This window comes from Suncus etruscus, chromosome 6 (genome assembly GCF_024139225.1).
Source record: "Suncus etruscus isolate mSunEtr1 chromosome 6, mSunEtr1.pri.cur, whole genome shotgun sequence".
Taxonomy (NCBI): domain Eukaryota; kingdom Metazoa; phylum Chordata; class Mammalia; order Eulipotyphla; family Soricidae; genus Suncus; species Suncus etruscus.
In genome coordinates, this window is record NC_064853.1 from 8,211,335 (window position 1) to 8,283,423 (window position 72,089).

Genomic DNA, 72,089 nt, shown 5'->3' on the forward strand with positions numbered 1-72,089 from the left:
AAATCTGATGAACCAATTTGGACAGGTCAGTGGCCCCTTAAAACTGATAAATTAAAGGTGCTGACAGAATTAGTGGAGGAACAGCTAAGTTTAGGACATATTGAACCATCTTTTTCTCAATGGAATTCACCTATATTCACTATAAAAAAGAAATCCGGTAAATGGAGACTTTTGATGGATCTTAGAGCTATAAATTTATCCATGATACCTATGGGCAAATTGCAGACTGGTTTACCATCACCTGTAGTTATTCCAAAGGAATGGCCACTAATTATAATTGATCTGAAAGACTGCTTCTACCATATTCCTATCCACCCAGATGATAAAAAACGTTTTGCATTCTCAGTTCCTTCTCTCAATAATACCCATCCCTGCAGACGTTTCCAATGGACTGTTCTCCCCCAAGGCATGCTGAATTCCCCAACCATGTGTCAGTTTTTTGTAGATAAGGTTTTGAGCCCTGCTCGTGAAAAATTTCCTCAAGCCATGATATTTCATTATACAGATGATATCTTGCTCACAATGAACAACGAAACAGATTTACAGGAATTATACTCTTATGTTACTGACTGTTTACAAACATCAGGACTGAAAATAGCTTTAGAAAAAATACAGATAATGCCACCGTATCAATATTTGGGTTTTATTTTGGACCGGACGTCTATACGTCCACAAAAATTTTCTATCAAAAAAGAAAACCTCAGAACGCTTAATGATTTTCAGAGACTTTTAGGTGACGTAAATTGGCTCCGCCCTGCACTAGGAATCCCAAATGCAGAGTTATCTAATCTGTTTAAAACGTTGGAGGGTGATCCTGCTTTAGATAGCCCGAGAAATTTAACAACAGCTGCAAAAAATGAATTGGACATCTTCTTGAGCAGATTACAAAAATCGTTTCTCTCAAGATTCATCCCAGGAGAAAAGGTATTACTGTTAATCTTCCCTACAATAGAAACCCCCACAGGGGCCTTGATGCAACAGTCAGGACCTTTGGAATGGGTGTATTTACATAACAAACAACCTCGCTCAGTTGTCCCCTACTTACAACTGATTTCAGAGATTATTATCAAGGCAAGACTCAGATCTATATCTTTACTAGGTTTTGATCCAGATATAATAGTTTTGCCAGTACCAAAAAAGGAAATTGAGTCAATATTGCCAATTAATGAATCTCTACAAAGGGCCCTCTCAGATTTCACAGGAGAAATATCCTCCCATTATCCAGCAGGAAAAATTTGGGACTTTTTAAAGAAAACTCAGTTTGTTATTTCTTCAATTGTTCGGGATTCCCCTATTCCCAATGCCAAGGTTTTTTACATTGATGGATCCCAAAATGGAAAAGGAGGAATAACTGGAGACAACATTAATATGACCATAGATACCAAATATAAATCTGCACAGAAAGTTGAATTAGCAACGTTAATTTACCTATTAGAAAATGTATCTGAAGCCATGAATATAGTTTCTGATTCTTTGTATGTGGTAAATTTATGTCATGTGATAGCCACTGCATCCCTTAATGCTAATAACCCGATCATACAGGACTTACTTAAACAATTACAGCAGCTTCTTCAAAAACGAACTGAGCCCATCTTCATCACACATATTAGAGCCCACTCAGGTCTTCCAGGACCTATGGCTCAAGGAAATAAAACTGCTGACTTGCTAGCAATGCCTATATTTAAATCACCTATAGAGGAACATTCAGCCCTACACACAAATGCTCGCCGTTTACATGTGAATTACCAAATTCCATGGAGGCAAGCTAGAGAAATTGTAGAAAACTGCAACGTATGTGCACCGTTAACAAAAAAGACTCACATAGCAGGAGCAAACCCAAGAGGCTTACAGTCTAACGAACTTTGGCAAATGGATATAACTCAAACAGATTTATTTCCAAGGAAACCTTATCTTCATGTTGTGGTGGACACTTATTCTCGGTTTATGTGGGCAATTCCCATGTCTTCTCAAAAATCTAAGGCTGCTTGTAGTTTTCTTTTACAATGTTTCTCTGTGATGGGTATTCCATATTCTATAAAAACTGATAATGGGCCAGCCTATGTTAGCAAAACTTTTGAATTTTTTTGTAAGGAATGGCAGATAAGACATCTCAGAGGAATTCCTTACAATTGTAGGGGACAGGCCATTGTAGAAAGGACTCACAGAACCTTAAAAACTCAATTGCAAAAAAATAGAAAAAGAGGTTTACCACCAACGGATTTGCTGTCTTTGACTCTTATCACACTAAATTACTTTAACTTACCCCAAGGGGAAAGCTACACTGCAGCAGAAAGACATTTTAAAGAAGATATTCAGAGACAAGAAACAACCCATAAACCTATTTGGATCAAGGAGGATGAAAAATGGATAGCTGGCTATCTTCTCCTAAGAGGAAGGGGTTATGCCTATGTTTCTATAAATGATGACCCTCCCAAAAAATTTTGGGTTCCATTACGTCTTGTTAGAAATCGGGCTAGCACAAATGATCAGGTTCAGACTACAAACTCCCCTTCAGAGAAAAAACAGAATACTTCAGACACTAACAGCAGTAATATTACTAAGGTCTCTGGGGCAGGGAACGATTTAGCTGTCACACACCATACAATGAGTGAGACTGATGGTAGTGATAAACCCTTACACTCCGAGATGCAAAAGGAAAGACAGGAACCTGTCTTAACTGGGCTCCAAAATATAGGAAACTCTTGCTACATGAACTCAATATTGCAATGCTTGTATAATATTTCAGACTTAACTCAGTATTTTTATAAAGATCATTATAAAAAGGATATTAACAAGAAAAATCCGATGGGGCATGAAGGTAAATTAGCCGAAGAATTTGGTCGGCTCATCAAAACCATGGGAAATGGATTTCATAGATATATTAACCCTGAAAGCTTCAAAGTAACAATTGGTTTACTTAATGACCAGTTTGCTGGACACAATCAACAGGATCCTCACGAACTACTGATGTTCCTAATAGAGGGATTACATCAGGACTTGCTTACTGTAAATCTAATGACAGACAAAACTACACATCTCATGGGAAATGAAAATTATGAACAATTTAGTCCAGAACACCAAAAGGCTCATAAATCTATTATTTATGATCTCTTTCAAGGACAATTCAAATCTATACTCCAGTGTCTCACTTGCCACCAAAAGTCTGAGGTTTATGAGACATTTGTTCATTTGTCTTTGGCTGTTACATCTACAGATAAATGTACATTACAGGAATGCCTCTCTGAATTTTTTAAAGAAGAAGAATTAAGAAATGACAACAAAGTTCTGTGCAACAGTTGCAAAAATAGAAGGGATTTTTCAAAGAAAACGTACTTATGGAAACTGCCACCAGTACTTATAATACACTTGAAACGTTTTGCTTTTGATGGCAAACAAATAAAAAAATTGCATACTTATGTAGATTTTCCTTTAGAAGACCTCAATTTAGAGGAATTCACTTCAGAGAATAAAAGCAAGATTAAGAAATACAACTTATCATCGGTGTCAAACCATTATGGTAAAGTTCACTATGGACACTGTACTTCATACTGTAAAATTGCTGCAAAACAACACTGGATCAATTTTGATGACAAGAAGATCAAAAAAGTCCCTAATACATTGGTGAAATCCACAGCAGCATACATCCTGTTTTATACTTCTTAGAGATCTACAATGAACACCAGATAATCATTTTACTTCCTTATCAGTTGCTATTAATGCTCTAGGATTCTTTCCACAGGCATGATCAATGAATATAGATTGAAAATCATGAATCCCCAATGTGTTTCCTTGTAGGATGGATTTATGTCTTAATTTCATTATTGCTCTAGGTCTCAGTTAATCATGAAATTTTACAAATTAATTTAGTCAAGGTTCACCTGAAAGAGAAATTTCTCATCATATTAATGTTGTTTTTCTTTCTAGGTATACTCATTTAACGACTTTCACTCTTTTTATTTTAACATCATTGCTTTATTTCCCTCAATTTAGGTTTTAAGACGCTTACATAATGATAATTTTAGGTGGACTTTCTTCACAGTGCTTCTTGCCTATGATTGATTATCATAAAGTTACTGTTATACAATAACTTTGTATATATACTGATATACACGTATAGTAGAGTTGTCCATGTTTGTATTATGCATGAAATTCTCTTTCAGATCTGCTAGGCAAAACCATAAAAAAAAAATTTTTTTTTGTGAATTTGAAATGATTTATCTAAACAATTGCCGGCTATTACATTTTAAGGAGCTTTTAATTGATTCAGCTGAATTCTCTTTTGCTCTATTTTGGATCCTTTCCAACAAATATTTTTTAGTATGAGTGAGTGTTATGGCCATATTTTTTGTGAAGTCTGTGTATGTATGTCTTGTTTAGTGTCTGTCTGTTCTGCATATTTTGTATATAGTTTCCTTTTTCCTAACTTTATCTTCCCCAAATTAGTCTTCCTTATCCTTCCTTCTCTCTTCCTAGTCCTTAACATTTTAATTTTCAGGATTTCACATGTGCAACCCATCTCCTTCACCCACAACTACAAGCTTCCTGATCTCGGCGGGAAGAAGAAATCCATGACTGTTGGAGTTTTACACCATATATGCTGCAAACTTGCTGGAAATGAAGCCACCTGGGATTTGTGTCACAATGTAACACCAGAGAAAAGATCCATGGACAAGACCCACAGTCTCTGGATCCCAGTTAAACTGTGCTATCTGAATTTCTGGTTTTCCATCCACATACAAAATGCTATTGTTGACCGTTTCTACAATGGCTACCCCAAGATTGCACCGATCCCAAAGGAAATACAGAAGCCCAACCAACTTATGATGTAATGATGTAATGCTTGGGGATGCCCCAACACATGGATGACTGTACTGGCCTTCCTTCTTCATTCAGCTTGATGTTATCTCCTGTACAAGGCTTCAACCGGCTTTTCCAGACCCATCAAGTGTCTTCTGCCGGTCTTTTTGGAGTTCCAGACCCCTCATATTTACACATTGGTATTGAACTCTGTAGAAATTACATCTGTTGTTTTTCCTATAACTGTAATCCTTTGAAGTTATGTTTGGTACTTCGCTTCTTTTGACTATCGTAATTAATGTTTTTTTATTTTAGTTTTTAATATTAGGAATCGATGTTGTATTACATTAAGGTTTTGCTTTCTTGACTTTAGGTTTGTGAGTTATATATTATTGTCTATAATTTCCCAAATGATATTTTTGTCTGTTCTCAGGGTTTTTTGCGTGGGCGCATCATAGGCAAAATACTAGGTTTATAGAAGGTTCCATCCATTTTGGATGGGCCCTCAAGTTGTTTATTTACACAGGGAGGGTCTCTGCCTTAAACATTTTGTTTTGGTTTGTGACTTAAGCTCCCATCTATAAATAGTCGACATCAATTTCAGACATCTTATGGACTTCAGACCGGATTAAGAACTTGGACTAAGTTCAGATACCTATTGATCATCATTGCAGTGGCTCCCCACTGTGCAGAGGGTGTATGTGCCACTTCTTCCGAAATAAAGGCCTAGTTCAATGCCCTCAAAGATGGGCTTTCTGGTCTACCTGAACTTGAATGAAAATGGAGCTGGAGAGATAGCATGGAGGCGAGGCGTTGGCCTTTCATGCAGAAGGTCATTGGTTCAAATGCCGGTATCTGCCAGGAGCAATTTCTGAACGTGGAGTCAGGAGTAACTCCTGAGCACTGCCAGGTGTGACCCAAAAACGACCACCACCACCTACAACAACAACAAATAAAGAAAAGGTGCTTCTTCTTGCCTGCTACACAACCTTTCTGGTGTCTCTTCGAAAGATCTATGTACGTTTTAGATTTATCTTCTCAGGAGCTTGTAGTTGATTCCTTGATACATGTTTCTGGTTTTAGACACCCTGTGCTTAGGTTAGAAGTTTTTCTTTACATTTTCCTGTGATGCGCTTATGCAAACAGCCGCTCTTTTATTATTGACTAATTTTTCTTTTAATAATTGTAGACAATAAGTTTAATTGTAAACAATTAAGTTTGTTTACTAAAAACAAAAGGGGGAATTGTTGTGTATGTAAATATTTTGGGGGATTACTATGTTGCTCACCCTAATCTGATTAGGTGATTGTGCCCTACCCTAGGGTGTGACCTGGCATTCTGCCCCCACCCTAGGGTAGGACCTGATTCTGCTTCCACCATTGGTTGGTATCTGATCCCACCATTGGGTGGGACCTGACTCTGGACTATAAGAGCAAGGGTCTGTGGAAGGCGAGAGGCTTTTGCTGGCTGGAACTGAATCGGAGTCTTTGGACTTCAGTTTTGTCCATCCGAATAAAGCAAATATTTCCACGAGCCTGATTGTCTGCGAGCTGTTTACCCGCCGTTTCACCTCAGAACCGTGGGCTAGACAGGGTGGCAGACACGTGCTACGAGCTGGAAGAAAAGGGCCTCATTCTCCATCCCTCCATCAGTCAACCTCTTCAGGGGCTGTCCTGCTACAATACATAATGCCCCTCCTGTAACAATATTTAAAAGGAGGGAGGGAGGGGGCCGGAGAGATAGCATGGAGGTAAGGCGTTTGCCTTTCATGCAGGAGGTCATCGGTTCGAATCCCGGCGCCCCATATGGTCCCCTGTGCCTGCCAGGAGCAATTTCTGAGCCTGGAGCCAGGAATAACCCCTGAGCACTGCCAGGTGTGACCCAAAAACCAAAAAAAAAAAAAAAAGGAGGGAGGGAGGGAGAGAGAGAGAGAGAGAGAGAGAGAGAGAGAGAGAGAGAGAGAGAGAGAGAGAGAGAGAGAGAGAATGAGAGAATGAGAAAATGTCTGCTATAGAGGGGAGCAGCTGGGGTGGGAGGGAAAGGGAAACTGGGGGCATTGGTGCACTGGTGGTGAAGGGTGTTGGACATTTTATGACTGAAACTCAATCATGAACAACTTTGTAAGGGTATCTTACAGTAGTTCAATTAAAACATTTATAATAAAACCAAAACAATGTCTTGAGGGAGAAAGACCAAATATTAGTTGTGTTTATACCTCCAGGTTCCAGATCTCTCTCCTGGAATGTTGATTACATAGTAGCCCAAGTAGTGGCAGATGTGACTGAGATAAAAGAACAGTGTTTGGGCCGGAGAGATAGCACAGCGGTAGGGCATTTGCCTTGCACGGAGCCGATCCAGGACAGAAAGTGGTTCAAATCCCGGTATCCCATATGGTCTCCCATGCCTGCCAGGAGCAATTTCTGTGCTCAGAGCCAGGAGGAGCCCCTGAGCACCACCAGGTGTGAGTCCAGAACAAAAACAAACAAACAAACAAACAAACAAGAACAGTGTTCAACCTCTCTGTGGGCCTATAGATAACTTTGGAACAAGTAAAGAATTAGATTTCAATTTCTCCAAGAGATTGCTTAATAGTTACCTAGAGGCCTACCTCCTAGAAGTACTTTCGGTTTTTAATAAAATATACATGAATGGACTTATTCTCACCAAAATCATCACGTTAATACTTCAAGTGAAAGCTAATTGTTTTATTCTATTAGTTTGTTTTTCATGATCTGTTTTTACTATTTCACTCATAGCAGAAGGAATAATGAACAACAGTCTTTCAGTCCCACAGTATGAAAGAAGGAAGAAAAGTAAGACAATTTTACCCATCAATTAGAATAGAGCTGGGCAGTTTCAATTCCCGGCATCCCATTAGGTCCCCTGAGCCAGGAGCGATTTCTGAGCACAGAGCCAGAGGTAACCCCTGACCGCCACTGGTTATGGCCCATAAAACAAAACAAAAGAACAGATCTGAAAAACAAAACAAAACAAAACAAAAAAACAAAAAACAAAAAAGGGGCGGGAGAGATAGCATGAAGGTAGGGCGTTTGTCTTTCATACAGAAGGACGATGGTTAAAATCCCAGCATCCCATATGGTCCCCCGAGCCTGCCAGGAGCGATTTCTAAGCGTGGAGCCAGGAATAACCCCTGAGCGCTGCTGGGTGTGATCCAAAAACAAACAAACAAAAAACAAACAAACAAACAACAGATCTGGAAGTAAAATAATAAACTAGTAAGATAGCATTTAAAATATTTAAAATACATGTAGAACAAAGAGAAATAGCAATGAAATCAGCATAGCTTCTTTTTTTTTTTTTTTTTTTTGGTTTTTGGGCCACACCCGTTTGACGCTCAGGGGTTACTCCTGGCTATGCGCTCAGAAATCACCCCTGGCTTGGGGGGACCATATGGGACGCCGGGGGATCGAACCGCGGTCCTTCCTTGGCTAGCGCTTGCAAGGCAGACACCTTACCTCCAGCGCCACCTACCTGGCCCCCAGCATAGCTTCTTTTTTTTTTTTTTGGTTTTTGGGCCACACCCTGTGACGCTCAGGGGTTACTCCTGGCTATGCGCTCAGAAGTTGCTCCTGGCTTCTTGGGGGACCATATGGGGTGCCGGGGGATCGAACCGCGGTCCGTCCTAGGCTAGCGCAGGCAAGGCAGGCACCTTACTTCCAGCGCCACCGCCCGGCCCCCCAGCATAGCTTCTTAACCTAGATTAGAAAGAGTCTAACCAAAATATAAATCAGCCATAGACTGAAATTCACTCTCTGGAACTTTCTTCTTCAATTAAAAAAAAAAATCACCTGACTCAGAGCTTGAAGAATGGTTTCAAGCACCTGCCTTGAAAGCTTGAAGCTGCAGGTTGGATTCCCAAGGGTACCCACATGCACCAGTGACTGCTGGCTGGGCTGGGAGGGGTGTGCACTCCCTGACAGACAGGTGTGTGCATACACCAGGACTAAACCTGGGTGAGCACCGCAGCCAGCAGTGTGACCCTGCAGAGTACTTCAACCAGCCCCCACAAGCACCACTAGTAAAGTGTGGGATCCACAAGCAAATGTGTGTGACTTCCATCACCACAACAAGCAACAACAAAGGGAATGGAGGAGGGGAAATACCTATCGTTTTTTGCTGCATTGGATCTGAATATTTGAATAGCAATAACACCTTTAGACAAAAAAATCTCTGCAGTTCCTTTTATCAGCCGAAAGGAAACTGTTAACAAGAGGAAAAGTTGGTTAAAAAAAAAAAAAAGCATGGGGCCGGGCGGTGGCGCAAGAGGTAAGGTGCCTGCCTTGCCTGCGCTAGCCTTGGACGGACCGCGGTTCGATCCCCCGGTGTCCCATATGGTCCCCCAAGCCAGGAGCAACTTCTGAGCGCATAGCCAGGAGTAACCCCTGAGCGTCAACAGGTGTGGCCCAAAAAACAAACAAACAAAAAAAAGCATTAAAAAAGGAGCTAGAGCGATAGATAGCACAGATGGCAGGATGTTCACCTTATACCTGGCCAACCTGGGTTTGTTCCCTAGCATCCCATATGGTCCTCTGAGCCTACCGGAAGTGATTTCTGAGTGCAGAATCAGGAGTAAAGCCTGAGCACCACTGGGTATGCCTCCCCATCTAAAAGAAAATAAAGGCATAAAAATGTTCACCATATAATAATGAAAATTCTAGGGAAATATCAGGGGGTTGTCCCCTCCATTAAATTGACATAAATAAAACAATTGGAGATATACTAGATTAATAGTGTAGCAGGTAGGCGTTTGCCTTGCACGTGGCTGACTCGGGTTCAATCCCTGACACCTCATGTGGTCTCCTGAGCCTTCCAGGAGTGATCCCTGAGCACAGAGCCAGGAGTAAATCTGGTCACTGCTAAGTGAGCCCTCCCCCCCTCTTTCTTTTGTAACTCCCTCTGTGCAGGGGAGAGTTAGGGAAAGGGACATTTTGATTCTTTATAGGTAGGAATGAATATTGACCCCTGACATTCAGACCAGACAATTGGGTGATTATCTCTCAATACCATTAGCACAGAGCTGGGCCTGTGTTCATCGAGCCTGTTCAGTACAGCGTGTCTATCTAAGGTTCTTGGGAATAAATGCCAAGAATACAAATGTCCTTACTTAACTATTTTCTATGAATGTAATTGTGTTAATATCAGAGCACACACCTCATATAAAATTTAAACCATATTCTATCAAAGATGGAGGTAAAATTTTCTCTCACTTGACCTGTAGATTGTCACCAAATGTACTGATTTTTTTTATAAACTCTGGTAGGGACCACACATATCTACTCACCACACATACACTCACTTGTATTGATCTTGATTTCATCTGCACCTAGAGCACAACTACATTTACATTTTCATTAGTTTACTGAATTTCATAAATTCAGTATGAAATTGAATTATAAAATTAATGAGTTTCATAAATTTATTACATTAATTTAATTGTACTAAATTAAAGCAGAGACAGCAGGGATTCAGGAAGCCCATTGAGCCCTCTCTCAGCCCTACAGAAAATTGTAGAGAAAAATAAAGGAAGTATAGCTATGAATTAGAAAAAAGAGAATAAATTTGTGAGAAGTTGGTCCTGTTATCACAAAGGGGCATAATCTCATTATAGAGGCAAGAACATGTCTTTGGGGAGGAGACCCACTGGTGCTCAGGATTTGCTCCTGGTTCTGCATTCAGGATCATTTTTGGCAGGCTCTGGGATCATATGTGGTGCTAGGGATCAAATCCTGATTGGCTAACATGCAAGACAAGTGCCTCACAAAAACTTGTCTTTTTATTTGTTTGTTTGTTTGTTTGTTTGTTTTGGGGTCACACCCGGCAGCACTCAGGGGTTACTCCTGGCTCTATCCTCAGAAATTGCTCTTTGCAGGCTCAGGAGACCGTATGGGATGCCGGGATTCAAACCACCGTCCTTCTGTAGGCAAGGCAAATGCCCTACCTCCATGCTATCTCTCTGGCCCCAACTGTAACACTTGATAGTTTCCAGAACCTTCTTCCCTGTGTCTCTGGAAACTTCTGGTTCTTTATTTTTGGTATTTTTGTTTTATTTTGTTTTGGGGACACACCCAGTGATGCTCAGGAGTTACTATTCCTGGCTATGTGCTCAGTAATTGCTCCTGGCTTGGAGGACCATTTGGGATGCTGGGGATCAAACCAAGGTCTGTCCTGGATCAGCTGTGTGCAAGGCAAATGCCCTACTGCTGCACTATCACTCCGGCCTGACTTCTGGTTCTTGCTCTCAGCATCCTATGTGGGCATTTTAGCAGCCACTTCATGAGCTCTCTGCTCTGCTTTGGCCCAGTATTCCCAACTTGCTTCAGTGCTCAAGGGAAAAACTGTTAGATTTCTCAAAAGCAATGAACTTGAACCTTTTCTTTTGAGGGGGACCTGCAGAAGAACAATTAGGTCCTCCTCACAATTGCCTTGATTTAACAGCCTGTGAAATGTGGTGGCCCAGGAAGATGTCGCCTTCTGAATGCAACAGGGAACCTTATGATGTGTCTTCATAGGGAAGATGTCCCCTCTGCAGGCAGCAGAAACAATGAAGGCAAGACCCTTTCATGCAAGTGGGTGGTTTGATGTTTTAACTACTGCACACAGAACTCCAGAACCTTCTCTGGTGAGAGCAACTCTCTCCAATTGGTAGAATAGCTCACACTCTCTTTTCCCCCAGATCGAAATTCCCCTGGAGAGGACTGGAGCAATAGCACAGCAGGAAGAGTATTTGCTTTGCATATGGTCAACCTGTATTGGATCCCAGCATCCCATGTGGCCCTCCAAGACCACCAGGAGTGATTACTGTGTGCAGAGCTGGGAATAACCCCTAAATATCTCTGGGTGCAGCCTCAGTACTGAAAACAAACAGACAAACACACAAAAAAAGAAATTCCCTTGGAGCCGTCCAGGGATCTGCTTGTAGACATTGGGTACAAACTTAACTTGACTTCTAGAACCAGTAGCAGCTTCTTTATGCCTAGGAGGAAGGAAAGAGTCTATTTTCCTTTTTCTTTTTCTTTTTTTTTTTGAAGGGGTCACACTCGGTGGCACTCAGGGGTTACTCCTGGCTCTGCACTCAGAAATCACTCCTGGCTCCAAGGACCATATAGGATGCTGGGGATCGAACCCGTATCCATCCTGGGTCAGTGCTTGTGCTTCTATTCCAGCCCGGTCTATTTTTCAACTAGAGGCTTCACAAAGTAGTATTAGCAGGATATTCCAGTAATCTAAGTATGCTCAATTTGAAACTGAAAGATTTCCTTAAGGGTTAGAGAGATAGGACAGCAGGGAGGTCACTTGCCTTATATTCAGTGGCCCTGAATTTGGTCCCCAGCACTCAATACAATTCCCCAGTTCCTGCCAGAGTGGTCCCTGAGTGCAGAGCTAGGAGTAAGAAAAGGAAGGAAGGAAGGAAGGAAGGAAGGAAGGAAGGAAGGAAGGAAGGAAGGAAGGAAGGAAGGAAGGAAGGAAGGAAGGAAGGAAGGAAGGAAGGAAGGAAGGAAGGAAGGAAGGAAGAAGGAAGGAAGGAAGGAAGGAAGGAAGGAAGGAAGGAAGGAAGGAAGGAAGGAAGGAAGGAAGGAAGGAAGGAAGGAAGCCAGAGTGATAACACAGTAATAGGGCATTTGCCTTGCATGTGGTGGACCGGATTGGATCCCCAGATCCCATATGATCCCCTGAGTCTGCCAGGAGCAATTTCTGAGCGCAGAGTCTGGAGTAATCCCTGAGAACCAGCAGGTGTGGCCCAAAAACATATCTAATGGAATTATTCACTCTGGGCCTACCAAGACTAAATCCCCAGCAAAGTTTCTGTTTTTGCCCATGCTCAGGGCCAATGCAGTGCAGGGGATTAAAATCTGGAGCTTCCACATTAAACTCTTCATTAATTGCAGTTTGGACCCCTAAGAATTCCCTTGCCCGAGTGGTTTTCCCAGTGTCCAAACTCCCCTCCTTGGCCTTCAGAAGGACTGAGGCAAGGTCACCTGTACAGTCAAGAGTCAACCAGTTCTAACTTGAGAAATCCAAATGGGATCCATTCTTCCTGGTGTTAAGGGGGGGTCCATGAAAGCCCACTGCTTCAAATAAAGACCATAAATCTTCAGAAAATGCAAACAGCAAACAGATTTATTGATTCTAGCTAGCTGGGGCACCAGGAACAGCCATGCAGACAGACTGAAATCAGAAGCCCTGGGCAATCTAAGGGGGTGTCTTTTATAGGTTTAAGGAACCTTAGGAAGAGGGTCAATATAGAAAGTAGGGCTTGTAGAATGCACCAATCCCTAGTCTAGTTTCAAACACAATGTCCAATCAGATGGTGTGCTTGTCCTTTTTCAAATAGGGTGAAAACCTTAGATGGGGCAAGCAGAAGTCCATTCTTTTGCCCAAATATGCAAATATGACAAGCTTATCTTAGAAGGGGTGTTGGCTAATGGTTATCAGGACTGCAGGCCTTTGATATCTCAAGGTAAATTCTGGAGAAAGGCTTAACAGGTATCTATATCTGATCACCTATTTGAGTTATTATAATAATCTAATATCTATTTTCATATATTTTCCCTTAAGATTGAGGAGAAGATTTCCTAAAGGTGTCATCACTAATAGTGTTCTGCATCCAAGACCCCACAGGAGGAGTAAAGTTTGCTAAAAAAGAAAATAAGAGAAGAAAGAAGAAGAAAATACAGTCCGGGTGATGGAGTCTTATATAGCTAATTTTATATCTAACCCGAGGGCCAGCCAGACTCAAGGTCAGTCAGCCAGACTTAAGGTCAGTCAAGGGCATAACCTGGATTCAATCCATCTGGAGAACCTGTAGCAACATTGAGAATGTCCATGTTATGCAATGCCCTGGGGCCTGGGAGATGCTGAGTGCTGGAGCCCCAGGCTACATTACTACCCCTCCTCCAGTCAGTTGTTGCATGGAGCAACACTACAGGGGAGCTAGTCTTAGCAACAAGTTGAAGAAGAAGAAGGAGGAGGAGGAGGAGGAGGAGGAGGAGGAGGAGGAGGAGGAGGAGGAGGAGGAGAAGAAGAAGAAGAACAACAACAACAACAACAACGAAAAAAAGGATAGGAAAAAGAAGAGGAGGAAGAAGTAGAGAAGAAAAAAGGAGAAAGAGGAAGAAGAGAAGAGGAAGAGGAGAAGAGAAGAGAAGGAGAAAGATAAGGAGGAAGAGGAAGAAGAGAAGAGGAAGAGGAAGAAGAGGAGAAGAAAGAGGAGAAGGAGGAAGAAGAAAAGAGGAAAATAAAAAGAGAAGAGGGGGGCCCGGAGAGATAGCACAGTGGCGTTTGCCTTGCAAGCAGCCGATCCAGGACCAAAGGTGGTTGGTTAAAATCCCGGTGTCCCATAGGGTCCCCCGTGCCTGCCAGGAGCTATTTTTGAGCAGACAGCCAGCAGTAACCCCTGAGCACTGCCGGATGTGGCCCAAAAACAGAGAGAGAGAGAGAGAGAGAGAGAGAGAGAGAGAGAGAGAGAGAGAGAGAGAGAGAGAGAGAGAGAGAGAGAGAGAGAGAGAGAGAGAGAGAGAGAGAGAGAGAGAGAGAGAGAGGAGAGAGAGAGAGAGAGAGAGAGAGAGAGAGAGAGAGAGATGGAGAAGAAAGAGGAGAAAAATAAGGAGGAAGAAGAGAAGAGGAAGAGGAAAAGAAGATAGAGGAGGAGAGGGAAAAGGAAGAAGAGAGGAGGAAGAGAAGGAGAAAGATGGTAAGAAGAGGAGGAAGAGAAGAAGAAAGAGGAGGAAGATAAGAAGGAAAAGATAAGGAGGAGGAAGAAGAGGAAGAGGAGGAGGAGGAAGAGAAAGAGGGAAAAGAGAAGAAAAAGAAGAGCAGCAATAGCAGCCTGATTTTAGGGAGAGATGGTTTTGCCAGAAATAATCTCCTTTGTTAACCACTTTTGCTGTGTTCACCCTTTGCAGTACCTATGTATTGCTCAGAGTGGAGCTGCCTGATCCCTGAATCATTTTGTGAAGTCAATTAGGTCTCAACATTTGTGAATTTTGTTTTTTAGCAAGAGAAAACAACAAAACTGGAAAGACAACCAGAAAGAACCATCTGGGCTTGATGCTGCCAATAGAATCTGGGGTATAATTGGACATGTGCTTAACGACCTACAAGAGCTCTAGGGAGTGTTTGTTGTTGTTTTTTTTTTCTGCCTCTAAAGCAGGGTGTCACAAAGAACATGACAAACAGCTCAGCATGTGCCCAGAAGAAGGATATTTCCTTTGAGCGGACTTCTTGAGCCTTTGCATGAAATTAGGCAGATCTAAAGAGGTGATGGTTATGGAAATTTTCAAACCTCAGTGGAACACCTAATCTAACTCTGCAAAGATGGATTTAAACCTGACAAATTTCCTGTTCTGCCCTGAAAGATATTCTGAGATTAGAAATGTTGGCGTCACAGCATGAAAAGTATTTTGTGCTTATTTTAGTTCCAGGTAACCAAGAGACAGGAGGGAAAGTAGAAAAGGGGCGGGGGAAGGCATGAAGTAGAGGCAGAAGAATAAAATTGAATCAAAGTGGCCTCTGATGAAATAGAGCAATTAGAGGTATCACTCAGACTATGTAGTTTTTGTTTTTGTTTTTGTTTTTGGGCCACACCCAGCGATGCTCAGGGGTTACTCCTGGCTGTCTGCTCAGAAATAGCTCCTGGCAGGCACGGGGGACCGTATGGGACACCGGGATTCGAACCAACCACCTTTGGTCCTGGATTGGCTGCTTGCAAGGCAAACACCGCTGTGCTATCTCTCCGGGCCCAACTATGTAGTTTTTGAATTTCTTTTCTTTTTCTTTTTTTTTGTTTGTTTGTTTGTTTGTTTTGTTTTTGGGCCACACCCGTTTGACGCTCAGGGGTTACTCCTGGCTATGTGCTCAGAAATCGCCCCTGGCTTGGGGGTACCATATGGGACGCTGGGGGATCGAACCACGGTCCGTTCCTTGGCTAGCACTTGCAAGGCAGACACCTTATCTCTAGCGCCACCTTCCCAGCCCCAGTTTTTGAATTTCTAAGTAAAGAAGAAAATATTAGGTTGCATTGAAAGCCTTCTGCTGTGCATAGAGCCAGGTGTGGTAAGCTAGCAACCCATCTGGGTGTGTCCTAAAACCAAAAATAAAAATAAATAAAACTTTAAGCCTAGTATAAAGTCATAAGAAAATATGTATCAAAAATAAAGGATCCCAAAGAAGAGAAATTATTTATAGTTTATAAAAAAAAAAAAAAGAAGTAAGAGATTAAAACAGTGGGGAGGCCTTTGCTTTGTCCGTGGTCAACCCAGGTTCGATTCTGGGCATCTCATATGGTCTCCTGAGTGCAAGGCCTGAAGTTATCCCTGAGCAATGCTGAGTGTGGCTCCTAAACAAACAAAGAGAAAAACTGTTATGAACCAACCCCACTCCCCACCACAGATTAATCCGAGGATTAAGAAAACAAGGCAGGACCAGAGCCATAGTATAGCAAGGAGGCATTTGCCTTACACATGTGGCCAGTTTGTATTCAATCCCAGGCTTAGGTTCCCTGAGCCTGCCAGAGTAATTTCAGAGCACGGAGTCAGGAGTAACCTCTGAGTGCCCCTGGGTATGGCCCAAAGACCAAAATTAAAAGGAAAGAAATAAGAAATAGCACAGAGGTAGGGGCGTTTGCCTTGCACAAAGCCAATACAGGATGGACCTGAGTTCGATTCCTGGCATCCCTTCTAGACCCAAGAGCCTGTCAGGAGTGACTTCTGAGAGCAGAGCCAGGAGTAACCCCTGAGCATTGCCGGGTGTGGCCCAAAAAGAAAAATGAAAGAAAGACAGACATAATAGAAAAAAGCATGGGGTCAGGGGGCTCACAGCCTCATGGACTGAAACCCATGACTGTTTTCCGTGTAGAGTGTTTATTGTTTAGTACCAGTAAAGGCAGGAAGAAGAGCAAACACAGTTGCCTATCTCTGCTAATCAAATATGGGTAGACCTGTAAATATCAATGGGGTCTTCAGTAGCTAATGCAAAAGTCTGGATTGTCTTCTTTGTCGAGGGGGTAGACAAAAGATTGAATACAGGAGCTCTTACCAAGAGGGCATTCCTCACGGGTACCAGTATTCTGATAATTAGTAATTAAAGGACCCTAAGTCACTTTTTCAGACCCTGTCTTCAGACTTTCATCTTTCTTTTTTTCTTTTCTTGTAGACTATCATCTTTCTAGCTAAGTGTATTTATTTCCTGGAGGCCTGTATATCCAATAATAATAACAACAGAAAAAAAAGCAATAAGAGATGACTTTCTGAGAGATGTATTGAACTGGCTTGTGAAGGATGGATACAATTTGTACAGACAGTGATAAAAACAAGGAATGAAGATTTTTCATTCAAAGAAAGTGTTTCAGGGTTAAATTATGAGAAATTTCAAATATAAGATTTTCAATGTAGAAAAAAATAAAGACAAAAATTAATGTTTACCAAAAATGTGGTGCATTCTAAATATTCAGTTTTCTATGTGTCTCTAAATCACCTTAAGAAAGTATTTAGGGGGGCCGGGCGGTGGCGCTAAAAGGTAAGGTGCCTGCCTTGCCTGCGCTAGCCTTGGACGGACCACGGTTCGATCCCCCGGTGTCCCATATGGTCCCCCAAGCCAGGAGCAACTTCTGAGCGCATAGCCAGGAGTAACCCCTGAGCGTCACCGGGTGTGGCCCAAAAACCAAAAAAAAAAAAAAAAAAAAAAAAGAAAGTATTTAGGTGGGGACTGAAGAGATAGCACAGCATTTGGGCATTTGCCTTGCATGTAGCTGACCCAGAACGGACCTGGGTTCAATTCTTGGCATCCCATATGGTCCCCCAAGCCTGCCAAGAGAGATTTCTGAGTACAAAGCCAGGAGTAACCCTTGAGTGCCGCCATGTGTGGCCCCAAAACAAACACACCAACAAACAAATGAAAGTATTTAGAAGTCTAAATATAAGCCCTTTTTTAACCAATCCCTTCCTCCTGGAAAAATGTCTTACAGCTCTTCACCATAATCACCCCAAAAGATTCTGGAATATAGAAGCAGATGAAGACAAAGTTAAGAGTCTGTGCAGAGGGAATTAATATGATCTTGATTTCAGAAACATAAAAGACATTTTAGGTGAAATTCCCTTCTTTTTATTTGTGGAGATCAGAATAGTTTGGGCCACACCCAAGCTCAAGACTTTTATCTGGTTCTGTGCTTAGGTATCATTCCTGGTAGTGCTTGGGTGACTATACGTGATGTCAGGGACCCAAGTAGGGTAGGCCACATACATGTAAGGCAAGTATCTTAACTCCTTAATGCTCCTTCTATAGCTTTAAGAATTATTCCGGGGAAGCCATGCAGCATAAACATAATTTATGTTTTTAATGACTTACAGGGAATTTTTCTATTTCCTTCACTTGTTCTTTTTTTGTTTGTTTGTTTTTGTTTTGTTTTTGAGTCACACCCGGCGGTGCTCAGGGGTTACTCCTGGCTGTCTGCTCAGAAATAGCTCCTGGCAGGCACGGGGGACCATATGGAACACCGGGATTCGGACCAACCCCCTTAGGTTCTGGATCGGCTGCTTGCAAGGCAAACACCGCTGTGCTATCTCTCTGGGCCCCCTTCACTTGTTCTTTAGCAGCAGCTGCAATTATTTGCCTTCTCAGTGTCTCACACATTTTTTCCTCCACATCCACTTTAATTCTCTGGCAGAAGTGTGTATTAGTGAAGCCCAATGTACCTCTTCTTGAGTGGCGAAGACATTGGTGCCATAAATATCAGATAATCTCTTTGCCAAGAAGTAGTTTAATGAGAGAAGTAGTACTCTGTTATATGGTTTCTCAACAACAGAAACATTCCATCAAAATTAGTGTTCACTTCTCAGATCTGATTTTATGCTTTAGAAACCCCTTGTTTTTACTTGTGTTCCATACAAAATTTATCACCTCTCTCCCTTAATCAGAACATTTTCAGTGAAGTTAATCAACAAATGGGAGTTCATCAGGCGGAGATGTGAGCAAATCTGTCTATTTTTCTAGACTTCAGAAGATAGTGGGTTAAAAAAAAAAACAGGAGGGAGGGAAAAGAAAGGAAAATAAAAAGTGACCGAGTGGAATTAGAAAAGCTACAGTAGGGGCCGGAGAGATAGCATGGAGGTAAGGCGTTTGCCTTTCATGCAGAAGGTCCGTGGTTCAAATCCCGGTGTCCCATATGGTCCCCCGTGCCTGCCAGGAGCGATTTCTGAGCATAAAGCCAGGAGTAACCCCTGAGCGCTGCCGGGTGTGACCCAAAAACCAAAAACCAAAAAAAAAAAAAAAAAAAAAAAGCTACAGTAGATATCTATTGGACAGAGATTTCCTGGCTAAAACCAAATAAAATCTGATAGCCTAAAGCAATTTGAGCATCCTTTCAAAGTCAAAGTGATGGAGGCCTGAGTGATAGCACAGCAATAGGATGGATGCTTGCATACAGCGGACCCTGGTTTGATTCCTGGCATCCCATATGGTTCCCTCAACCTGCCAGGAGCAATGTTTGAGCACAGAGCCAGGAGTAACCCCTGAGCACAGCTGGGTGTGACCCAAAACCAAACAAACAAACAGGGCTGGAGAGATAGCATTGAGGTAAGGCATTTGCCTTGCATGCAGAAGGATGGTGGTTCGAATCCCAGCATCCCATATGATCCCCTGAGCCTGCCAGGAGCAATTTCTGAGCATAGAGCCAGGAGGAACCCTTGAGCGATGTTGGGTGTGACCCAAAAACCATTAAAAAAAAAAAAAGACTTACAATCAGAACCTTCAATGAGAACATCTAAAAGATCAAAATACACCAATCAAGTTACAGTCAACCAGAATCTCCAGTCAGAACTCAGCCATTCAGGACTTCCAATTAGGACATATCCAATCAGAACCTCTAATCAGGGCAATGGTCTTCACCTTTCGATACTAAAGCTATTTTTTTTTGACCTGTAGGTTTTTTGTTTGTTTGTTTGTTTTTTGAGTCACACCTGGCAGTGCTCAGGGGTTCCTCCTGGTTCTTTTTTTTTTTTTTTTTTTTGGTTTTTGGGCCACACCCGGTGACGCTCAGGGGTTACTCCTGGCTATGCGCTCAGAAGTCGCTCCTGGCTTGGGGGACCATATGGGACGCCGGGGGATCGAACCGCGGTCCGTCTCCTAGGCTAGCGCAGGTAAGGCTTACCTTACCTCCAGCGCCACCGCCCGGCCCCTCCTCCTGGTTCTATGCTCAGAAATCGCCCCTGGGAGGCTTGAGGGACCATATGACACGCTGGGATTCAAACCACCGTCCTTCTGTATGCAAGGCAAATGCACTACCTCCATGCCATCTCTCCAGCTCCTGACCTGTAGTTTTTTTATTATTTGGTGGGGGCCACACCCGGCGTTGCTCAGGGTTCACTCCCGAGTCTGAGCTCAGGAATCACTCCTGGTGGGCTTGGGGACAGTCAGAACCTCTCCTTCGCTCCTGGCAGTCTTAGGGGACCATATGAGATGCCAGGAATTGAACCCAGGTCTATCCTGGGTCAGCAGCATGCAAGGCAAACGCTTCACTGCTATGCTATCCCTCCGGCCCCTATTTGTTCTTTTGAGCCCACACCCCTGGGGCTCATGGTTCATCCCTGGCTCTGTGCTCAGGGTCATTCTTGGTGGGGCTCAGGGATTGAACCGGGTTAGGCTGCATGCAAGGCCAAGTTGAACTATCTATTGAACTAACTAAACTATTTTTCCAATTCTATAAAAGTGACTTAAAATCTGCCATGCAGAGAATTTATAACGAATCTTCATTTGGGCATGAGAGTTACGTAATTTAATTTAGGAAAGTGAATTTCTATAAGTGGCTTAGATCTGAGTAGATCTGAGTGAAGGGAATTCAAAGGGCCCAGAAAAACACGTCAATGTCACATCATGCAGGACTATCACCAGGGGATGTGTGAAAATTACATTTATTTTTCTTTTAAATTTAAATCAGTACAAATTCACAGTATCTAATTTTTTCAAGTCTTTGATTTTTGGTTTGTAAGTGTAAACCATTGTTTTAAGAACTGTTTTAAAAAAAACTTTAAAACAGTCCTGATTTCAAAACAGTCATTGCAGGAATTACATTTTTTAAAATGAATTGTCATTACATTAGCCACAACTCATTACAAATCTTTAGCAATGAAAAATAAAAAAGCTCTCCCACTCAGAGCAGTGCAAATCTCACTTCTTGAGAACGAAACAGACTGCAAGAATATTGAAAAAATAGGACTAAAATTGACCTATCAATCACAATCAAGGGACAGAAAAAAAATTGTTTTAAACAAGAAATGATCTCTAGAAGATGACAGTTGTGAAAGGTAATGTGGTGCCTTAAAATTTTCTCTTGAAAATTCTTCAAGGGCTCATTTATGGCTCAGTTATCCAGAAGATGCGACCATTTCAGGAATCAGCTTCTAATCCAGTTCTGGAATCTAGTTCCGAATCAAATTTGAAGAGTGCTGGAATGAATGGGGCATAGGGAGCAGGTCAAGATGTCACCAAAGACCAGATGTCACCTCCTCTCGGCACTTTTATCCCAAGATTATATCCCTGTAACCTGGACTCGTTGTTTCCCCACTTCTATACCCTACACAGAAGAAAACCCCTTCAGCAGTGAGCATTCACAGTGAGGTCTCTTCAACAGTTCCCACCACTCACCCCCAAGATGGAGCATCTCCACACCTAAGAAAACTCACTGTTTGGACCAGGGAGTTAACTCAGGTGTCTGGGTCATAGGCTTTGCTTGCTCAAAAACCTGAGTTCGATGCCCAGATCTGTCTCCCACTACCTGAAGCAAAGCAAGCTATGACCCTGGTGGTCCCAGCACCGCTGAGCCCAAGTATTGAACCTAGGTGGCCAAGTATCACCAGGAGTGACCCCTGATTTTCCTGAACACTGCTTGGGGCTGTGCCTTTCACCTCAAAAAATTCAACTTACTGCTTTCTTCAAAGCTTGATCTAGATCTTCCAATAGGTCGACTTGATCCTCTAAGCCCACGGAGAGTCGAATCAGCGTGTCACTAATGCCCAGAACATCTCTGTCACTCTTAGGGACTGAGGCGTGGGTCATGATGGCACTGAAAGGAAAGGTGGAGGCATTTCTGAGACACTGGATCCAGGGACACAGATTCTATCTCACAAACAGCAATTATCTTCAAGTCTTTTCTTTTGCTTTATATATGTATATATATATATATATATATATATAATTTTCGTTTGGGAGCCCCACCTGGATGCGCTCGGAGGGTACACCTGGCTCTGTGCTCAGAAATTACTCCTAGCAGGCTCAGGGGACCATAAGGGATGCCGGGATTCGAGTCACAGTCAGTTCTAAGTTGTCTACACGCAAGGCAAATACCCTACCAGCTGTGCCTCTTATAAGCGCATCAGGGTCTTCTGAATCTCTGGTTGGAAAAACCAGTGGCAGGACTGCCTGCTTGGAGGCTGCATCTGGTTCTAATCTGGGGAGGTGATCCAAGGCGAAGATCCAATGAATTGGGAAAGAGGTAGCGAAGGCCTCTGGACTGCTGTCAGAGCCCACATAGAATCACTGGCCCAACAGGAAACAAATTTGGGGAAGTCCCCACCCATTGTTCCCTAATCAGATGGGTATTGGGCCCACTACTCCCTAGTTAGGTGACATTCTCCATTCTATGAATCCATTGTTAGGACAGTCCCAGGACATTCTCAGGGTGGAAAATCTTGACCCATCCCCAATTTGATTTCATTTATTTATTTTCAATTTTGGAGCTGCACCCAGTGGTGCTCAGGGGACCCCATGGGATGCCAGGGATCCAATCTGTGTTGGCTGCATGCAAGACAAACTTCCTAATTATTTATTGTACTATAACTCCAATCCCCCAGCCCTGATTTTATCAGATTCGTTTCACCAAACAATCAGTACAGCTGAACCCCCAATCCAAATAAAATAGGCGAAAACAGAAAGAAACTACTTACGGAAGCTCAGCAAGACTTTCGTATCCTCCCAAGCTCTCAGCCAGTGTAAACAACTGTGACAAAGCAAACATGCATTTAACTCTTCCACTAAAGCCAAAATAGTATAATTGAAAAATAAATATTTGGGGCCGGCGAGGTGGCGCTAGAGGTAAGGTATCTGCCTTGCAAGCGCTAGCCAAGGATCAGGACCGCGGTTCGATCCCCCGGCGTCCCATATGGTCCCCCCAAGCCAGGGGCAATTTCTGAGCGCGTAGCCAGGAGTAACCCCTGAGCATCAAATGGGTGTGGCCCGAAAAAAAAAAAAAAAAAAAAAAAAAAAAAAAAAAAAAAAAAAAAAGAAAAATAAATATTTTATTTTTTTTTCAATTTATTGGGCTACACCCAGTGGTGCTCAGGGTTTACTCCTGGCTCTGCACTCAGAAATCACCCCTGGCAGGCTCAGGGGACCATATGGGACGCTGAGGATTATACCCAGGTCTGTCCCAGATTGGCAGTGTGCCCCAAAACCATTAAAAAAAATGTGTTGATCAAAGCCCATCTCTTCTGATCCCCAAATTTGACTTTATACATAAATACTGAGCATGAGAACTAATACCTCAGAATCAAGAGTTTTGAATATTTAGCTTTGTGATTACCCCTTCAACATAAAGCTCTAAATATCTATCAAGTTATCTACATTAAGATGCATCCTTTATTAAATTAATTCATCCTTATCCCACAGGAAAAGGAATACATTTCAGTTTAGGATTTAGTGTTTTGGTGTCACAGATTTTCTTTTAATAAAAGTTCTAGAAATCACTTGAACAATGGTATAAAAACACCCACAACTATTTGATTTTAGTTGTTTTTTCATTGTTTTTGATTTTAGGACACACCTGTCTATACTCAGGCCTTACGCCTGGCTCTGAATCAGGGGTAACTCCTGGAGATGCTCAGAGGACCAGAGATAGTCCTGTGGGATGTTGGAGATCAAACTCAAGCCAGGCATTTCAAGTCAAGGACTCTACCTGCTGTCTTGTCTCTCTAAGTCATATGACCTGACTTTAAAAATGGACAGATTTGAAACACTATAAAGGCTGGGCCAAAATTAGCTGTGCATTCATGAGTTCTCATGGTGATGAAAGACAGAGAAAGGCTGTCTAAAAGGCCTTTCTCCCAGTGCCTAGAAAAGCTGCTTCAATTGTGGAATCCAGACAGGACAGCCTCAAAACTTCTGCGCTTGCACGAACCCCAGACTAAACTTCAGGACGGCTTTTGAGTACCATGTGTGTTTTTACTGGTGGGTGTGGTGAGCCCTGGGGCAGAGGTGCAAACTGTAATTTTGTACTCTTACAAAATTGGGAGTCAGTAAGATTTGTATATATACATAGAAAGTGAATAAACAATAAAGAAAAGAGAAAAGAAATGGGGGTTCAGGGAGAAGGTTAACAGGACTGGAGCACATGCTTGGCATGCAACAGCCTGGGTTGAATCGACAGCATTGCCTGGTCCCCTAAGCCTACGTTAAAGTAGCCCCCAAATCCAAAATGAACTAATTCAACTATTTGTGCAAACAAAAGAATAGTGGCCAGAGAGATAGTCCTGTGGGTAGGGAGCTTGCCTTGCAAGCAGCAGACCTGGGTTTGATCCCTGGCATCCTATGTGGTCCCTAAAGCACTGCCAGGGGTGTTTCTGAGGATAGAGCCAGGAGTAAGCCCTGAACACTAGGAGGTGTGGCCCCCAAACCAAAACCAAAGAATTGATCAAGATTGCCTGGTTGGGGGCCCGGAGAGATAGCACAGCAGTGTTTGCCTTGCAAGCAGCCGATCCAGGACCTAAGGTGGTTGGTTCAAATCCCGGTGTCCCATATGGTCCCTCGTGCCTGCCAGGAGCTATTTCTGAGCAGACAGCCAGGAGTAAGCCCTGAGCACCGTAGGGTGTGGCCCAAAAACCAAAAAAAAAAAAAGATTGCCTGGTTGGATTGGAGGACAGACACACTGCTCTTTACCAGAAATCAATACACATAAAAGGGGCTTTATTTTTATTTTGGGGGGCAAGTTTTGGGTCACACCAGGTAGCGCTCAGGGGTTACTTCTGGCTCTCAGAGAACCATAGGGGATGCCAGGAATCGAACTGGGGTCCGTCTTGGGTTGGCCATGTGCAAGGCAAACACCCTGTCACTGTGTTATTGCTCCGGCCCCCAAAAGGGGCCATTTTAAAACTACTCTCAAGGCCAAATGCCCTGGAAGACGCCATCTTTGTCATCTGGATTGAGGACACAGTCCGGATGTGGCATGAATGAGCGTGTTCAAGCAGAGACCTGCACATGTCTGATGCATTTCACAACAACAGGCTCATGGACATGACCCTTGGACATTATCTGAGCAGGATTATGGGGGACGGGAGCTGCTGCTGGGAAGAGGCCTGGCCTGTGCAAGGGGAACCCCCATTCAAGTGATTACCTTTAGGTTCTTGAGGAACGCCTCGGCGTGTTGCAGGTTCCCCTTAATGTAGAAGGTGATCATTCCTGGGCACCCCGTGCACTGGCGCCTGGCCAGTTCATGCTGTGGATGAGAGGGCAGCCCTGTGGGCACAAAGCATGACAGGCAGGTCTTACTTCAGAGCTAAACTAAACATGCCACCACAGCACAAAGACAGCTTTCACTGTTCACTGAAGGCAAATAAAAATGCAAATAAAAAGCTTTGGGCTATTCTCATAGTTAACTCCTAATCTGGCCTCTGCCAACCTCAAATCCTTTCTGGCCTCTTTGCTACCATCTCCATGCATTTCTTTCGGTGGGGGAGGTTCACTCCCAGAATTAAGGCTGACTCCTGGCTCTGTGCTCAGAGATCACTTTTAGTGGGTTTGTTGGGACCACACCACATGGGGTGCCAGGGATCAAACTTGGGTTGATTGTGTGCAAGACAAGTGCCTAACCAGCTGTACTATCTCTCTGGCTCATCCATGTATTTTTTTTTTTGTTGTTTCTGTTTTGGGGTCACATCTAGCAGTGATCAGGTGTGCTCCTGGCTTTGTGTGTGGATGCTGGGATCAAATCCAGGTTGGCCACATGCAAGGCAAGTGCCTTACCTACTATGTTATCACTCCAGCCCTTCATGCATTTCTTGACTCAGGAGCTGCCATACTTTTCTTGGTCTCAGGATCTTTACACATGCTGTTTATTTGACCAGAGCCATTCTCCCTACTGATTGCTCCCTGCCCCATTCTTCTGCCAACATTTTTTTTTTTTTTTTTGGTTTTTCAAGCCACACTCGTTTGATGCTCAGGGGTTACTCCTGGCTAAGCGCTCAGAAATTGCCCCTGGCTTGGGGGGACCATATGGGACGCCTGGGATTGAACCGTGGTCCTTCCTTGGCTAGCGCTTGCAAGGCAGATACCTTATCTCTAGCACCACCTCGCCAGCCCCTGCCCACATTTTTTGTTTAAGATTTGTCTTCTCTGGGATCAGAGAGATAGCATGGAGATAGGGCATTTGCCTTGCATGCAAAGGGATGGTGGTTTGAATTCCGGCATCCCATATGGTCCCCAGAGCCTGCCAGGAGTGATTTCTGAGCATAGAGCCAGGAGTAGCCCCTGAGCACTGCCAGGTGTGAACAAAAACAAAAAAGATTTGTCTTTTCTATCCCCTTGAGGAGATACCTAATTCTTTTGTTACTAACTGGGTCTCAGGGTCAAGGAGAATTCAAAAGGTTGACTCTAGGCTTTGCAGGCAGAACTCTGGTAAGGGTTCAATCCCTCAGCACCTCTAAAAGGGAATCTAGCACCCAGAACCCCAAGCCAGCTCTAGCCCTTGAGCACTGTGGATGTCGTTCAAAAACAAACGAACACATTTGGTTCCTTATACCAAGTGTGGATGGCAATTATATAGATTCGTCTAATCAATCTGAAATCTCTTGTCCTTGTAAACGCTGCTATGACTTAAGGTTCAGCTCAAAACCCTCTTTTACTGCATTCAAAATATCCACCAAGGCATCTTTACCCTGGGTACATATATCAGACACTTTTTATTTTTGTTAGGGGGTCATACCCAGTTGTGTTCAGAGTTTACTCCTGACTATGCTATGAGGGGTCCCTCCTGGCAGGGCTCAGGGAACCATATGGGGTACTGAGGTTTCAACCCAGGTTGGCAGCATGCAAGGCAAATGCCTTACCCACTAAGTTAGCTCTATGTCTCTTTTAACAGCCATTTTCCCTTGCATGTCTTTCTGCTTTGTTTGATCTAAATTTCTGGAGGACAGAAACCAAATCTAAGTCCTTTGCCTACTCTAGACCACATGGCTAGATACATGGAAAGGACTTAAGATAAACTATTAAAACAGTTAAGTGACAGGTCAGTGTCACTAAGGTCAGAAGAAAATTTCTGGAAGCTGTGCAGGCTGAAGGAACTCAAGGGAAGAAAGCCTGAAAAAGGAACAGAGCTCCTGGGGAATGTGGGGGCCTATGACCATCTCAAGTCTTCACATCCATCAGCTAACAGAGCTAGTGCAGTAGAGCAGGCTGAGGGGATCAGAAGCCAATGAACCAGCTCTTGGGTGAGGCAAATACTAGCTCAGGAGAGAGAAGGACATCAAATGCATCAGTGATTTCCATTGGCAACACAGAGCCGGAAGTCACCTCCTTCTTCTTCACCACCAGCTCCAGCACTGAGCTGACCTCTCCCTGCATGCTAGAAACTGGACAAGAGAAATATATTTGAAAGTACCTAACTTATAACAGATGCTCTAGAGCAGGGGTGGCGAACACGCAGCTCCTGGCCAAAATGATGCGGCTCTTTGCCTCTTATCATGATTTTGTATACTGTGGCTCTTTGCCAAGTTTGGATTTTGTTCTGCTGCTTCTGAGGAGGGACATCTGAGGAGAGATCTCCAAGCGCGTAGTCCCGTCTCCCATCCCTCGGAAACAACTGCATGGGCCAGCGAGCGGGGGGACCCGTGTGGCACATGTTGGGTCACATCTGGCTGTTAGTTCTCAGTGTGGAGGACGCAGCACACCCTCACCATCACTGCAGGATTTTGACCTTCACTCAAAATGGCAAAATGCAATACGTGTTTAATAGATTATTGTTAAAATTAGATGCTTTTGTGTGAATGTCTGTTTTGGCAGGTCACTGCGTGGTGTGGCTCTCTGACTCTCACGGTTTAAAATTTTGGCTCTTTGTGTCGAACTTGTTTGCCACCCCTGCTCTAGAGAACCCTAAAAGTCATAGTGTCAGGACAAACATGCAAATGAACTTACCAGGATAAATGACCTTCTCTACCAGAGGATGTGACTCCAGAAACTGGGCCACAGCCATTCCGTTTTCAAAATGCTTCTCCATGCGAATCTGGAGGGTCTTCAGCCCCCTATTGCATAAGTAACAGTCCATGGGAGATGGGACGGCCCCGATGGCTGCCAAGTAAGAAGACACGGGTTAGTAGGAAGAGGAGACAAGATCCATAAGTCTCTGATCTAAGTTCATGGAGGACAGATCTATGACCCCCTGCCTACTCCAGACCACATGGCTAGACACATGGAAGGCTTTTTTTTTTTTTTTTTTTTTTGGTTTTTAGTTTTTGGGTCACACTCGGCGGCGCTCAGGGGTTACTCCTTGTTCTCCACTCAGAAATCGCTCCTGGCAGGCATGGGGGACTATATGGTATGCAGGATTCAAACCACCGTCCTTTTTTTTTTTTTTTTTTTTTGGTTTTTGGGCCACACCCGGCATTGTTCAGGGGTTACTCCTGGCTATCTGCTCAGAAATAGCTCCTGGCACGCACGGGAGGACCATATGGGACACCGGGATTCGAACCAACCACCTTTGGTCCTGGATCGGCTGCTTGCAAGGCAAACACCGCTGTGCTATCTCTCCGGGCCCAAACCACCGTCCTTTTGCAAAGCAAAATGCCTTACCCACATGGAAGGATTTAAGATAAAATTATTAAAACAGTTAAGTGACAAAAAAAAAACAACAGTTAAGTGACAAGTCAGTATGCTAAAGGCATAAAGACAGTTCTCTTTTACATGAATGACCCTGAGAAGTTTGACTTAATGTGAAAACCAGAGCGGTGCCATGACACAGTTCAAGCCTGAATCTAGGAAAACAAAACAAAGACCCAGTGCCTGGAATGAGATTTGGAAAATTTCTCCCCTCTGGGTCTCTGGAAGGGCAGGGAGCAGACAACTACAAGTAAACAGAGCTCATACACAAGATGCATGGCTTAATCTAACATCTGCTTTCTTAGATAAGGTTTAGAAATGCAAATACATGCCTTGGGCTAAAATTGCATAAATTTTGTAAATTGTATGCCTACCCCATGCTCAGGGCTGTAAGTCTGACTTTCGACCCCGCTACCTAACATTAACTTTCTTTGTTTGGGGAAGAAAGTTGGGTGGTGGTGGAATGAATAAACCAAATCTAAAGCATCAGAATGCAGCCTAAACAAGATTAGAGACAGAAATTTATTTTTTTGGTTTGTTTTGCTTTTGAGTCACACCTGGTGATGATCAGAAGGCCATACAGGATGTTGGGGATCAAACCCAGGTCAGCCACACTCTTAGACTAGCAGCATCATACATAATGCTGGGTTGTCTCTGGTGGCTGGTAGCTCTCAGCACTATACAGTTGGGCCCACGAGGGCCAGAAATGGTCACTGAGTGCCTGAACATTGCTGGGGTGATGACCCCCATTTCGCAAAAAAAAAATGAGGGGTGTGTGTGGGCAACATAAGTAAAAAAGTGAGCGGCAAGAGCTTCTTTAAACTGAGCACAAAGATTTCAAACGGACGACAAATAGTTCTTTCTACATTGTCACGAACTGGCCTTCTGCACGTAGTTGAACCCTGTGTTACTGGAAAAATCTTATGACACACAGAGAAAGAGTCGTTTGGACCCTAATGTTACGGAATGTTCTAGAAACATACTCTTTAGCTTTTGGCAGAAACAGTCTCTGGTTTGACATGAACTCCCAGACACTGCCCTACTCTTACTGGTGGTGAATGGAAAGAATTTAACTAGCCGTAAATTCTGTTCTCTCCCTCCTCTGAGCCTGTCTTGTTTCCCAGAAGGGCTCCTTTATTCCTCATTATTTTTGTCTCTCTCTCTCTCTCTTTTTCTTTTTTGTCTAATCATGATGGCTAAGCCAAATAAATCCTCCATCACTGAGATAAACTCAGCAATCTAAACAGGAAGTGAGTGGCTTTGAACAACAGTTGAAAAAAAAATAGTTATCTCTTTCAGTGCTTTATTAACTTAATCTCCCTTCCAGAGTTAAAAGGGTAAAATTTGAGAAAGCCATTGCTTGCTCCTAATCTTGTTTATTTTTGCTTTCAAAGGAAAACATAATCATTAAGTACAAAAATTGAGGACAAAAAACTTCCTCTCTGGGGTCTCACAGAAGCATAAACAAAGTTAAGTCCCTCAGAGTTGGCAGAGGCTGGGCATGATTTGAGAGAAAGACCTGTAAAATAGTCCATCAGATGGGGCAGGAGCGATAGTGCTGTGGTAGGGTGTTTGCCTTGCACACAGCTCACCCAGGATGGACCTCGGTTCGATCCCCAGCATCCCATATGGTCCCCCAAGCCAGAAGCGATTTCTGAGTGCATAGCCAGGAAGGAGTAACCCATGAGTGTCACCAGAAATGGTCCAAAAACAAAAATTAAAAAAAAAAATAGTCCACCAACCCTGGCAGAAAGCAGTCACCAGGCTGACAAACAATACATGTTTGTTCCACACTTTATAATTTTTCAAACTTGGAAAAAGTGGGAGAAACTCCATTAAAAAAAAAGTCTGGGGCCGGGGAGATAGCATGGAGGTAAGGCATTTGCCTTTCATGCAAAAGGTCATTGGTTCGAATCCCAGCGTCCCATATGGTCCCCTGAGCCTGCCAGGAGTGATTTCTGAGTGTGGAGCCAGGAGTAGCCCCTGAGTGCTGCCGAGTGTGACCCAAAAACAAAAAAATCAAAGGCTATTCAGACTTTGCAACCTGAAGGTCTAGGTTCAATCCCCAGTACTGCGTGAACTCAGACTGTTGAGAAGGATTAATCTCGAACATTACTAGGTTTGGGTCCCAAACCAAACGAAAAAACTCAGCAACCTGGGAGAGTATAATCTGTAATTCCCCAGACTGTACAAGAGCCTGACAGGACACAGTGACAGGAACATCAGTAAAAGAGCCCCACATGGCCCCACCAAGAATCTACCCAAAAACAAAACAAACAAAACAGAATCCCATCTCTTATATTGGGCCTCTCGTGATGAACCTGCACTCTTAGCCAGAATAAGTGGGAATGGGGCTTTAGTGATAGTAGAGTGAGGAGGGCTGCTGACCTAGGTTCGATCCCCAGCATGCCATATGGCCCCTTGAACTCCACTAGGAGTGAGTCCTGAGTGCAAAACCAGGAGTAACCCTGAGCACTACCTTTGAGAGTGACCCAAAAACAAACAAATTGAATGTATGGGAAAGATCAACACTTAGAATCCAATGGACAAGGCAGCAGTGGTGTCTATCAATCAGCACTGTGCAGACCTTGTCAACACAGTCCTGTCCGCCTAGGCAGGACAAAGGAGAGACTCGTTTCCCCTGAGGCCTATCACCATTCCCTGGCCTAGACCTAGTCAGCTGCTCACAGGAAAAATTGTCAGGCTGTTTGTTCCTGGGTTCAAATCCTTGTTTGGATGCTTTGATAAACTCTGTCTCATTTTCATGACCACTCTTGACCTCAGGTCAAATAATTGGCTTCATTAATTTATGACAAAGTTGAAATAAATCACAAAACTTTCTATTCTAAGATCTACTGAGCTCTTACTTGGCTTTTATAATCCAATTTATTTTTCATTTTCTTCACACACACACACACACACACACACACAATAAAACCAGAATTTTCCCCCACTTCTGCTTCTCATTTCTTTTCTTTTTTTTTTTTTCTTTCTTTTTTTTTTTTTAATAAAGTAGCACCAAGGTTGGGACCAGAGAAACAGCACAGTGGGGAGGCATCGATCTGGGTTTGATTCCCTGCATCTCATATGGTCCCCTGGGCCTGCTAAGAGTGATTTTTGAGTATAGAGCCAGGAGCAACTCCTGAACACCACCCATGTGGGACCAAAAACAAACAAAAATACAAAAGTAAAACCAGGTCCTTACTTAACAAACTAGCATAAATACACATATCAAACATAGGCATTCTTCTATAACAAGGGCATACAAGGAAACCCAGATTTTTAAATACTTACAATTTTGCAGAAAACGAAGCTTTTCATGCAGGGTATCAGAATTAAGAGACACTAAGCCCATTACAACATCACTGTGGCCTTAAAAAACAAAAACAAAAACAAAAAAACTTTAAGTTAAAAAACAACAAAAGTTTGTTCTACATTTTATAATTTTTCAAATGTGATCATAACTTGGAAAATCTGGGGGAATCTCTATTAAAAAGTCACTATTAGTATTCTATTGAATTTGACAACAGCAAAAGCACTCCCGCAAACAATAAAAAGAAAATCATAGAATGATTATTTTGGGGCCAGATAGCACAGGGATTAATGCATCTCCCTTTTACACAGCCAACCCTAGTTCAATCCCTAACACCACACAGAGTCACCAGATCCCCACCAGGAGTGGCCCTAATACCTAAAATGTCACAACCAATACATAAAAATTAAATGTCTCTGGGCCAGAGAAGTGGTTCAATGGTAGCAGACTTGAGACCCCAAATTAAATCCCTGATATTTAATGCAACCCCTTCCAATTCCACTACTTAATATCACTAAGTGTGGCCCTTATTTTTACAATGTCTCTCTGTAAATTGTCAACAGGTCAATTTGTGCTTATAACCAATAAGCATAGATTTGCCTGATATAAGTAAAATTCTCTATTTACTCAAAGCACAAATTCCCCCCTTTCCTCCATGAGTCACAGAGAAACCTGAACAATAATTAAAAACAAAAATAAGTTCAAACTCTCAAGTCCTATGCTACTTTCATTCATCCATGGAAATAACACTCAACATGTAGACACAATAAGCCTTACCATTCATATATTTTGTTGCCGAATACATACAAATATCAGCTCCCAGAGCCAAAGGTCGCTGAAAAGAGAACAAAAGGATTATATTTTAAGAGACAATCCTTTGAAAATATGCTTTATTACATCCCTGTTAGCTGGTGTAAATTCTATTCCCAGTCCAATAGTTTTTTTGTGTGTTTTATTTTGTTGTTGTTGTTTTTTGGGTCAGACCTGGTAACACTCAGGACTTACTCCTGGCTCTATGCTCAGAAATCGCTCCTGCCAGGCTCAGGGGACTGTATGGGATGCCAGGATTTGAACCACCGACCTTCTGCATGCAAGGCAAATGCCTTACCTCCATGCTATCTCTCTGGCCCCTGTGTTTTCTTTTTGGTTTGTTTTAGGGAAAGGTGGAGTTTGGGCCACACCTAACAGTGCTCAAGATTTACTCCTGGCTCTGTGCTCAGAAATTAATCCTGGCAAATTTAGGGGACCATGTATGATGCTGGGGATTGAACCTGGATCGGCCATATGTAAGCAGCAGAGTGCCTACCAGCTGTGCTATTGCTCCAGCCCCAACCTCCAGTCTAACTGTTCAAAATTACATCCATTTAAAAATCCTCCATGACCCGGAGAGATAGCACAGCGGTGTTTGCCTTGCAAGCAGCCGATCCAGGACCAAAGGTGGTTGGTTCGAATCCCGGTGTCCCATATGGTCCCCCGAGCCTGCCAGGAGCTATTTCTGAGCAGACAGCCAGGAGTAACCCCTGAGCAACGCTTGGTGTGGCCCAAAAACCAAAAAATAAATAAATAAAATAAAGTAAAATAAAATCCTCCATGGGGGATCAGAGAAATAGTACAGTGGTAGGTCATTTGTCTTGCATGCAGCGGTCCAGGATCGATGATGGTTCAAATCCCAGGATCCCATATGGTTCCCCAAGCTTGCCAGGAGCGATTTCTGAAAGCAGAGCCAGGAGTAAACGCTGAGCACTGCTGGGTGTGACCCAAAATCTGCCTCCCCCCAAAAAAATCTCCATAGCCTCTGATATTATCTTTCCATCTTTGCTCTGTTACCAGGTAAAAATAGAGTTTTGGTTCCAGTATTCAATCCAGAGACAGAAACTTTGTAGACATAGCAGATAAAGCCAGAACATAGGTCACTCAGAGAGCAGCTCTTACTTGATCCCTAATTTTCTCATCGAAGAAGAGAGATTGGCATACTATGTCTCAGCATATATATAAAAATAGTTGATATTTACCCTAAAAAATACTATGTCAAATAAGACCAATTTTTTTTTTTTGACTTTTTAATGGTTAATATCTTGGTCTGCCTGGTCTTGGACCTTTTTTTTTTTTTTTTTTTTTTTTTTTTTTTGGTTTTTGGACCACATCCAGCAGCACTCAAGAGTTACTCCTGGCTCTGCACTCAGAAATTGCTCCTGGCAGGTTTGGGGAGCAATATGGGATGCTGGGGAATGAACCTGGGTTGGCCATGTGCAAGGCCAACACCCTAACTGCTGTGCTATTGTTCCGCCCCTGGTCTCAAATCATAAGCTTTGCCAAGTAGAAATTTAGCCTCTCTTCTCTCACCTAATTTTCCTGAAAATTAATCCTTTGATCTTACATTTTCTCATTTACATTCTCTTGAAAATCTGTGTGTGTGTGTGTGTGTGTGTGTATGAATTAATTGTTGAGTGTGTTTGGAAGGTATTCATGTAAAGAATGATATGATTTAATAATTTAGGGTGCTTCGAAAATCAGATATACTACTTGAAACAATCTCTATAGAATATTAGTATACTTCTAAACTGACAGAATCAGAGTAAAAGATGTCAAAATTACCTTTTATTTATTTATTTATTTTTGCTTTGGGGGTCACATTTGGCAGTGCTCAGGAGTAACTCCCAAAGTTGCTTGGGGAACCATATGGGATACCAGAGATTGAACCCGAATTGGCCACATGCAAGGCAAGTACCCTCCCTGCTGTACATAGCTCAGGGAAGGGAATTTTAATGCTAACATTCTATAAAATAGTCAATAGTTGGAGCAAGAGTACAGCAGGAAGGGCGATTGCTTTGAACATGGCCAACCTGAGTTTGATCTCCACCACCAAATATGGTCTTTCCCAGACCTGCCAGGAGTGATTCCTGAGTACAAAGACAGGTGTAAGCCCTAAACACTGAAATATGTGTCCCCCAGAGACCCTCCACAAAAACAATTATATATATATAGTTAAAAGAAAGAAAAGCAAAAATTAGGAGCTGGGAAGATAGCATATCTTTGCCTTGCACATGGCTGACCTAGATCCAATCTCCAGCATTCCATGTGGGTCTCAAAGCACTGTCAGTGTTGTGATTCCTGAGTACAGTCAAGATTAACCCCTGAGTCCTGTCAAGTGTGAGCAACCCCAAGAAATAAAGCAAAAATGAAAAGTTAGCATTCATTGATCTACTATGTGCCAAGAATTGTATTTACAAAACCTAGAGAATGAAACGGTATGCAAAATATCTTATGCAAAATACCTATCTTAATAAAAATCAGTGACTTAAAGATTGCATTAAACATGGAAGAAAAGAGACAAAAAAAGTTGAAAGCATTCACGCAGACTAAGATAATGGCCAAGAAGCTGGGATGTAGTTCTGGGTAGAGCATATACCTTGTGGACACAAGGCTAGAGTTCAAATAGTGGCACTGGAATAAATAAACAAAACCAAAATCAGGGGCCGGAATGATAACACAGTGGTACGGTGTTTGCCTTGCATATTGCCGACCTGGGTCCGACCCAGGTTCGATCCCTAGCATCCAATATGTTCCCCCGAGCCTGCAAGAAGTGACTTCTGAGCACAGAGCCAGGAATAACCCCTGAGTGCCACTGGGTGAGGCCCCCCTAAAAAACAGAAAAACAAACAAAAATAAAAAGCCACCAGTAGCTGGTGGAGCCAGACTGACACCTACATGACCTGTAACCAGACTCTGAAATTTTTAAGTTAGTTGGTCTCATTTAGGAGGTTCCCAGAAGATAAAAGCAGGAAAAAAGGCAAAGAAACAGAGCTCATTTTCATGAGGGCCAAACAATGAGGAGATCTTAGTCAAGATTTGCTCTTGGAACGCTCTCTCGGCTGCCTCAGGGCAATGTGGTTCTGATTAACACACTGGAATGAAGACTGATGGACGGGAATCAAACAGAAGTCCCTGGCTTGAAAACTGCAACGTGGACTTCAGACAGGTAGAAAAACTCAAGCTATGTTAGTGATGGCAACAAAGGTGATGAGTAACCAGGCAGGCCCAGACCTAAACAATGCCTGCAATCCCGTAAACAAGCAGGACTCACACTGACTCAGCTAGAACAGCTCTGGGTTGTGCTAAGGAGGCTGTGGTCCTGGCCAACAGTCTAAGAAAGTTTAAAGAAAGGCTCAAAGAGTGGAAATCAACTGGGACCAAGAGCTGATGCCCCATTTTCACTTGGAAACCAGTTTTCTTTGATGCAAACAGCAACCAAAGGCTCCATGTGAGAGATAGCACAGAAGTAGGGTATTTGCCTTGCATGCAGCCGGCCGGGAGGGACCCAGTTTGATTCCCCACATCCCATACCCCAGCCTGCCAGGGGCGATTTCTGAGTGCAGAGCCAGGAGTGAAGCCTGAGCACCACTGGGTGTGGCCCCAAAACCAATCAATTAATCAATCAATAAATGAAGTGTAAAAAAAGAAAGACCCAATGTGAGCCAGAGGGAGGCAGGCCAGACCCGCCAAGTTATCTGAATTCAACATAGCTGGGAAGCGTGCTCAGGAAAGGAAAAGGCATGGAAGAAGATGCCAAGGACCCTGGGAGTCAGCCAGTCACATGGAAGCAGCGGCCTGGGCCAGTCTGAGGGATCCAAAACAGAAGCAGGGAAATGCAGACAAGTGAGCTTTGCAAACATCTGACTCATTCATTAAAGAGCAGGTGGGGAATAAGCCAGAGCTTTAGGAACTCTGCAGAATGAAGGGGGTTACAGGAAGTGTGAGGGGGATCACCCCATGTGTAGGGAAAGAAAGAGGAAGGAGGAGAGGGAGGTGAGAACCTTATGCAAGGAAAGAAAACCAAGTGGGTGGCCCACGGGTAAAGAAGGAGGCCAGGAGAGAAGCAATTCATGAGGGATCACTACCAAGATACTCTGGTGAAAGAAGTAAAGCAGAAAAGAATAATCTGAAAATAAAAGGTAGGAGGACAAAGGAAATGAAGGAGGGCAGAGGGCAGGGCTGTAGGGAGAAGGGAATCCTGGAGAGCAGAAGGAGGGAAAAAGATGAAGAGAGGGTTTCCCAGGAAAACTCTAGAAGTTTGCAGTTTTGAAATTTGTAGTAAACTGTGAAGCAGAAATTCCTTTTTGTGTGTGTGTGTGTGTGTGTGTGTTTTTTTTTTTTTTGGGTCACACCCGGCAGTGCTCAGGGGTTACTCCTGGCTCCATGCTCAGAAATTGCTCCTGGCAGGCACGGGGGACCATATGGGACGCTGGGATTCGAACCGATGACCTCTTGCATGAAAGGCAAACGCCTTACCTCCATGCTATCTCTCCAGCCCCGAAGCAAAAATTCCTAACAAAACAAGTTACTAAGAGAGAGTGGGAGCCAGAGAGATAGCAGGTAGGGCATTTGACTTGCATGCAGAAGGATGGTGGATCGAATTCCAGCATCCCATATGGTCCCCAAAGCCTGCCAGGAGCAATATCTGAATATAGAGCCAGGAGTAATCCCTAAGCCCTGCTGGGTGTGACCCAAAAACCAAAAAAAGAAAAAAGAGAGAGTGAGGAGAGAGAAGGTATAATGCCAAGTTTGGGGGCAGGGAGAATTGAGAGAAGAGAAACAGAAAAACAATTAAGGGCCAAAATGATTACATAGGAGGTAGGACATTTGACTTGCACACAGCTAACCAAGGTTCAATTCCTGGCATCCTCAATGGTCTCCCGAGCCAGAAGTGATTTCGGAGCACAGAGCCAGGAGTAACCCCTGAGCACTGCTGGGTGTGGCCCAGCAGTTAAAAATTAATTAAAGGGGCCGGAGAGATAGCATGGAGGTAAGGCGTTTGCCTCTCATGCAGGAGGTCATCGGTTCGAATCCCGGCGTCCCATATATGGTCCTCCCGTGCCTGCCAGGAGCAATTTCTGAGCCTGGAGCCAGGAATAACCCCTGAGCACTGCCGGGTGTGACCCAAAAACCACAAAAAAAAAAAAAAAAAAAATTAATTAAAAATAATCACTTAATTACTTACTTAATTACAATTAAAAACTTTTTTTTTTTTTGGTTTTGGGGTCACACCCGGCAACGCTCAGGGGTTACTCCTGGCTCTACGCTCAGAAATTGCCCCTGGCAGGCACGGGGGACCATATGGGATGCTGGGATTTGAACCACTGCCCTTCTGCATGGAAGGCAAACGCCTTACCTCCATGCTATCTCACCGGTCCCACAATTAAAAACTTTAATTTAAGAAATGGACAAGGCTGGTTCATTCCCGGGTTTCGGCACCAAAAACAAACAAACAAACAAAAACAAAAACAAAACAAACAAACAAAAAAGAAATGGACAAGGAGCTGGAGAGATGGTATAAAAAATAGGGCATTAGCTTTGCATGTAGTTAACTGGGGTTTGACACCCCTTAATTCCTAATTTGATCCCCTGAGTCCCATCAAGAGTGATCTCAGAGCACAGAAACAGGAGTAAGACAGCACCACTAGGCGTGACCCACAAACAAACAACAAAAAAAATAAGAGGGGTGGGGAGAGAATTTAATAAGCAGAGAGGACTGGGTTTGCACAGGGGCCTGGGTTTAATCCCAAATTTAGCAAGGTTCCTAAGTATTGAGCCACAAGTTACCCCTAAACTACTTCAGGAGTGACCCCCAAATCCAAACAAAAACACAAAATAAAATAAAAAGAGGAGAAATGAAGAAGGTATGCAATATGCAATACCACTTTTCCCCCTTTTATTTGAAATATATAGATTTATTTGTTTTGGAGATGTATTCTTATGTTTGTATATAGTGTTAAATACATATGTTCTATATAGATATAAGCACTATAACGAATACATGTCAATATAAAAATTCAAGTGAATGGGGCGTGACCAAACAGCAATGCAAGTAACCAACACACAAACATTCCAGATCCTGCTACATGAATACACAGTTGACCCATCACAGAGTGAGGCCGGATCTGCTCAGGGTTTACTTTAGCCTCCCCCACAAAAACCCAGAGGCTCTAATAAAATCCACTTATTTTGGGGGGGATCACATCCTGCGGTGCTCAGGGATTACTCGTGGCAGGCTTGGGGGACCATATGGGATACCGGGCATCAAACTTGGGTCAACTATATGCAAGACAAACGCCCTATCTACTGTGCATCACTCTGGTCCCTGAAATCTGCATTTAAAGCACATCAATTGGGGCTGGAGAGATAGCATGAAGGTAAGGTGTTTGCCTTGCATGCAAAAGGGTGGTGGTTTGAATCCCGGCATCCCATAGGGTCCCCCAAGCCTACCAGGAGAGATTTCTGAGCGTAGAGCCAGGAGTAACCCCTGAGCGCTGCCGGGTGTGACCAAAATAAATAAATAAATAAATAAATAAATAAATAAATAAATAAATAAATAAAGCACATCAATTTTCATACAAGATATTACAACCAGGGGCGAAAAGAGAGTGACTGATGGTGAGAAAGGACAATTTCCCTTCTCTTTCTAACTGCAATCATGATTGATTGTCAAGAATTTGATGATGGCTTTAAGATAAACAAGTGTTCTCATTTTTAGTTATAGGTGTTTGGGTCCAAAACAATGATTTTCATTTACCTGAAAATAGGCCGACATGAAAGTATTATCCACGACCATGATAATGTCTCCATGTTTGTGGATGGTCTGTGCGCAGGCTTCAATGTCGATTATCTTCAAGCTGGGGTTGGTGGGGGTTTCAATCCAGACAAGCTAAAGCAGTTCAGTAAAGGACACGAGTTTACAATTTGCTCTGCAGAAACCAGACAACCCAGGCATGGTCACCATGGGAGAGGTGACAAAGGGGATAGAGTGGAGGGATTGTTCAAATCTGAGCCCTCACCCCCACCCATATACCTCAGATCCCAACCAAGTAACTTGTCTTTCCATTCCTCAAAATTGCTGTCTGTTTCACGCAGTGAGTGATATTTAACTTTTAGGGTTCTTATAAGGCTCAGTTAGGGTAAGAATGCACACAGTTTATTATTAGAATTATTTTCCACTAAAAAAAAAAAAGGTGATGGGGTCAAATGATAGCAGAGCAGTAGGGCATTTGCCTTGCATGCAGCTGACCCAGGTTCAATCCCCAACATCCCATATGGTCCTTCGAACCTGCCAGGAGTAATTATAAGCACCGAGCCAGGAGTAACCCCTGAGCGCTGCAGGGTATGGCTCAAAAAAAGAAAATATTGGTGAGGCTAAAGCCTAGGATTTTTTTTTGGAGTGGGGGAGACTGAACCTGGTGATACTCAGGTGTTACTCCAAACTCTGCACTCAGGAATTACTTCAAGCAGTGCTCAGGGGACCATATGGGATGCCAAGATCAAATCCAGGTCGACTACATGCAAGGCAAAGACTCTACCTATTGTACTAATGCTCTAGCCCTTCCCTACGATTTTGTTAATAGAAACCATCCTTATAAGACTAACATTAATCCTGAATAATACTATTTCAAATTACTTCAGACAGGACTTGGGGAACATATGGGATGCCAGGGATAGACTCTAGGTCTGCTTTGTGTAAGGCAAGTTGTACTAACTCTTATTTTTTATATATATTATATATATTTCTTATAACTCTTATTCCTAACTCTTATTTTTTTTAATACTAACTCTCTTTTTTTTTTTTCTTTTTTTTTTCTTTTTTTTTTTTTTGATTTTTGGGCCACACCCGGTAATGCTCAGGGGTTACTCCTGGCTATGTGCTCAGAAGTTGCTCCTGGCTTGGGGGACCATATGGGACACCGGGGGATCGAACCGCGGTCCGTCCAAGGCTAGCGCAGGCAAGGCAGGCACCTTACCTTTAGCGCCACCGCCCGGCCCCCAATACTAACTCTCTAACCCCAATACTGAATATCAATTTAAACAAGGCCAGGTGCACTTTTGTTTGGGGTCACACTTGGTGATATTCAGCAGCTAACCCTGACTCTGCACTCCAGAATTACTCCTGGTGGTATCTAGGGGATCATAAGGGACACTGAGGATTGAACCCACTTTGTCCACTTTGTGCAAGGCAGGGGACCTACCCGCTGTACTACTGCTCTGGTCCCAGGTGCACTTATTTTATAGTACTTGTAAGATAAGTACCTGGACTTTAAGATGCCCCAGAGATAATGAGAGAAATAAAGAAAAGACTGTTAGGTTTATAAGGTGCCAGTGTATCAAAGAGCATTATCTAGAACTTTCTTTTCAGAAAGATTAATGATGAGGCTGGAGAGATAGTGTAGATGTTAATGTCCTTTCCTTACTTCCTGTCTACCCAGATTAGATACTAGGCTGAGAGAGTCAGGAATAGTCAGTCCCTGAGCACAGTTATGGCACCAACACCTCTTCCAACTCCTTCCCCACACATAAATACCTAGCAATAACCTAACTTTTTTTTTTCACTATCTATGTAAGTCATCCAAAGATCTGGTTGAATACTCTTCCTACTCAAGAATTTAATTTTATTTGGGGGGAGAGAGGCAGGTGGTAGATGGGTATAAAAGGCAATGGTTTTAGGGCTTACTCCTGGCTCTGTCCTCAGGGATCACTCCTGCCAGGATTTGGAGAACATATGGGATGCCAGAGATCAAACCCAGGTTGTGCAACGCAAAACCTTACCCACTGAACTATATCTCCAGGCCCTAAATCCAACATTTTAAGAATCTATGCAAGGGCCAAAGTGGTGGCACAAGCAGTAGGGCATTTGCCTTGCCCATGCAAACCTAGGACGAACTGTGGTTTGATCCCCCAGCATCCCATATGGTCCCCCAAGCCAGGAGCGATTTTTGAGCGCATACAGGAGTAACCCTTTGTGTCACCAGGCATGGCCCAAAAACCAAAAACAAAGAAAAGAAAAGAAAAGAAAATGGGGAGGACAATGGTGGTGGGAAAGTTGCACTGGTGAAAGGGGGGTGTGCATTTTATGGCTTAAACCCAATTATGAGCATGTTTGTAATCATTGTGCTTAAATTAAAGAAAAAAAATTTTTAAAGGGTCCTGGATATTTTCACATGCCTTGAGTTCTATTCCTAGAAATTCAAATAATAGGGGTGTAAATAAATACAATGTTGAGGGACTGGGGAAATAGTAAAGAGGTTCAGGCACATGCCTCACACAGAGCTGACCCCGGCTCAATTCCCAGCACCACAAATACCTAAAGCACCACCAGGATGACCCCTGAGCACTGCCGGGTTTAGTACTCCCCCTGAAAATTGTATTTTACATGGACTTAAAATATTCTTTAAAGGTTGGCGTACACTTGCCTTGAAGAGCCAACTCAAGTTTGTTCCCTGGGACCCCTTATGGTTCCCTGAGTCTGCCAGGTATAAGGGCAGAGCCAGGTAAAAGTCTGAGCACCTCTAGGATGTCACACATACACACACATACACATTAAAACAAATCTACTTGAGGGATGAGGGAGAGGGCTCAAAGGGCTGAAGCCTTTCCCTGATATGCACAGACTTTGGATCCCAGAAATCCATACCTCATTAGGCCCTGCCTATAACCATTGAACCTTCTGATCCAGTGGGTCAACATTGACTGGAAGTGGTCCAAGGGATCTTAGTCTGCTCTAAAGATCCCCTCCAAAATATCTAAATCAAACACAATAATTTTATTTTTGTTTGGGGCCACACCTGGAAGCACTCAGGGGTTACTCCTGGCTCTGCACTCAGAAATCATTCTGGCAGGCTTGGGAGACCGCATGGGATGCTGGGGGTCTAAGCCAGGTCTGTCCCGGGTTGGCTGCATGCAAGTCAAATGCCCTACAGCTGTGCTATCATTTCACTCCTCAAATGCACTAATAATTCAAAGGCAGGTATTTCAAGGAAGAAAACTACATTAATTCAAGTCAAAGAAGAAAATAAAGTTTTATTGATAAAAAATATGAATATACTCAGAATGTACTGCCTTTCTGTAGACTCAGACCAAGCTATGTTATTAAGTACCTTTTCTCTCCAGCAAAACAAAAACCAAATACTATCGGAAAAAACTCAGTCACTCAGTTACTTTGAATAATTGCTAAGTAAAGGCAGGGCTTATCTTCAAAGCAATTACTGGTCCAAAAAAAGGATTTTCCAGTTTTAGCATTCACTGTAGCATAGTCTTAAGTACAATTCAAACCTTTTAATGATTAGCAAAAGTTAGAAAAGGCCAACACTGGTCCTTCTCCTACCCAAGCAGAATTTAAATGAGGTCTCAAGAAAGAATATCATGTACGCCATTCAGCCTGGCACAAAACACCTTCCGGGGGCATTTGGGCTTCCCAGAACTCCCTGAAAGATTGCTTGGGGCCCATTCTTTGTTGTTAACTGTTATTTTGCTGAAGTATCCCCTAAAAACACTTAAAATTTAGCCACTGGGCTTAGAATAAAGAAGCCTTGGGGCCGGGAAGGTGGCGCTAGAGGTAAGGTGACTGCCTTGCAAGCGCTAGCGTAGGATGGACCTCGGTTCGATCCCCCGGTGTCCCATATGGTCCCCCCAAGCCAGGGGCGATTTCTGAGTGCATAGCCAGGAGTAACCCCTGAGTGTCAAACGGGTGTGGCCCAAAAACAAAAAAACAACAACAAAAAAAAAAAACCCAACAGAATAAAGAAGCCAGACCAGCTTTCTTTTCCTAATCTGCTCTTGGTGATGAGTTCTGTTGTAAGTTTGATAATACAGTTAAGAATCATGCATTCGGGCCCGGAGAGATAGCACAGCGGTGTTTGCCTTGCAAGCAGCCAATCCAGGACCTAAGGTGGTTGGTTCGAATCCCGGTGTCCCATATGGTCCCCTGTGCCTGCCAGGAGCTATTTCTGAGCAGACAGCCAGGAGTAATCCCTGAGCACCGCCGGGTGTGGCCCAAAAACCAAAAACCAAAAGAAAAAAAAAATCATGCATTCTGGGGTAAACTCTAGAATAGCACAGTGGATAGGGTGTTTGCCTTTCACCTGGTCAGCCAGGGTTCAATCCCCAGCATCCCATACGGTTCCCGGAGCCTATCAGGGGTAATTCCTGAATGCAGAGTCAGAAGTAGCCTCTGAGTGCCACCAGATGTGGCCCCCAAACAAAAACAAAACAAAACAAAACAAAACAAGAAACTCATGCATTCTTACTGGCAATATTTTTAAGAGAATTATCATATATTGGGTATGGCACTAAGTATGTTTTATGCCTTGTTTCTTTTATACCACCACCTTTCTAAAAAAACAAATGCAATTATTCCCATTTTTCAAATTAGATTTTGAAATTGAGAGTTTGGTTAAATCAGTTGCCAAAGAGAATATATCAGTGAGGACACTGAATTTGAATACAGTACCTGACCCCTACAGGAAACACCAGACACCTATCTTAATCTTTTTTTTTTTTTTTTCTTCAGTTTTTGTTTTCTTGAGGAGGCTACACCCAGCAGCACTCTTGGCTCTGCACTCAGAAATCGCTCCTAGCAGGCTCAGGAACCATATGGGATACTAGGAATCAAACCTGGTCTCTCCACTGGGTCGAGTGCATGCAAGGCAAAAGCCTTACCACTGTTCTAACGCTCCAGCCCCACCTATCTTAATCTTATTAATGATTTAGAATGACTTCTAGTAATAAAAGTTGTTAATTAGATATTTTGTGTGTGTGTTCAGGGGTCATTTCTGGCAGGAACTGGGGCCATATGCAGTGGCGGATATTCAAGCTGGGCACTAGAGTGCATTAAATCCCATATATCTCTGTCCTCTGTTAATCAGATTTTAATTACATCTTTTATTAAAAAGAAATGATAAAAATAAAACAACACAAGGGAAAAGACAAAACCAAATCAAGTTACCTTGGTTGCTGGAGTAATAGCTGCCTCTAGCAATTTGATTTTGGAACAATCAACGAAAGAAACTTTTAATCCAAATTCAGTTGCCACTCTCCTGAAGTACCTGTTTGTACCTGATACAGAAGAGAATTGGTATAAAATAGAAGACTATTGTATTAATTTTTTTCACTTTCTATAGATATAAATACTTACAAAATATAAAAATCTGTCAGTCACCAATAACATGCATATAAAAGTAATTTTATTTTGGGTCAACTGTAAAAGACATAGGGCCTGAATTTTAATTTTAATTGAAATATAACAAAGTGGCATAAAGCAAAAAATATTTCTCAAGTATATATATATATATATATATATAGGTTTCATGGGGTGGTTTTGGGCCACATCGGTGATGCTCAGGGGTTACTCCTGGCTATTTGCTCAGAAATCACCCCTGATTTGGAGGACCATATGGGATGCTGGGGGATTGAACAGTGGTCCATCCTAGGGCAGTGCAGGCAAGGCAGATGCCTTACCGCTTGCACCACTTGCACCATGTTCCAGCCCAATTCTCAAATAATTTTTATGCTTCAAACATGAGGCAAGATACTCTATATAAACTTCAACATCTGGGGCTGGAGAGATGGCATGGAGGTGGGTCATTTGCCTTGCATGTAGAAGGATGGTGGTTCTAATCCTGGTGTCCCATATGGTCCCCCAAATGAGCCTGCCAGGAGCAATTTTTGAGCATAGAGCCAGTAGTAACTCCTGAGTGCTGCCAGGTGTGACCCCAAAACCAAAAAAAAAAAAAAAAAAAAAAAAGAAAGAGAGAGAGAGAGAGAGAATAAACTTCAACATCTTTTTTGTTTTTTGTTTTTGTTTTGTTTTGTTTTGGGGCCACACCAGTGGTGCTCAGTGCTTACTCCTGGCTCTGCATTCAGGAATTACTCCTAGGAGAATTGGAGTGGTGGGGGGCCAAACCAAATGCAATGCCAGAGATCAAATCCAGATCAGCAGCATGCAAGGCAAATACCCTACCCATTGTGCTATCACTCTGGTTCCCAATATCAGCGTCTTTTAAAATAATTGTATCTTAGCTCTCAAATAAATGTTGATAGCAAGATTTTATATTAATAAAAAACTGGGGGCCAGTGAGGTGACGCTAGAGGTATGGTGTCTGCCTTGCAAGCGCTAGCCAAGGAAGGACTGCGGTTCGATTTTCCGTGGTCCCATATGGTTCTCCCAAGCCAGAGGCAATTTCTGAGTGCTTAGCCAGGAGTAACCCCTGAGCATCAAACTAGTGTGGCCCAAAAAAACCAAAGGAAAAAAAAAAACAACAACTGGTTACTCTACAAGTACTTTCTCCAAGAAAGGGAGAGTGAAGGAGGGAGAGAGGGATGGAGGGCATTTCGAAGGCAGGAAAGAAGGAAGAAAGTCTGATAGAAAGAAAGATGCTAGCTCATTGGGCTGGAATGCATGCTTTGCAAGCAAAGTCCTGGGCTCAATCTCATTACTGACTGATTCCCTGAGTATTGATTTAGGAGTATCCCTTGAATACTATGGGGGAGATATCTCTCCTCCCCACTCCCAAATCTAACTGTGCTTAAAGAAAGGTAAGGGCAACTTATCTTTTTTTTACCTTCCCAGTCATCATTCTTTGTTTTTTGTTTTGTTTTTGTTTTTGGGCCACACCCGGCAGTGCTCAGGGGTCACTCCTGGCTGTCTGCTCAGAAATAGCTCCTGGCAGGCACGGGAGACCATATGGGACACCGGGATTCAAACCAACCACCTTTGGTCCTGGATCGGCTGCTTGCAAGGCAAACGCTGCTGTGCTATCTCTCCGGGCCCCCAGTTATCATTCTTTTTTTTTTTTTTTGTGGTTTTTTGGGTCATACCCGGCAGTGCTCAGGGGTTATTTCTGGCTCCAGGCTCAGAAATTGCTCCTGGCAGGCACAGGGGACCATATGGGGCACCGGGATTCGAACCGATGACCTCCTGCATGAAAGGCAAACGCCTTACCTCCATGCTATCTCTCCGGCCCCTCCAGTCATCATTCTTAATCACTATCATTTAACCTCTTTCTAATGGACCTTCTAGATTTTGGACCCATGAATAGGCTTCAAAGGCAAGAGGTCCTTTCACCCTCCAGTTAAAATGATAATAAGTGGTGGTTGTCTTCAATGCATTTTTCATAATGTGAGGCCAGAATTTTCTTTCCTTTTCTTTTCTTTTGTGGGGGGGGTCACACCCGGTGGCACTCAGGGGTTACTCCTGGCTCTACACTCAGAAATTGCTCCTGGCTTGGGAACCATATGGGATGCCAGGGATCGAACCCATATTCATCCTGGGTTAGCCGCATGCAATGCAAATGCCCTACCACTGTGCTACTACTCCGGCCCAGAGTTTTCAACAGATTTCATAAGGTTTTCTCAAACCAAAAAAAGAAGGTGGTCAGATGAGGGGAAAGTGGCTCTGTGGGGTTGACCCTTTGAGAGTAACTTAGTACATCTTCAAGTGGGCATTTTTCTTAACCCTAGAACTATCTTTCCATCCTCTACTATCTAAAATAGAACATCCAACACAGTCAACCCTGATTCAATCTTCAGCATCCCATCTCATTTCCTGAGCCCCACCAAGAGAATTCATGAGTGCAGAGCAAAGAGTAAGCCCTGAGCACTACCAGATGTAACCCAAAAGTAACAACAACAGAACAACAAAAAGACAGCAAATAATCCTGGGGCCATCATTAATGTAACACAGGACTCACTCCAGCATCTTCCAAATATCAGCTTTTGCATGAAGAGGAAAAATCACCTACCTCCATATACATCATCCATGCAAAGAATTTGGTCCCCAGCTTTTAAGAGATGAGTAATAGTCATAGTGGCTGCTAAACCCGAAGCGAAGGCCAAACCTAAAATTGAAAAATTAAAACTATAATAATCTAAAACGCAGAAGTGACATATTAAAAGAAAAGCAGTACTTCCCAGCACTCTAGAATTTCTAGCCTCTAGAAATTCATTGATTAAAAGGGGATTATGGGCTGGAGGGGTAGAACAAGTGGAAGGGCAGATGCCTTGCACGTGCTAACCTAGGATGGACCTCAGTTCAATACCCTGGCGTCCCATAGGGTCCCCCAAGCCAGCAGCGATTTCTGAGTGCATAGCCAGGAGTAACCCCTGAGAGTCGCCGGGTGTGGCCCAAAAAGCAAAAAAAAAAAAAAAAAAAAAAAAAGAGGGGGGCGATTATAAAGTAACCCTCTTTAATTCAAAGATAATATAGTTTACAATAAAAAGTCTAAAGGATTCTGTTTTGGTTATAACATTTCTCTGAAACACTTTAAGGAAATGAATTTTTATAAAATCTTGAGATAAAAGGCCCAGGCCAATTAAATGACAGTTTAAAAATACAAACAAAAGGAATATAAAACTTGAAGAGCAGAGCAAAGATATGATTCACTCATTAATAAAATGAATATGCAGGTCCAAGCAATAGCATAGTAGTAGGATGTTTGCCTTGCACACAGAAGACCCAGGTTCGATCTCCAGCACCCTACATGGTCCCCCAAGTCATGAGTATTTCCTGAACACAGCTGAATGTGATGTTCCTGGAAGGTTCAGGGGGCCATAGGGATCAAACCTGGGTCCATCCTGGGTTGGCAAAATGCAAGGCAAATGTCCTACTGCTGTGTTATCTCTCCATCCCCAAGGAGCAATTTATGAGCAGAGCCAGGAGTAGCTCCTGAGCGCCACTGTGTCCCCCTCAAAAGAAAAGGAAACATCAATTTTTTAAAAATGATACTGTACACATTAAACACAGGAAAGAAAATGTTCCAATAAAAAAAGTTGATATATTGGGGCCAGAGAGATAGCAAAGAGGTAGGGAGTTTGCCTTGCATGCAGAAGGATGATGGTTTGAATCCTGGCATCTCAGATAGTCCCCCAAGCCTGCCAGGAGCGGTTTCTGAGCTCTAAGAGCCAGGAATAACCCCAGAGTGATAACATGTGGGGGACCCAAGTTCAACACTGGCATCCTCCAGGAGTAATTTATTTATTTATTTATTTATTTATTCATTTATTTATTGGTTTTTGGGCCACACCCCAGGGAGCTTAGGGGTTATTCCTAACTCTGTGTTCAGAAAACCCTCCCTGCAGACCATGTGGAATGCCAGGAATCAGAACCCAGATCTGTTGTGGATCAGCTGCATGCAAGGCAAATGTCCTAAAGTTGTGCTATCTCTCTAGCCCCAGGAGTAATTTCTGAGCATAAGAGCCAAGAGTAATCCCTGAGCGCCACTGGGTGTAGCCCAAGAATCAAAGAAAAAAAAAAGTTTTAAAAAAGTTGCCTTATCACCAGGTGATAAAATTCACTTGTGAATAGTAGGAAGACTAATGCAAATAACTTGAAAAAAAAAAAAGGTCATTACTGCAAAACCTCAGACAGAAAATTCTTTGTTTTTTGTTTTTTGGGTCACACTCGGCAGTGCTCAGGGGTTACTCCTGGCTGTCTGCTCAGAAATAGCTCCTGGCAGGCACGGGGGACCATATGGGACACCGGGATTCGAACCAACCACCTTTGGTCCTGGATCGGCTGCTTGCAAGGCAAACACCACTGTGCTATCTCTCCGGGCCCCAGACAGAAAATTCTAAGTGAAGTTCTGCTTTATAGATCTATGGTCTAACAAGGAATTCATACAAGTAAGCTTAAGCTTAAAACCCAGTGGAAAATGACACTTTTCTGGCACCCGCTTAAAACCTATGTCTAAAATATAAAGTGTCAACCCTCTATTCCTCCTTCTTACAGGACATAACGCTCCACACACAGTCAGTACTAAATTTCAGAAATTTGGGTTTAGGAAAAAAATCTCAGGCCCAGAGCAATGAGGAGGGCACTTGCCTTGCTTGGGGTTGACCTAGGTTAAATCCTCAGCATCCCATTTGGTCCCCTGAGCACTAACTGGATGTAATTCCCAAATTTAGCACCAGGAATAAACCCTGAGCAATGCTGTGTGTGGCCCCTAACCCAAAATAAAAAAATAAGAATCTTCCCTCAAAACCAACAAATGTTGGAGCTGGAGCTATAGGATGGGACGGAGGGGCATTTGATTTGCACACAGTGGGTTTGAGTCTCGTCTTCCCACGTGGCCCTCCAAACACCACCAAGAATAACTCCTGAGCTTAGAGCCAGGAGTAAACCCCTGAGCACCATTAAGGTATGACCCAGAAACCAAAACCAAAACCAAATTTCAAGACACGTGGGAAAAAAAAAAAAAGAAAAAGACATGTGGGAGAGATAGTACAGGGGTTAAGGCACTTGTCTTGCACATAGTTAAACCTGGTTAGATACCCGGAATCATATAGTTCCTCAAACACGCTGGGTATGGCGCAAAAACTAAACAAATAAAAATAAAAACAAACTTCAAATCCTTGGAAAGTTCTACACATATGCGTATTTTTAATGACTTTCTTCTGATGAGATGTGTTTTATCTTTTATATAAATAATACAAGGATGACTTTTTAATAGGGAAACCCAATTTAAAGAGATATACAAAGATGGTATCCTCAAACATAAAAATGTGAAAATGATTCAACAGTAATCTACCTCTTTTATGCAAAAGTACAAAACCCAAGGAGTTAATCTCTAATCTCTGAGAACACACTTTAAGGGCTCCCGGCCATTTGCAAGTGTACCTTTGTGCTATTCTGGGGCCAAAATTATCAGTAAACTAGCCAGAGTATCCAAGACTTATATTGTCATAGAGTGTTATAAAACTCAGTTAATTTTTATCTATTTAGCTAGCACTTTCAGCTGTGTTGCATAACATGAATTCTAAATGTCAAATTCTGCTTCTATCCATGTTTCACTTTACCCAATCGTTAGGAAGATGCTAAGAATACCAGCTATACAAACCCTGTTCAGAAATCATGAGGGTGATCTGATCAGAGAAAGCCCTTTTCTGGGATGGGCTGACTTCAGGTCTACAATACCTGTTCCCTAGATTAATATCCTTGTAATTATAGTTAGTAGCCTCTGGCACTCACTGTTGGTGTCTTTGGGAAGGGTTTAGTAAAAATAAAATTAGAAGGAAAAAAGAATGCCAGCTATGAAATTTAAGGCCAATAATTCAATCAATGTCTTAGGAAACAAGGAAGTTCTTGTTTTGTTTGTTTGTTTTGTCTTTTGGGGTCACACCCAGCAGCACTCAGGGATTACTCTAGGCTTTGTGCTCATGAATCACTCCTGTTAGGGCTCGGTGGACACTATGGGATGCTGGGGATCGAACCCAGGTCGGCTGTGTGCAAGGCAAATGCCCTACCCACTGTACTATTGCTTGGTCCCATAAAAGTTCTTATTTCTTTTTTGTCTTGTTTTGTTTTGGGGGACACACCTGGCAGCTCTCAGGGATTACTCCTGGTTCTGCACTCAGAAATAACTCCTGGCAGGCTCGGGGGACCATATGGGATGTTGGGGATCAAACCTGGGTTTGTCCCAAATCAACTACATCCAAATCCAGCCCCTGTCCTATTTTTTCTTTTGCCTTTTGGACCACACCTAGTGAATCACAGGGGTTACTCCTAGCTCTGCGCTCAGAAATCGCTCTTGGCTCGGGAACCATATGGGACTTCAGGGATCGAACTAAGGTCTGTCCTGGATCGGCCATATGCAAGGTAAACACCCTACTGCTGTGCTATCGCTCGGGTCCCGGGTCTTATTAGTTTTTATTTTTTTGTGTGTTTTGTTTTTTTTTGGGGGGGGGGGTCAACCCAGCGGCGGCACTCAGGGGTTATTCCTGGCTCTACGCTCAGAAGTTGCTCCTGGAAGACTCGGGGACCATATGGGATGCCATAATTCAAACCACTATCTGTCCTGGATTGGCTTCGTGCAAGACAAACACCCTACCGCTGTTTTCTCTCTCCAGTCCCAGTGGTTCTTAAATCTTAAGTAAGCTTAAGTTCTTATTTCTTCTAAAAGAAACAAAAGAAGCAGTAGCAGCTGTAGTAACTAGCTCAATTCCTTGCAATTTTTCATCCTGGAACCGTCATACTTTCTCCACCCAGAAAAGAATGGATTCCAGATAGGTTTGAGTTGCAGAAAGGAAATCACTTACAGTGCTTGGCTCCATCGAGAGCTGCCACCGCTTTTTCCAAGCAGTTCCTGGTGGGGTTTCCAGAACGGCTATATTCAAAACCCTGGAGGAGAAAAGGGAAGAATTCAACCTCCAAGATTTAAGCTCATTATTTATTTAAGCGACCTTACCACAATGCAATGCAGCCAACCAGCCTGAAACCCTACTCCAGTTAACCCAAAGTCTTCCATGGGTATGAAGACATTCTGAAGTTAACCCCACCAAATGAGAATTCCATTACAGTCACTCAGGAGCTGCAAGTCATGAGATAGTGCTTAACCATTTCCCTGGGAACATCTCAATCCCTTGCAAAAGAGACAAAAGCAAAACTGTATAAGAGAAACAGAGAGACCATCTCAAAAGCCCTAGAAAATGATTGTTCTGGGGCCGGAGAGATAGCATGGAGGTAAGGCATTTGCCTTTCATGCAGAAGAACAGTGGTTCAAATCCCAGCATCCCAGATGGTCTCCTGTACCTGCCAGGAGGGATTTCTGAGCATAGAGCCAGGAAGAACCCCTGAGCACTGCTGGGTGTGACCCAAAAACTAAAAAAAAAAAAAAAATTGTTCTCCTCTACGTCATGGAATCATGTCAGGCTCCCATCAACCCAATCTCTGGGGAGATTAGGGAATCATCTAAACCAATAGCATAAGCCAAACTTGAACTTGCACTTGATTTCTAAGACAGAAGTGATGCAAGTACCATCAACCATCTAATGGGAAGCTAGGAACAGAGTCTACAAATACACAAAGTTCAGATTCTGGCCCTACGAAAGCGATTCAGTAAATAAGGGAATAATTCCTGGCCAAGCAGCTCCACTAGAGTTTATTTTTATTTTATTTTCAACTATTTTTGTCATTATGCTGCACGCATCCTGTCATCTGAGGTCATCTTCATGATCTGTTTGGAGGCAAGAAAATACAGCCCAACATGTTAGAGTTGGCATTCAAATCCAGGCTTTAAAGATTGACCTAAAAGCCTGTCATTTTCTGCTCCTCTCATCCAGCACATAAAAACATGCAGCCACTCTGGAACATCTTTGTTTCTGATTCAGGAGCTCAGATATTAGTAACCTATATTGTAAATGGCACTGCTTTGTTTCCTTGTTTTTGACAAACTAAATAGGCCTATTTTATAGGGAACAGGATATCCTCATCTTTCTTCACCATTACCTCCTTATTGTGACTACCTATAGCTGGGCTTCTCAGGAAGAAAATGCTGTTTGGGTTCATATGGCCACCCCCACAGCCTGGTACCCCACGTTCCTATAAATATTCCTCGTAGATCTTCACCTTGCTGTGAGCTCCAAGTGGAAAAACAGATTTCCCTGACAAACCGGCTAGCCTCCTGACCAATTGGTTTTCCAGGCCGATCTGGAGAATTCAAGCCTTTCAGCTATTCTAATTCTCTAAAGTAGTTTTATTTTGTTTGTTTGTTTTTTGGTCACACCCCAAAATACTCAGGAATTACTCCTGGCTCTGAACTCAGGAAACACACCTGGCAGGCTCCCGGGATCATATGGGATGGCGGGGATCAAATCAGGCTCCCCTGTTTTATTTATTTATTTATTTATTTATTTATTTATTTATTTATTTATTTATTTTTACTGATTTGGTGGTGCTGGGGACTGAACCTAGCTAGGGTCTTAAGCATGCAAGTTGCATTTAATACTGTTGAGCCACTTCTTCACCTCCTTTGAAATGTAATCTGTATTTTGGAGAACTTTGTGGATCATCACTGCTGGTTCTCAAAAAGCATTTACTTATTAATATCGTAGCTAAATGGTTAACTTTCGTACCACATTCTAAAGCTTGGGCAGCCACATATTGACAAAACCCTACGGCAAGAACAAGCTGCATGGTTGGAAGTTAGGGGAAGACATTCTCTGCCCGAGGGTCAGTGGCCAGAAGGATGTGAAATGAGTTGTCAAAGCACTGACTCTCCTTCACCACATCTGGCATTTTCCCTGATCTAAGAGAACCAAACACCTCACGAGGATTCTGGGAGCATCCTCAACCTTTAGAAACTACAAAGTTTGTCTGACCAATTTATTCTGAGTCTCCACCACTTTAAAAAAAAAAAAAAAAAAAAAAAACTTCTTCCAGATCTATTAAGCTTGCATCTGAAAGGGGAAACGCTATGGTTTTTGGGCCACACCCTGTGACGCTCAGGGGTTACTCCTGGCTATGCGCTCAGAAGTTGCTCCTGGCTTCTTGGGGGACCATATGGGACACCGGGGGATCGAACCGCGGTCCGTCCTAGGCTAGCGCAGGCAAGGCAGGAACCTTACCTCCAGCGCCACCGCCCGGCCCCCTTATTTTTTTATTTAAAAAAAAAAAAGTGTATAAAAACCTGCTTTATTCTCTGACCTCATGGCTGTAAGGATCAAATGGGAAAATGAGCAAATGTGGATACCATGAAACACCAAACTACCAAGCAATTATAATGTGCCAGACAGCTTAACACACATATCAGCAATTTACAAGGATGGGTACCTATTATTTTTAACCACATTTATACAGGATCAACCAGAGTCTGGGGTAGGTGAAGTCATTTCACTCAAGGTCACCCCAGATCAGAGCAGGTGGTGTCAGATTTCAGACTCAGCTCCTCAGACTGGGGAATCTGTGCTCTGAAACAGGAACACCCACAAAACCATCCCTTACTGATGCAATGAATTAGTAGATTGCTAATTGCAGGACTGGAGATGCCAAGCACACCTTAGAGGAGCTCTGAGACAGGGTTGCAATTCCAGCAGCAAAACATAGTAATTTTAACAAGCCTTAGTAGTCTCAGGAGACCCAAATCTTCATTTTTCTGGGAGAAAACTACAAACCTAGTAATAGAATTCATGTAAGTATATTGCTAACTGATAATAAGCATTAAGTAACTATTTAACTGGATATAACATTGAAGAAGAATCTTGACTTCAGATAAACCACTTACTTGGGTGTTGAATTCCTTACAAAAATATTGATCATTTTTATCCCTAAAAGTAATTCCAAGCAAGGAATTTTGGAATTCAGTTTGGAATTTCAAAGGTGCCTCCCCCCACCAAAACAAACAAACAAACAAACAAAAAAAACAACAACCCACAAATAAAGTAAATTTCAGTTCAAATCTATTTGGCACATTGCACAAACTGTTCAAATCCTGCTCATTAAAAGACCTATGATCACCGGAGCCTTGCATACAAAGACTGACAGCAAAGATTGCAAATGAACTAAGCCATCTTTCGGGGACGCCTTGATGATCTATATGCCATTGCATAAATCCCTATCATGCCTTTTTCATTTCTCCCCACCTCGCCCAGCCCTGGGCCGCCCCCAGAAGGCATCTAGCTCACCGAGTGCTTTCCTGGAGCCCCTTGCTTGAAGGTGGTGGACAGTGAGATGGGGGGCACGACAGCTTGGGAGTTCCATTGCTCGGGTTCCTGGCCCACGTGGATGGCCTGTGTGGCGAAATGTTGGAATCTGGGCTGGAAACCGTGCAGGGAAGCGTCTTTTTTCTGCATGCTGGAGCTGCAAAGGGAAAAGGGAGAGGGAAAATGGTCCAGATTTCGGGGACACCCAAGAAGAAGAAGAAAACCTGGGTGGGAGGAGCAGCCTGTGCAGAGAGAGAGAGAGGGGTGGCCCTGGGGACCAGCTGCCAGTGCACAAAAGCAGGACACCACGCATCAGCGGCTGGGACTTTAGTAGCCGGCCCGGAGGTGGTACCCTGCGGGGGGTGGAGCCAGCACAGACCAATGAGCGTAGGGCCCGACGAAATGCTCGCTTCTCATTGGCTGAGAGCGGAGGCGTTGCCTGCAGCATCTCTGCGACCGCCCTTCCCGGAGCAAAACGTGGAGCGATGCTGGAGCCGCTGTGTCCACGTGGTCCTCGCTTGGTTCCTGCACCCTAAAGTCCGGAGAGGAAACTCACCGTCCCTCCGGCTTCTTTGAACGACCCAGGCCGGGATTTCGTCCCACATGGGGAGGGGAAAAGTCTAGATCGGTGTTGAAACTGTGTCCACACTCCCCTGACTGTGTGGCCTAATGGCCCTGACCTCCCCTCCTCCCCAATTGCTAGCAGCGCCCTTTGCCCTAGGGGCGGTGCTTGGGCACCTGCGCCCGAAAACTGTGACGCCAGCTGTCAGATCTCGAGTGTAGATCGTCCACACCAACAAGTCGTCCTCACAAGGGACATTGAACTCGAATGACCCAGCCAGCCCTGGGCAAGCAGATGCCTGAAACAGAAGTTAAAAGTCGTATTTTCCTGCATAGCCAAGCTACTGTGGAATTTGCTCTCCTAATTAAAATTGGAGTTTTTTGATATTTTATGGTATATAGAAGAACAGCGAACGCAGAGACTAGACAATAGAGAATGATTTTTAAATTTCTTTTAAACGTTATTGATTGATTGGTTGGTTGGTTGTTGGGCCACACCTAATGGTGTTCAGGAGTTACTACTGGCTCTGCACTCAGAAATCGCCCCTGGCAGGCTGGGGGTGTCTGGAGTCAAACCGGGTCCCTCCCCAGGTCTGTCGTATGCAAGGCAAATGCCCTACAGCTATGTTATCCCTCCGGCCTAGAAAATAATATATTTTTTTCAAAAGCCTCCTTGACCTTGGATTTCAGAACTGAAAAGGGGTTGGTGAGGGAAGGTGAAGTGGAATGAAGTTGATGTTGGAATAAAGATGTTGATGGTGGATCTCAGGGGACTTACATGGAGGTGCGGCATGGTAATATATGTCAAAGCTATAAACACTACACTAAGCATGTGAGTCCAACGAAAATATATGTTTTAATTTTTATTTTTAATTTAAAAAGTTGTTGGGTTTTTGTTTTTGTTTTTTGTTTGTTTGTTTGTTTTGTTTTGTTTTGTTTTTTTGTTTTTTGGGTCACACCCGGCAGTGCTCAGGGGTTCCTCCTGGCTCTACACTCAGAAATCGCTCCTGACAGGCTCAGGGGATCTTATGAGATGCCGAACCACCGTCCTTCCGCAAGCAAGACAAATGCCTTACCTCCATGCTCTCTCTCCAGCCCCCTAAAAAAAGTTTTTTTTTTTTTTTTTTTTTTTTTTTTGGTTTTTGGGCCACACCCGGTAACGCTCAGGGGTTACTCCTGGCTATGCGCTCAGAAGTCGCTCCTGGCTTGGGGCACCATATGGGACGCCGGGGGATCGAACCGCGGTCCGTCTCCTTAGGCTAGCGCAGGTAAGGCAGGCACCTTACCTCCAGCGCCACCGCCCGGCCCCAAAAAAAAAAAAGTTTTTAATAACTCAACTGGCCAGGTATAGGATTTGCAACTCCAGTCTGTGCGTGGTCTGAACTCCAGTGGAAGCTTAACAAACCTCTCGCAGGGGTCCTCAAACTTTTTAAACAGGGGGCCAGTTACTGTCCCTCAGACCATTGGAGGGTCTGACTATAGTAAAAACAAAACTTACGAACGAATTCTTATGCACACTGCACTTATCTTATTTTGCAATAAATACATAAATACATAAATAAATACATACATAAATAAAAACAGATACAAATACAATATGTGGCCCGTGGGCCATAGTTTGAGGACCACTGCTAGGGTGTGCCTTCCACACAATGTTGTATTGTTTTGGTTTTGGGTGTAGTTTTTTTTTTTCTTTCTTTCTTTTCTCAAGCTTGAGATAGTCAGAGAAACTTTCCTGGATGAAAAAGATAAGCATGGCTTTGAAAAATGTTCTGGATCCTCGTCTTTTTTTTTTTTTTTTTTTTTTGGTTTTTGGGCCACACCCGGCGGTGCTCAGGGGTTACTCCTGGCTGTCTGCTCAGAAATAGCTCCTGGCAGGCAAGGGGGACCATATGGGACACCGGGATTCGAACCAACCACCTTTGGTCCTGGATTGGCTGCTTGCAAGGCAAACACCGCTGTGCTATCTCTCCGGCCATATCCTCAAGTCTTTACGCAAAATGCTTCATTGTGACACATCTGAAGGAACATCCTTGCTTAAAAAAGAAAGCACAACTGGGTAATTTTTTACCACTCACCTGCAGTCAAAGTCCTTCTCTGGCAAGGATCACTCCTCTAAAAGGAACCACAAAAATCTTGTTCCCAAAGCCATAACAACTTGTTTATTTACTATTGTGACAATTTTCTAGAACCATGGACTTTAGAAATATTCCTACCAAGTGTAGAAATTATTAAACCATTGAGAGGGCGAGGAGATAGCATGGAGGTAAGGCATTTGACTTGCATGCAGAAGGACTGTGGTTCGAATCCCGGCATCCCATATGGTCCCCCAAGCCTGCCAGGAGCGATTTCTGAGCGTAGAGCCAGGAGTAACCCCTGAGTGCCGCCAGGTGTGACCCAAAAAACAAAAAAAAAGAAAAGAAATTGTTAAACCATTGAAAAGGGGAAAACAGAATAAAGGCTTCTTTAAGTTTTATTAAATTTTTATTAGATTTATTTAATGATTATTATTTAATAATTTTAATACATTTATTAATTTTTTGTTTTGGGGATACATCCAGCAGCACGCAGCGGTTACTTCTGTCTCTGTACTCAGAGATTACTCCAGGCAGGCTCGGAGGACCATATGGGATGCCAGGAATCGAACCTGGGTGGGCTGCATACAAGGCAAATGCCCTACCCACTGTGCTATTGACTTCAGGTTTTTAAACGTTTACTGGAAGGATGAGAAGCAATTTACTCTTCAAATAAGCTTCAAGGACATTTTGCCATAAGGATCAGTACCTAACACCTTTCAAACTTTTGTTTTGGGGCCACACTCAGCAGCACTCCTGAGCCTGCCAGGAACGATTTCTGAGCATAGAGCCAGGAGTAACCCCTGAGTGCTGCTGGGTGTAACCAAAAAAAAAAAATACTCCTGGCAGGCTCAGGCTCAGGGAACCATATAAGATGCTGGGAATCGAACCTGGGTCCCAGGTTGGCAGCATGCAAGGCAAATGCCCTGCCACTGTGTTATTGCTCCTGCCCCAACCTTGCAAACATTTAAAAACCTCACAACATTCTTAGGGCTGGCAGGAAAGTAAATAGACTCCAAATCACTGATAAATATTAATATATACTTAATATATAATTATATAATGTATAATTATAATATAATAATTAATATATAATTAAGGCCAGAGTGATAGCACAAACCTGGATTCTATCCCTGTCATCCCATATTGTCCCTCAAGCCTGCCAGGAGTAACCCCTGAGTACTGCCAAATGTGAACAAAATATATATATGTGTGTATATGTATGCATATATATATACAATTACTATTAAAAATATAACATGCTGTCTACTGCAACTCAAAAGTGCATGAATATGAGCATGAGGTAAGGCGTTTGCCTTGCATGCAAAAGGATGGTGATTCTAATCCTGGCATCCCATATGTCCCCTGAGCCTGCCAGGAGCGATTTCTGAGTATAGAACCAGGAGGGACCTCTGAGCACAGCTGAGTGTGACTCGAAATAACAAAACAAACAAAAGTACATGACTATAGTATTTTATAATTTTACATTTAGGGGCCAGGAAAGGTGGAAAACTTTTCATTCTTATAATTTGTAGACAGGTTGATTTGCATAAGTATGGTATTTTATTTAGCTTTACAGAAATAATATGTTTTCAGAAAAGAATACCAATATAAATCCTCTATACTAAGCCTTGTTTTATTTTCTGAGGGAGGGTGCTTTGGGCTACACCTGATGATGCTCTGGGGTTACTCCTAGTTCTGTACTTAGGATTCCTTCCTGGCTGCTCTGTGTGTGTGTGGGGGGGGAGCCATATGGGATGCCAAACCTGGGTCAGCCTTGTACAAGGCAAAATACTCTACCCTCTGTGCTATAGCTCTGGCTCCTACACTAAACCTTATTTGGGGAGAGGGTGTTCTTCTGCTTTGGGGATATATAGTTTCTAAGGGAAAGAAACATTAGGCCTGTTTTGCCTAGAACCATCTGTAAACCTTTTTTTTAGGGGGCTTGGGGTTTGTTTTTGTTTTTTGGTTTGGGGGCACATCCAGTGATGCTCAGGGATTACTCCTGGCTATGCTCTCAGAAATCGCTCCTGGCTTGGGGGGCCATATGGGGATGCCGGTCCGTCCTAGGTCAGCCATGTAAGGCAAACGCCCTACCGCTGCGCCACTGCTCCGGCCCCAGCGCTAAACATTTTTTTACTATCATAGATTGGAAAAACATGCAGATGGCTTCTTTCACATCATCTTAGGTGTCATAGCATCCTCTGGCTCAACAATTTTTATATATTTGTAGGGATTTATCTTGGTTGGGTGTTTCTAATTTTATGTGAAGGTGGACAATGATTCTCTTTTCATCTTCTTTTGCTACTTTTAATATCTTTTTTTTTTGTGTGTGTGTGTGTGTGTGTGTGTGGTTTTTGGGTCACACCCGGCAGTGCTCAGGGGTTATTCCTGGCTCCAGGCTCAGAAATTGCTCCTGGCAGGCACGGGGGACCATATGGGACGCCAGGATTCGAACCGATGACCTCCTGCATGAAAGTCAAACGCCTTACCTCCATGCTATCTCTCCAGCTCCTACTTTTAATATCTTGCTATTTTACGGTGCAGTCTATGGCAGGTATGGCATGGTCAGGGAGCAGGAACAGATTGATATAGGAACCGGAATGCTGTGGTTGCTAATTCTGACATAGGAAAGTCTCCATAAAGCAAGTATATGTTGTGCTTGCACTTATTCAAAGAAGAAACGTTATGTTGGAATATTTTTAGATAGATATAAGTGGTGTAGTGAGCATAACAATCATTCTGTGTTGGGACCAGAGTGATAACACAGTAAGAAGGGCATTTATCTTACATATGGCGGACCTGGGTTCAATCCTTGACTTCTCATGTGGTTCCCTGAGTCTGCCAAGAGTAATTTCCTTCTTTTTTTTTTTTTTTTTGGTTTTTGGGTCACACCTGGCAGTGCTCAGGGATTACTCCTGACTCTATGCTCAGAAATCACTCCTGGCAGGCTTGGGGGGCCATATGGGATGCCGTGATTTGAACCACCATCCTTCTGCATGCAAGGCAAACATTCTACTTCCATACTTCAGGCCCCAGGAGGAATTCTTGAGTGCAGAGTGTGTGACTCCCAAACAAACAGGCATGCAGAAATTTTTTTGGGGGGGGGGTTTTGGGCCACACCTGGTGGTGCTCAGCGGTTACTCCTGGCTGTCTGCTCAGAAATAGCTCCTGGCAGGCACGGGGGACCATATGGGATACCGGGATTCGAACCAACCACCCTTGGTCCTGGATCGGCTGCTTGCAAGGCAAACGCCGCCGTGCTATCTCTCCGGGCCCCAGAAATTTTATTTTTAATATATATGTGCATGCAGAAAATTTTAGCCAAACAAGTTATTGAGGGAAAATAATTTTAATGTATAAACAACAACTATATGAAATATATTAAGTGCTGCATAGTTTGGAGTATGCGTCTATTTTTCATGTAAGTTAACCTATAAGCAATAAAAACACTATCTGATTGGAAATTGTTAATTGATCCTAAGAATGGGATTCAGTATGGGTATGTATTTAAGAGATAATAGTAGAATCCATATTTTATATAAATATATATTTGCTATGTGATATTTTTACACAAAGTTCATGGTGGGAAAATACCACACCGGGGGTGCTCAGGTATTACTCCTGGGTTCTGCAATCAAGAATTATTTCTGGCAGGCTCAGGGAACTGTATGGGATGCCCAAGATCGAACCCAGGTCTGCCATGTGCAAGACAAACGCCCTATCCATTGTACTCTCACACCGGCCTCACACGGTTCATTATTAAGGTATAAAAATCATGTTGCTCTTTGCATATGTGCATAAAATTCTCTCCAACTCTCAGGAAAGTTAGGCTATGGGGAAGGATGTTGGGACTAAGTAACAAAATCAGCACAGTCAGCACTGGGACATGTTCATATGTTATTCTCAAGCATAAGTGATTAGATTTACTTTCTTTTTTATTTTTTAATTTTTAATTTTTATTTTTTTATTATTTTATTTTATTTTTTTAAAGTCTAATTTTTTTTAAACACCGTGATTACAAACATGATTATAGTTGTATGATTACAGTCATGTAAAGAACACCCCCCTTCACCAGTGCAATATTCCCACCACCAATTTCCCAGATCTCCCTCCTCCCTACCTCCTCATACCTGTACTCGAGACAGGCTTTCTACTTATGAGAACAATGATGCAAAGAGGACAAGGTAAAGTTACAGTGGAAGGACAATCGTCCATAAACAGAGTTCTCAGAAGAAATCCCCTTGATGACGCCTAAATATTGAACTTACAGTCAAAGAACATTAAGAAAAATAAGGCAGAACCCATGTACAATTACTTTGTCCACAAGTCCCCAGATTGTAGTACATTATAACATTTCTTAGCAGTACACAAAGCAACCTAAAGCCATGAGATTTATGTGACTCCTTAACTTTGAAGGCATAATATTTTTTTATATATTCATGCACATACATATTAGTTTAAGGTAACATCAAAAGTTTAAGAGTTTTTTTTTAAGGGTTAGTCAAAACGGCACAGTAAAAATGATGTTAGAGTGGCAAATATTGTTTGCATAGGCCCACCAAAATATGGGGGACATGGAAAGGAAAAGCCTTGGTCTAAATACAAGGAGACCCTACCCCTGAAGTTTCCTGGCATAAGACCAAGTCTAGGCTCCAGGCAAACTAGTTTGTTCAATCAAAGTCATTGTCTGTAGTGCCAATACAGTTTTATTTTTCACGTAGTCTCTATTGTTGGCATCAGGTTTCTGTATTAAAGATCCTGGAATCTGCACATTCTACATTGAAGTCAGGCTGGTGTGGAGTATCCTCTCATTTCACTTCACAATTAAAGGGCAATGCAGAAAGCCCTGTCCAGTAAGCAGGTCATTGTTGTTGTTAAGTCTTCTCAGTGTTAAGGGAAGTCTCTTTTGAGTAGGTCGATGTTAGAGCAGTGGTAGGATGTTCCCTGGGAGAGGATTGCCTCCAGGTGATGTTATGGACAACTTTGGATGTTTTGTAGATGTCTTCCCTCGATCAGGGGTGAATGGAGAATGCCCATTCTTCTGAGGCCTGTGCCAGGTCATTGCCATGTCAATGTTCAGGGTGTAAGGTTTCATTGCACTACAAGATTTGTGTGTTCCCATCTCTATTAGAAAAGAACTTATGGGGCCAGGTGGTGGCGCTAAAGGTAAGGTGCCTGCCTTGCCTGCGCTAGCCTTGGACGGACCGCAGTTCGATCCCCCGGTGTCCCATATGGTCCCCCAAGCCAGGAGCAACTTCTGAGCACATAGCCAGGAGTAACCCCTGAGCGTTACTGGGTGTGGCCCAAAAACCAAAAAAAAAAAAAAAAAAAAAAAGAAAAGAACTTATTTGGGCCTGGAGAGATAGCACAGTGGCGTTTGCCTTGCAAGCAGCCGATCCAGGACCAAAGGTGGTTGGTTTGAATCCCGGTGTCCCATATGGTCCCCCGTGCCTGCCAGGAGCTATTTCTGAGCAGACAGCCAGGAGTAACCCCTGAGCACTGCCGGGTGTGACCCCCCCCCCCAAAAAAAAGGAAAGAAAAGAACTTATTTGTATGTATAGTATTTTCCCATTTTAATGTGCCTAAGCAAACAAGAAATATAGCCACGTGGCGGTATCAGAGTATATGGAAGCGTAAGAACACGTCCAACAATACCCATGACTTGGTTCAAACATAAGCATTTAACTGAGGGACTCTTTCACCAAATTCCCTATTGAACAGTTCACAAAGAGAAGAAAAGATAAAATAAAGGGGGGGGGTGGAATCGTTAGTGTATAAGAAAATATTCAGCAAGAGTTATAGCCGTCAAAGAAAACACACATAAAATGTTGAAAAGACATACATGTACGAATTCTATGCCTTTTGGAATAGTTGGGGGGGTGTTAACTCCAGGGCACCACTATGGTCTGTGACTTAGGATTCTACAGTACTTAAGTTAAAAAGGGTAAATGTGGAGTAATGATGATAGGGGGTGAGAGAGTTAAGAGAAAAATAATCTTTTGTAGGGGTGTGCGAAAGGGCAAAGTACAAAATGGACATTCTGCATACACAAAAACATAATTCAATGATAGTGAGAGCTATTAATGTTCCTTGTGCATGCGGGGGCACTAGCCCCCACGCGGTTTTGAAAATATAGACTGGTAAAGAGATTACCAATGACTGCTTTAGTGCAACCCACAAGTAAAGCCTAGGGCAACCTTCAAGCTCCCCCGAGGAACCCACCTCGCTGGCTTGCCCAGGCATGTGGCCCAGGGAAGCCCTGGAGATCTGGAGCAAGGCAGTAGTGGGGTGCTGGGGTCACCCAAGTCCCGCACCCCTCCCCCCCAGGCCTGGTTAAGAAGGCCTCTGGCATGGTCGAGGCCTGCCGAACCCCATGCTGGTAGAGACTCCTGGCTCCCAGGAAGGAAAGAGAACCTTCAAGAAGCTGGGAGGCCTGAAGTTCAGGGCCCCCACCGAGACCCTCCCCTAAGGATCCGAGTGGGGAATGGGGAATGCCTAGGGCAACCTTCAAGCTCCGTCAAGGGACCCACCTTGCTGGCTTGCCCAGGCATTAGATTTACTTTGGCTTTTGCCAATGAAGTGTTAAGGAACTTTGAGGACTGGGGAGGAAGTACCAGGCTTAGGGCATATGCAAGGCCTGTCCCTGAACTTATTTTGATCCCCATCATCATGTGTCCTCAATCTAACCCAGCAGTACCAGGTGCATTTCTAGAAGCCTCTGAGCTCTGCCAGGTGGTTCTGGTGATCTGACACCAAATGGCACCAACATTTTCAGGCCCTGGCACTAAACCACTGATTTGGTTGGTAATTGTCACCGAGAATAGCCCTTGGGTCCTAAGCATCACTTGAAAAGCCTCTGAAATCCCTCAAAAATAGGTTGAAAGTTTGTGTGCAGGGAGAAATGAAAGTTTGACATACAAAGAATCAGAGAGATTTTACAATGGGTGGGACATTTGCCTTGCATGTGGTCAACCTATGTTTAATCCTTGTCTTGAGCATTGCCAGGAGTGATCCCTGAGAGCAGAGTCAGGAGTAAGTTTTGAGCATTGTAAATGTTATCCCTCTACCACCACCACCACCCAAAAAAAGATTACCACAAAAATCCTTTTAATCTTGTGGATTTCTAGATAACTATAGTAGGCCAAAGCCCTCCAAACATCACTTATAGCCCCAATTTTAAAAAAAAAAATAGCAGGGCCCGGAGAGATAGCACAGCGGTGTTTGCCTTGCAAGCAGCCGATCCAGGACCAAAGGTGGTTGGTTCAAATCCCGGTGTCCCATATGGTCCCCCGTGCCTGCCAGGAGCTGTTTCTGAGCAGACAGCCAGGAGTAACCCCTGAGCATCGCCGGGTGTGGCCCAAAAACCAAAAAAAAAAAAAAAAAAAAAATAGCAAGGAGCAGGGGAATAGCTGAAAGAGCTGTGGGACATGCTTCGTACTTGGGAACTCCAGGTTTAAATATTGCACTGCAGTTCCCCAGTTCCCAGAGCTGCCACCTGAGCATTGCACCAAAAGCAAATCTCCAAGCACTGCAGAACAGCTCCAAAGGCTAGAACACCTGCCCTGCTCAAAGAGGCCCTGAGTTGTGTTTTTGTTTATTTGTTTTTGGGCCACACCTGGCAGTACTCAAGGGTTACTCCTGGCTCTGTACTCAGAAATTACGCCTGATAGGCTCGAGGGACCAGATGGGATGATGGGGTCCGAACCCAAGTTGGCTATATGCAAGGCAAACGACCTACCTGCTGTGCTATTGCTCCAGCCCCAGGTGGCCCATGTTTTTTTGTACAGCCCATAAATCACCACTTTAATAATTACAACAATGATTGTTACGATTGTTATAGGGGTCGGAAAGATTTGTGAAGGCCTGGAGCATGTGCCTGTTTGCTCAGGATTCCAAGTTTGATCCTTAGCACCATGTGTTTTCTTTAGGTTCACTGGCTGCAGCCCTGGTGATCCCTGGCATCTCAGGCCCTAGCAGCACTGCGTTGTGAATCCTGGGCACTATTCCATGTGGTCTGCTCCACTGGGTCAAGCATAGCACCGGAAATAGCAAGTAGGCCCAGGAGTCTCTACTAGGAAGTCTCTGTAAATAAAAAATAAACTTTAGGGCTGGAGAGAGCATGGAGGTAGGGCATTTGCCTTGCATACAGAAGGACAGTGGTTCAAATCCTGGCATCCCATATGGTCCCCCAAATCTGCCAGGAGCAATTTCTGAGCGTAGAGCCAGGAGTAACCTCTGAGCGCTGCCGGGTGTGACCCAAAAACTAATACAAAAGCTGGGGGCACGGAGAGATAGCATGGAGATATGGCATTTGCCATGCATGCAGAAGGTTGTTGGTTCAAATCTTGGCATTCTATATGGTCCCCCGTGCCTGCCAGAAGCAATTTCTGAGTGCAGAGCCAGGAGTCCCCCCTGAGCACAGCCAGGTGTGACCCAAAAACAAACAAACAAACAAACAAACAAACAAAATGAACTTTAACAACTGCTGCAGCATTTGCTAGTCCTAAAAGCTCTCCACAATCACTTCCTAATCCTTAAAAAGATTCCAGCCAATAGAAATTATCTGTTTTGGGGCCGGAGTGGTGGTGCAACCAACAGGACGTCCGCCCTGCATATGCTAACCTAGGACAGTCCACGGTTCGATCCCCTGGCTTCCCATATGGTCCCCCAAGCCAGGAGTAACCCTTGAGCATCACTGGGTGTGGCCCAAAAACCAAAAAATAAAAAATTATTTGTTTTATCAATGGGTAAACTGAGGTTGGGAGCACTTCTATAATAGACAGAGCAGGGGAAAGAAGACCTGGAAATTGCAGGTCACTTCCTCCACCTCCTCCTACATTTTAAATTTATTCTATCCAACTCCTTCCTTCCAGGACACCTCCAGGTTCAGGATCCTTCTTTGAAATAAAAATCCCCCTGATGTTTCTTCCCTCTCTAGACTTGGTGGCTCCCAATCTTTTCATTCTTGAAGTGTCTTTCCCATTTGTGCTGCCTTCTTTCTGCCCGTGGCAGCTTCCTGGATGGGTCTGACCTCTGGCTGTTCCATCTGGCCCATTATAGACTTGCTGGAGCTTTCTATCCCCCTTCTCCCCTCCTCCCCCCCTCCCCTCCCCACTCACTGGCTTCCTAAAGGGGAGAGGGGCTGGAGGTTAAATCAGTTGCCAAAGACCCAGGATTCACCACTCAGGTCCTTGGAGTGAAGCCTCAATGAAAAGCTAAGGAACAGGTTTTGGAGCACTTCTGGGCCAGCGACCACCAACAGTGACAGCAACAGTTATCTGGAGAGTAACTCCCACCTGGCTGCTCTGGACTTGTGGCTTTACATAATAAACTGCTCATCTAGTGAGGCAAGTGTTTCTCAGAACTGCTCGAACAAATTACTAAAAGCCCCGAAAGAGGAGTCAGGGATTTCTGGGGTTTTCAGTCTGTCACTCAAAACCACAGGGGCCAGCCAGGACTTGCAGTTGGCACTGGACTCTGTGTGCAGGGGAGGGGGCACATTCCCGGAAGCCTGAGTCCCAGGACCACTGGAATCAGCCACAGAGTCCAGGTAGAGACAGAATGGCAGGATGCCCAGAGAGAGTAGAGCGAACCATCCTCCGGGATGGTGACACTTTGAAAGGACTGTTCTCAATTAATACTGGCTCAGTGAAGACTTGATCTTTGTCCTCAAGTGCTTGAAAGGCCCCAGCCCTGCCTACACACACACACACACACACACACACACACACACACACACACACACACACACACACACACACATCTCTTTTCCTTAACTCTTTCATAGCATCAAAATAAAAACCACAGTCCCCAAATTCTATCCAAATTGTATTGTCAGTCCTGTCTACCACTCTCTTCTCTCACTATTTTTTGTTTGTTTTTTGGCTACATTAAGAAAGAAAGAAGAAAGAAAGAAAGAAAGAAAGAAAGAAAGAAAGAAAGAAAGAAAGAAAGGAAGGAAGGAAGGAAGGAAGGAAGGAAGGAAGGAAGGAAGGAAGGAAGGAAGGAAGGAAGGAAGGAAGGAAGGAAGGAAGGAAGGAAGGAAGGAAGGAAGGAAGGAAGGAAGGAAGGAAGGAAGGAAGGAGGGAGGGAAGGAAGAAGGAAGGAAGGAAGGTAGGAAAGAAGGAAGGAAGGAAGAAAGAAAGAGAAAAGGAAGAAAGAAAGAAAGAAAGAAAGAAGCAATGTATGCCATCTAAAGAAAAGTGACAAGGGCTCCTGAGAAATGAAGAGAAGGGGAAGGGAAATAAAATAAAATGGGGACGCAGTGCTAGTGTAGGGGTAGGGCATTTGCCTTGCATGAGGCTGCCCAGGACGAGCCTGCATTCAATCCTCGGCATCACATATAGTTTCCAAGCCAGGAGCAATTTCTGAGCACATAGCCAGGAGTAACCCCTTAGCAACACCGAGTGTGGCCCAAAAACAAAACAAAACAAAAAACAACAAAAAAAGGAAAAGAAAAGAAATGGAGAGGGGAGGAGGAATGCCAAAGTGAAGAGGGTTGAAGCAGGATTGCTATGCAGGATTAAAAAAACAGAGAAAAATCAGAAAAAAAGCACAGGGTAAAGGGATCCATACCCTGGTGGACAGAGAGCCCTTACTGTCCTTCACATTCAATATTTATGCTTATAACCAGTTATCATCACCAGAAGAAGAAAACATTCTGCCGTCAAATGTCTATTTTAATCTGTCTGGACAAAACCCAAATATACAAATATTTGCTTTCTTAGCATATTGGGATAAACATCTTTTTGTTTTGTTTTGTTTTGTTTTGGGGTTACACCCAGCGGCGCTCAGGGGTTACTCCTAGCTCTATGCTTAGAAATCGCTCCTGGCAGGCTCGGGGAACCATATGGGATGCCAGGATTCAAACCACCATCATTTTGCATGCAAGGCAAACACCCTACCTCCATGCTATCTCTCCAGCCCCCTAAAGGGTTTATCTTGGGACTGGAGTAGTAGCACAGCGGTAGGGCATTTGCCTTGAATGTGACTGACCTAGGATGGACATGGGTTTGATCACTGGCATCCCATATGGTCCCTCGAGCCTGCCAGGGGTGATTTCTGAAGCAGATCCAGTAGTACCCCTGAGCACCGCCGGGTGTGGCCCCCCAAATCATAAATAAATAAATAAATAAATAAATAAATAAATAAATAAATAGGGCTGGAGCAATAGCACAGTGGTGAGGCGTTTGCCTTGCACACAGCCAACACAGGAAAGATGGTGGTTCAATTCCGGGATGAAGGAAGGAAGGAAGGAAGGAAGGAAGGAAGGAAGGAAGGAAGGAAGGAAGGAAGGAAGGAAGGAAGGAAGGAAGGAAGGAAGGAAGGAGGGAAGGAAGGAAGGAGGGAAGGAGGGAAGGAGGAAAGGGAGGGAGGAAGGAAGGAGGAAAGGGAGGGAGGAGGAAAGGGAGGGAGGAAGGAAGGAAGGAGGAAAGGGAGGGAGGAAGGAGGAAAGGGAGGAAGAGAAGGGAGGGAGGAAGTGAGGGAAAGAGAAGGGGGATGTAAAGTTCAAAAACACAGACGCTGATTTTTCTAAGCCTGTACATCCATAACTAGTCATTAGTCATATCAAAATCTAAGTTAATTAAAATTTAAGAAAATTAAAAGGAAGGTAGGGAGGGAGGGAGCAAGGGAGGGAGGGAGGAAGGAAAGAGAAGGGGGATGTAAAGCTCAAAAACACAGTCGCTGATTTTTCTAAGCCTGTATGTCCACAACTAGTCACTAGTCATATCAAAATCTAAGTTAACTAAAATTTAAGAAAATTAAAAAATTTCAGGGTCAGGGATGTGGCTCAGCAGCAGAGCACATGCCTTGTATATATAATCCCTGGGTTCTGTGGGGTCTCAGCTTAAAGTTCTGCACAAGAAATCAGAATCACAGACAAAGTAGATTTTTTGTCCAGGGGTTATTGAGTAGCTTCTTGGATCTTACTGAACCAGCCAAGCTTCTTTTTGTCTCTCTGCTGCTTTCTCTGCCACTTTTATTAGCCAGAAGAGTGGGCTTTTTGTTTGTTTTTGGTTTTTGGTTGGACCACACCTGGCGGCTGGGGGTGGGTGGGTTATTCCTGGCTCTGCACTCAGAAATCACACCTGGCAGTCTCCGGGGAGTCTAGTGACCATATGTAATGCCAGGGATTGAACCCGGGTCTGTCCTAGCCGCATGCAAGGCAAATGTCCTACCACTTTGCTATTGCTCCGGCCCCTATTAGCCAGAGTTTAACATAAATTACCTGAGGGTCAGGTTGAGGATAACCACCAGGTGATTTATTTATTAAGGGTACTTGTGCTAATTAACGCAAAGAAAATGAAAGGTAAAAGTAAAGTGGTTTTAAAGGAGTATGACAACAGGTTTCATCCTCTAAACTGCACAGCCCCACTTCTGGTTATGGTCCTGTGAGCCCCCTGACTACTGGGTGAACTCCCCTCTTGTGTTGTGTATGTAAATATTTTAGGGGATTACTATGTTACTCACCCTAAACTGATTGGTGATTGTGCCCTACCCTAGGGTGTGACCTGGCATTCTGCCCCCACCCTAGGGTAGGACCTGATTCTGCTTCCACCATTGGTTGGTATCTGATCCCACCATTGGGTGGTACCTGATTCTGGTGGATAAAAACAAGAGTCTGTGGAAGGCCGGGGCTTTTTGGCTGGAACTGAAGCTGAGTCTTTGGACTTCAGTCTTGTCCACCGAATAAAGCGAATATTTCCACGAGCCTGACTGTCTGCGAGCTGTTTACCCGCCGTTTCACCTCAGAACCATCGGCTAGACAGGGTGGCAGATGCGTGCTCCGAGCTGGAAGAGAAAGGCCTCATCCTCCATCCCTCCATCAGTCAACCTCTTCAGGGGCTGACTTGCTACACTCTTGAACAACATCATAAATAAATTAGCAAATAGATAACTTCAATACAAAATCAAGTTTTAGAACTTAGTACAGCAGTTCCTTAGTATTTATGGAAAGACAATACATTCCAAGTCTGGAATTGTACATAGTTGTAAGTTCTACATAAATTATGCTTTTTTACTCTACATACATAATTATGAAAATATTTGGCATATAAATTAGGCACAGTGAGTGTTTACAAAAATTGATAAGGTGAGCAACTATAGGCCAGGAAGGTGTCTCTGTGGAAAAGCATTTACATTTACCTTGCATGTGTGGGGTGTGGTTAATCCCCACATGTATTAGGTGAGCTTGACTGTGTGTGTGTGTGTGTGTGTGTGTGTGTGTGTGTGTGTGTGTGTGTGTGTGAGGTGTGGTTGTCCCTGCCTGTGTGAGGTGTGGTTGATTCCTTGTCATAACCTGGTCCCCTGAGTATCAAGCTGGGAATAGATTTTTTTTTGTTGTTGTGTGGTTTTGGGGCCACACCCAATGACGCTAAGGGCTTACTCCTGGCTAAGGGCTCAGATATTGCTCCTGGCTTGAGGGGACCATATGGGATGCTGGGGGATTGAACCTAGGTCTGTCCTGGGTCAGCCACGTGCAAGGCAAATGCCCTACCACAGTGCTATTACTCCGGCTCCTAGGAATAGATTCAAGCAGAGTAGAGCATTACCTCCAAACCAAAATGAATAAAAAATCAATAAGATAGAACATCCACAACCATGCACCATAATACTTATGTGACTGTCTTTCAAAGCATCTCTTTCAAGGTTTGGGGCAGAGGTTGGCTCTACCTGTCAGTCCTTGGAGACTGATCTCAGATCTGTGCTCAAAAACTGTTCCTGAGGGCCGGAGAGATAGCATGGAGGTAGGGTGTTTGCCTTGCATGCAGAAGAACAGTAGTTCGAATCCCGGCATCCCATATGGTCCCCTGAGCATGCCAGGAGTGATTTCTGAGTGTAGAGTCAGGAGTAACCCCTGAGTGCTGCCAGGCGTGACCCCAAAAAACAAACATACAAAAAATTGCTCCTAGCCAAGAACTGGCCTTTGGCTGAGTCCCGGCTGGCAGGTAGACTCTGGGTCATATACATAGCAGAAGCTGCATCTGGGTAGCAAGGAGTGCCTAATGTTTGTGCAAGAGTACTTTCCTGGGAGGGACCTTCCAGCAAGAGGGCACAGTCTTGAATCAGGGTAGATTATCAAGTGACTTTCTTTTGCCATTGTCTAGTTGCCTGCACTTGTCCTTCAGGGAAATGGGAATCATTAAAGGACACTAAACATTGGGGGGGGGGGAAATGTTGCTCCTGGCAGTGCTTAGGGGACCACACAGTACTAAGGATCTAACCCAGCCTCCTGC

General features: G+C 43.6%; 1 protein-coding gene across 1 annotated transcript; it reads right to left on the bottom strand.

Annotated features, from left to right (window-relative positions):
• Positions 1–20,704: 20,704 nt before the first annotated feature.
• Positions 20,705–55,524, bottom strand: CTH (cystathionine gamma-lyase). Its single transcript, XM_049775352.1, has 12 exons — positions 55,196–55,524; positions 51,833–51,914; positions 47,542–47,637; positions 44,748–44,857; positions 39,552–39,683; positions 32,759–32,816; positions 31,963–32,040; positions 27,988–28,140; positions 25,193–25,314; positions 22,752–22,804; positions 21,733–21,871; positions 20,705–21,254 (listed from the first exon to the last, which is right to left on the bottom strand). Exons 1-12 carry the CDS (start codon positions 55,361–55,363, stop codon positions 21,228–21,230), a joined length of 1,218 nt encoding a protein of 405 aa, XP_049631309.1. The 5' UTR covers positions 55,364–55,524; the 3' UTR covers positions 20,705–21,227.
• Between the last annotated feature and the right edge of the window lie 16,565 nt (positions 55,525–72,089).

Excerpts from the sequence above, each read along its gene's own strand:
- CTH (XM_049775352.1), bottom strand. The coding sequence starts at position 55,363 with ATGCAGAAAAAAGACGCTTCCCTGCACGGTTTCCAGCCCAGATTCCAA. Across the intron at positions 51,915-55,195 it reads GGGCTCCAGGAAAGCACTCG|GGTTTTGAATATAGCCGTTC; the intron begins GTGAGCTAGATG and ends TTTCTCCTCCAG. Across the intron at positions 32,041-32,758 it reads GGCAACAAAATATATGAATG|GCCACAGTGATGTTGTAATG; the intron begins GTAAGGCTTATT and ends TTGTTTTTTAAG.